This window comes from Sphaerodactylus townsendi, linkage group LG03, assembly GCF_021028975.2.
Source record: "Sphaerodactylus townsendi isolate TG3544 linkage group LG03, MPM_Stown_v2.3, whole genome shotgun sequence".
Lineage (NCBI taxonomy): Eukaryota > Metazoa > Chordata > Lepidosauria > Squamata > Sphaerodactylidae > Sphaerodactylus > Sphaerodactylus townsendi.
In genome coordinates this window covers 142,772,128-142,842,712 of record NC_059427.1, presented here as the reverse complement: position 1 = coordinate 142,842,712, position 70,585 = coordinate 142,772,128, and the positions used below count along the sequence as shown (strand labels likewise).

The window sequence follows — 70,585 nt, the reverse complement described above, 5'->3', positions numbered from 1 at the left end:
CTTGGACCAGTCACACATTCTCTAGCTGACCTACCTTGCAGTGTTGTTGTGAGGAGAATGATGTAAGTCACTTGTTCTCCATTGGAAAGAAAGATGGGGTATTAATGAAGTCATCGTCATTGCCATTGTCATCAATAATAATAATAATAACAACAACAACATCTGTCAAATTCAGAAGGCAGCGCTGCTGGGATCTGCACGAACACTACGCCGATACATTACAACTTCCTAGGCCTCTGAGTGAGGCTCGAATTGTAATGAAAAGCCAACAACCAGCTAAAGATCTGGCAGCTGTGAAATCTACAATAATAATAATTTAACATACAGGTGCACTTCTCCCCCTCCCTCATCAGACCCCTGATCTTCCTGAAATGCTGCACCTGGAGGACTCTTAAGAAACACAATGAGAGATCTGCAATGAGGGTTACCCCAAAAATAAAAGACAGCGTCTTATATTAATTTTTGCTCCAAAAGGTGTGTTAGGGCTTATTTTCAGGGGATGTCTCCCCCCCCCCCATGATTTTGCACCCCCTAGGTTACCAGATCAGCTGTGCTGGGAAATCGGTAACTAGGGTTTATTTTTGGAGTAGGGCTTATATTTCAAGCATCCTCCAAAAATCCTGAAAAATTATGCCAGGGCTTATTTTCAGGATAGGTCTTATTTTCGGGGAAACAGGGTAAGTGTAAATTGCTAGATTAGTCTGGATCCAACCCATATTCATATGGAGAAGGGCATTCTCCCCTGTGTCATTCTCCTACCCTGAAGTAGTCCAGGGAAAATCCATACATTCCTCAGGGTTTTCTTCAGTAGGCCCAATAGTGTGCCCCTGAGACTGTTTCAGTTGCAGTGGGGGCAGTGGTGGGATTCAAAAATTTTAGTAACAGGTTCCGATGGTGGTGGGATTCAAACAGTGGCGTAGCGCCAATGGGGCTGGGCTGGGCACGACGGGGGCGTGGCCGGGCATTCCAGGGGCGGGGCATTGCTGGGCAGGGCTGTGGCAAGGACGCAGGGCGCGTGCACCCCAGGTGCAGTTCTCCTTCGCCCCGTCTCTAGGTTCAAATAATGACTGTTTAAAGTATTAAAAAAGCAATATACCGTATGGTAGTGTATTATTTCTTTTTTATATAATTATATTGATTGATTTTAAATAATAACATAAGTAAGGAGAGAAACCAAAAACTGTTTACAATTGTCAACATATTACAAACATATCTAAAATTGTCTATCTCTCTCAACCCCCCCCCCAACTAAAACATCCTATATTGCCTCCCTCCTTCCCATATTTCCCTCCCTCGCTACTTTCTACTTCCCCTTCAGATTCCTATAACTACTTTATCTATTCCACTTGAAAGAAAACTAACAGAGGGAGAGATCCAAAATCCTTAATCTAAAAGAGTAGTTTGAACTCCACTCTTTCCAATATAAATTTCAAGGGAAAAAAAGAAAATGAAAATTTTTTACCTATAAAACTTTCCCAACCTTTATACCAATGAACAAAAAAAAAATAGAATGACTATATATTGTATTATTTCATACAGTTCATACACACATGGGGGTGCCATGGGGGGCAGGGGGGGCCGCAGGGGGCCCTGGGGGGCGATTTTGCATCCCCCACTTGACGAGATTTGTTGTACCCAGGGACAGAGATTATCCCCTTGTCCCTAGTGGAGTTAATCATTAATAACCGGTTCTCTGAACTGAGAAAATTTTAGTAACCGGTTCTACCGAATAGGTGCGAATAGGCTGCATCCCACCTCTGTTGCTCCCTCACCAACATGACACCCCTTCAGAAATCTAAACGTGGCTATCATGTCACCTCTTCACCTTCTCTTCACCAAACTAAACATCCCCAGTCTCTCCTCGCAAGGCATGGATTCAGACCTTTTACCATTTTGGTTGCTCTCCTCTGGACCCGTTCCAGCTTGTCAATGTCCTTCTTGAATTGCAAATGCCTTAGCAGACCAGGTGCTCCGGAGCAGCAGCAGCAGCAGAAGGCCCTTGCTTTCACATCCTGCATGTGAGCTCCAAAAGGCACCTGGTGGGCCACTGCGAGTAGCAGAGAGCTGGACTAGATGGACTCTGTTCTGATCCAGCAGGCTCGTTCTTATGTCCCACCTCTGGGGGAATGGTTCTGCGGAAAAGGGTAAATCACCCTAGACTCCATGTGATCAGAGTCCTGATCCAAATCAGGCACTGCACGTGCAAGAGTTGAGGAGAGCTTACAACTGGCATGTAAGGTGCCCCCAGACCCAACCTGTGCACTCTGTAATAAATGAAGAGGGATCCCCAGGGTGTGGGTGGGGGCTGCATAGATCACCCCTGGAGGAGCTATGACAGTGGTGGCAAACCTTTGGCACTGCAGATGTTATGGACTACAATTCACATCAGCCCCTGCCAGCATGGCCAATTGGCCATGCTGGCAGGGGCTGATGGGAATTGTAGTCCATAACATCTGCAGTGCCAAAGGTTTGCCACCACGGAGCTATGACATGAGACTGGAGAAAGCAGGGGGACATGGCTAGATCAAGGTATTTCTGAACCCCAAGCAAGCAAGATGGACCGTTGGAGACTGTTCCACCACTGGCTGGGTTCAAACCAAGTCTAGCCCGACTTGGACCTGGCTGCCCGCACCATAGATTCAAGCAGTGATGCCAGTCCCCCTCCATATTCCTGGCACTTAGAGACCCTGCACGGGCATTGCCATCCTCTTCACTGTGCTGCCCTAGGCAGACTCTTGGGTGGGGCATTTCCTTTCAGCAGGAACATATGGGGTCAAATGCGGTCGTTTAGTCATGTGGGGGGAGCGGAAAATTGCACATTTTCAGTGGATCATTGCTGTGTTCAGATTTGTGAGTTGGGGCATGTTCTATAATGTGATGGTGACTTTGAAATGACCTAATGCAAAAAAAGTTGTTTGATCATGGTGGGGGAGGGCGGCCACCCATATGGGGTGTGTGTGTGTGTGTGTGTGTGTGCGGAAAACTCAGATTTTGCACCAGGCTACATTTTCCCTAGATACACCTTTGCCTTTCAGAAAGGCAAAAGTCTAGTCAACAACTATCTGGCTATGTTCAAGGAGGCAAAAAAGTGATAGCAACATCTGTTTTTACTCATCCCAATAAAAAGGTTACACCATTGATTTATTATGAAGGTGGAGCATTTGCCCAGTAAGTCTCGTGACTGGCTATTGGACATATTTGACCAGCTGTGCAGATGTTAAAAATACAGCTCTGGCAGCTGCTGCCACCACAGCACAAGGATCTTCTCTGTGTGACTGAAAATAAGCTGTGGCAGCCATTTTGTGCAGCTCTTTTGTGGTCCCTGTTGTGACATTATGTCAAAGGTGCCCACAGGCACAAAGGTTGAGGGACCAGAACTTCTGAAATAATTATTAAAAGTCCTTTACTTTGAGGGGATCGTGCCCCAGCAATAGGGCAAAATATAACATTCTGAAACAACTATTGCAGTGGTGGCGAACTTATGGCACGGGTGCCAGAGGTGGCACTCAGAGCCCTCTCTGTGGGTACGCATGCACAGAGTTCATCATGTGGGGGGGGGGGGAATCACCCCACACACACACACACATCTAGGCTGGCCTGGGCCGCTGGACTTGATTTGCGTGCACCTCAGCGAACAGGGAGGACTCAGCTGGCGGGCCTGGTGCCTGTGCTCTAGGTGGCTGCTGCCCGGGGGGGTGGGGGTGGGCAGAGATGCTAGAGAGGCACAGAGCGGCACATGTGGAACTTGCTGGAGGCTACAGCAGGCTGGCCCCTGCTCGAGGGGGTCATTCAGGTTAAATGGCCGCGTTGGCACTTTGTGATAAATAAGTGGGTTTTGGGTTGCAATTTGGGCACTCGGTCTCGAAAAGGTTCACCATCACTGAACTATTGCATTTGTTGCACTGAACTATTGCACTGAACTATTTCACTGAACTATTGCAAACAGAGGGGTCAGAAGCACACGTCTCAAAATCCCCCATCTGTACTCCGAGATGAAGAGCAGCGCCTTCCACACTGCCCCAAACTGGATTCCCGCCATGCACTTTGCTCCCAGTGAAACTTGTTTGCTACAAGCATTTCCTAGAAAGACACTGTAAATGATTACCCCAGAGGAAGGCCTGCCAGCTGGCTGGGTGGTGGGGAAAGAAAGGTAAGAGGAGGACGGGACTGAGGGAAGGTTAGCTTGGTGCAGGTTTCAGAGTTGGAAGGGAGTCAGAGGAGAGGCAATGCTGTGCCCACGGGCATGGGTTTTTAGAGACCTCAGAGTCTATGAAGAAAGAAACTCCTGCAAAGTATTCAGCAGAGGCCAGCCACCATTCATTCATTCATTCATTCATTCATTCGATTTCTATACCGCCCCATCCCCAAGGGGCTCCGGGTGGTGATAAATCAGCAATAAATACAGCAGCAATAAATACAGCAATATAAATCAGCAATAAATACAGCAGCAATAAATACAGCAGCAATAAATACAGCAGCAATAAATACAGCAATAAATACAGCAATAAATACAGCAATAAATACAGCAATATAAATCAGCAATAAATACAGCAGCAATAAATACAGCAGCAATAAATACAGCAATAAATACAGCAATAAATACAGCAGCAATAAATACAGCAATATAAATCAGCAATAAATACAGCAGCAATAATACAGCAGCAATAAATACAGCAGCAATAAATACAGCAATAAATACAGCAATATAAATCAGCAATAAATACAGCAGCAATAAAGAAACAGCGGCAATACAAATACAGCATGCAATAAATACAGCAATAAATACCAGCAGCAATAAATGCAACAGCAATATAAATCAATCTGGCTTAATAAAATACAGCAGCAACAATAATACAGCAGCTTAATAAATACAGCAGCAATAAATACAGCAATAAATACAGCAATATAAATCAGCAATAAATACAGCAGCAATAAATACAGCAGGACCATGATAAATCAGCAATAAATACCGCAGGATCCCTTTGCTAGAGAACAGCTTCCCATTCTTCTTGGAACCGGTGCCTGTTTTTACTGCGCTTCTGAGAGGGCCCTTGCAAACTGCCTTTATAATCCGCTTTACCGACCAGTTCCTAATGGACATTTTGTGTCATTTCAGACATAACCGTTTTGGCTCCTGGCTGCTAATGATTTTTTTTACCTTTCTAGACAAAGCCTCTTGTGTCCTGTTGCCACCCTGGGGCTTAGCCATTTTTTTTTAATGAAAAGAGCTTTTATTCATGTTCAGTTTTTCCTTGTGCTTCTGGATCGCTGCAGGGTGCTGTTTAAAATGCCTGAAGCACTTCTGACTGTTTTCCTCCCTCCTTTTTTCACAGTACGTTCTTTTTCATCTTTTTTTAACACCTAAAAGGCAAAAAAGAATGCACCAGCCAAAAAGGTGGGAGGGAAAAAGCAGGGCTTTTTACAATGGCCAGAAGGCCCCTCTTCAAAGTCTTGGGGTTGCCATCTTGTGAGGCCGGTTAGCCACAACTCCTGGAACTCCAGAAAGTCTGCGGTAGGCCCATAGTCCCATCCACGCGTCTCTTAGCCAGTTTCCAAAACTGGTGGATTTGGGCAAAAGGCATCCACGGGGTCCCCGTAGTCTTAATGTCTCCCACTTGGCCTTCGTCTCCGTGGCTCCAGTTGAGCCGCTGTTGTCCAAGCCATTGTCAGACGCTGTCTTGCCCTTCGACCCATCCTTAGTAGAAGGAATGAGCTTAAGCGCGAGGATCCAGATGAACTGACTTAATGTTAGGTCCTAGACCAGGGGTAGGGAACCTTTAACACTCAAAGAGCCATTTGGACCCGTTTTCCACGGGAAAAGAAAACACTTGGAGCCGCAAAGTCAATTTTGACATTTAAAATAAAGATAACACTGCATATATTGGTTTTTTTTTAACCTTTACTCCACTCGATTCTGAGAGAAGCGATGGATGCACCTGCTCTGCTGACCTGCAGAGTTGGCGTGGCAAGGATGGGGCCAGCGGCTCGGCCCCTTGCTGGGTTTGCTGAAAGCCTCGCTTCCACTCGAACAAGGCGGGCGAGAGGGGAAGCCTGCGGCACTGCCCAGCCAGCCGCGGACAATTGGTGCGCTCGCCCTGCTGCCTGCATAGCGGGCAAGGATGAAGCCAGCGGCTTGACTCGTGGAGCCGCAGTGCAAGGGCAGAAGAGCTGCAGGTTCCCTACCCCTTCAGGACCATTGCAAGATCCCGTGGGAAAGAGCGCCCGACCTGGCGAGCTTAGGACGCCTCCTCTATCTGGTGAAAAGATGTACCTGCATCTGTTTTGTGAGACTGTTTGTTTCGCAGTTGATTGCGTTTGGGGGCGAGGCACCACCTGGAAAGGTATTGGTGGGCACCATGGGACCCCTGCCGTAAGATAAGCCCTCATACTGTAGGATACAGTGATATGGAGAAGCAAAGAGCTCAGATACGTCCAGCTGCCACGGATCCTGGAGTGCTGCGGCCAGCCAAGGAAGCTACTACTGGGCTAGAGAGACATATTCAGCACATTGAAGATCACTGCTTCCTTGTTAAGCAAATGGTCTGCTAGTAGTCCAGAACCACAGATGGATTCTTCTACAAGGGCTGGAGACGTTCTCCTGGTGGCTCAGTATATCTATCTGAGTTTGCGGGATAACATTGAACACCTGGTGGGAGGCAGCAGAATCCACAACCAGGTTGCCATTGAAACACAGACAATTTAAATTGGTCCACCTGCCAGTCTCCGTACAAGAGAATAACAATAAAGTGCCATCAAGTCACAACCAATTTGAGAGCCAGCGTGGTGTAGTGGTTAAGAGCAGGTGGATTCTAAGCAGGTGGTTAGAATCCCACTCCTCCAGCTGAGTGGCAGAGACTTATCTGGTGAACCAGATGTGTTTCCGCACTCCTCCATTCCTGCTGGGTGACCTTGGGCCAGTCACAGTTCTCTCTGAACTCTCTCAGCCCCACCTACCTCACCAGGTGTCTGTCGTGGGGAAAGGAAGTGAAAGGAGCTCGTAAGCCACCTTGAGTATAAATCCAAACTCTTCTTTTTTTCTGGCGACCTCATACGTTTTTCAAAACAACAGGTGGTTTGTCATTGCTGTCTTCCACGTAGCAGCCTCATATCTGGCACTATCTGTTTTTGACCCCATGTGGGCTTGGGATGGTTTGTTTCTTCATAGTTTCATGTGTGTTGTTCAAAGTCATCCTTCTTTTTGGCTCAGAAGGTAACCATGTTGGACTGCGGAACAACAGCTGAGTTTGAGTCCGGCAGCACCTTAGACACCAATAAGATTTTCGAGGTATGAGCTTTCGAGAGTCAGAGTTTCCTTCTGACTCCAGAAATGCTACACTCGCAGGTAATGGATCACAATGACAGGCAGAGGTTATCTGATAAAGAAAAAAGAGGAGGAGTTTGGATTCATGCCTCACCTTTCTCTCCTGTAAGGAGACTCAAGGTGGCTTACAAACTCCTTTTCCCTTCCTCTCCCCACAACAGGCACTTTGTGAGGCAGGTGGGGCTGAGAGAGTTCAGAGAGAACTGGGACTAGCCTGAGGTCACCCAGTAGGCTTCACACGTAGGAGCGGGGAAACAAATCCAGTTCACCAGATGAGCCTCCGCCACTCATGTGGAGGAGTAGGGACTTGAATCTGGTTCTCCAGATTAGAGTCCACCTGTTCTTAACCTCTACACCACGCTGGCTCTCAAAGAGAGCTTTGACTTCCAAAAGCTTATACCTCGATAATCTATGTGTCACAGGATTCGAATCTAGCCATCCTTCTTTGTAATTCTGGTTGGGATCCTTTGGATGGGATCTTATTTTTATCTGTGCTTCACTTTGCAATCTTGTAGAAAACCGGCCGTCTTCTTGAACAGTGGAGTAGTGGTTAAGGGCAGGTGTACTCTAATATGGAGAACCGGGTTTGATTCCCTGCTCTGCCACTTGAGCTGTGGAGGCTTATCTGATGAACCAGATTACCTTGTGCACTCCAATGCACGCCAGCTGGGTGACCTTGGGCTAGTCAGAGTTCTTTGGAGCTCTCTCAAACGCATAATTTCTTCTTCTTCTTCTTCTTCTTCTTCTTCTTCTTCTTCTTCTTCTTCTTCTTCTTCTTCTTCTTCTTCTTCTTCTTCTTCTTCATCATCATCATCATCATCATAACCCCACCCACTCGACTCCCTCCTATAGCTTTGGAACCCAGCTCATCAAAGCTCATGCTGCAAGACATTCCTCTGTCTCTGTGGTGCCTCCATATTCTTCATTGCTCTGAGCTTAGCAAGGTTCAGACAGAAAGAAAGGCAAGGAAGGGAAGGGCTGAGGGTTGGCATGAAGTCAAAAATCCAAAGGGTGGTTACTCTCCCGGGCACTCCAGGGTGTACCTCGTACTATGCCGTTCGCTGGTGTCTCTCGTTTCCGCTTGTTGCAGCCTGCCTGTACGCCTGCCAATAAGCCGGCTATGACAAAAACAAACAAACCAAAAAAGACTGCAGAACTAAGCCTTAATTAAAACAACTGCGATCAAGGCATCCGTCCGAAGTACGTGCGCTAGGGAGTAAACCCTGCAGCAGAAAAACAGAATTTATTCATGAGGAAAACATACATAATGAGTTCGGCCTGTAATTTCTGGAGATCAAATACAAATTGTGTAACTGGGTTCGAAGGAAAGCTCAGCGTCCTGGCTCTTCTCACAAACTGGTTCTGGCCACAGCCGAAAGGCAGCCAGAAAGCTTTGCAGGGAGCAGCAGCAGCAGCAGTTTCAATCATTCTCGGTGCAAATTCAGCCCTGGCTCTGAGTTCAGGTCCGCCTGCAGCTGTTTTCCCCCCAAAGGACAGATTGATCTGCAGCAAAGAAGAAGAGTTTGCATTTATATCCCCCCATTCTCTCCTGTAAGGAGACTCAAAGGGGCTGACAATCTCCTTGCCCTTCCCCCCCACAACAAACACCCTGTGAGGTGGGTGGGGCTGAGAGAGCTCCAAAGAACTGTGACTAGCCCTATGCCTACCCGGAGGTGGCATGTGTTGGAGTGCACAAGCTAATCTAGTTCACTAGATAAACCCTCACAGCTCGAGTGGCAGAGTGGGGAATGGGTGGGTGGACGGAGGGTGCTTGGGTGGAGGAGTACATTTTCACAGCCTGTCTGTTAACTTCGGGTTGACATTCAGCATGCTTTTTTGCAGCCTGTTTGTTGAAGCTAAGGGTCTTTGTATTGTCGAAGGCTTTCACGGCCGGAATCCCATCAGGGTAATTTGTAATTTCCGGTGTTGTATGGTTGTAGTTCTGGCAACATTCTCTCCCTGACGTTTAAGCCTGCATCTGTGGCTGGGCATCTTCAACTCTCAGCATGCCAGCCACAGATGGCCAATGTACCCGCCAGGAGAGACGCTGCTAGAACTAACGGCCATAACAGTCTGGTGGAAAACTACACAGCACCCTAGTGGTCTTTAACTGTCACCCTTAGAAAGTTTGTGCAGCATGTCTGTGGACTGAGGGGCTGGTTTGCCCTTAGAATGTTCGCGCAGATGGCCAGAGATGAGCAGTTAAAACAGTAAATGTGTAATCTCGAGTAAAACTGAATATTTTGAAAAATCCTTTCTTAGTGAGCACCTAAACCACATAATGAACCAGTGTGCCAAATGTCAACATTGTAGGTTCGGTGGTTTTTGAGTTCTTTTGATGAGTCAGTCAGTGAGTGGTATTTTGCGTTTATAGATATAGATTTAAACAAAGTTTAATCCATCTACAGCAAATTCATGAGCACCCTTAAACATTACATCAGATCTGTTAGCAACAATTAATGGCTGCATCTGGTCTTTCTTTTGAGGAGTTATCTGTCAGATGAAGGCTAAGGGTGTAAATCAAGGCTTATTCATTCTGGGCTAATAGTCTTGGTTATCTTATAGCAGTGGTGGCGAACTTTTGGCACTCCAGATGTTATGGACTACAATTCCCATCAGCCCCTGCCAGCATGGCCAACGTCCACACTGGCAGGGAAGCTAACTCGATTCGCCACCATGATCTGGAGTAGTATTGTGTCGCGTCCTTGTTTGTGTGGCCTGCGCAGTCCAGAAAACTTTGGTCAGCCCTGCCTGGCTTCTGTGGCCCGTGTTTTTACTTCACATCACTACCTTCCCTAAAGGCCAAGCAGCAGGTTTTCAAGACACCAAGGCAGGGCAGGCTGGGTCCCTTGCCGGTCGGTTCCCAAGGCCTGGAATTCTGCCGAAATGACAACTGATCTCCAGCCATTAGAGATCCATTCCCCCAGGGGGGAAAAGGCAAGCATTAATTTGTTTGTTTATATCCTGCTTTTCTCCCCACAGCTGGGACTCAGAGCAGCTTAGAACATCGTTCTCCCCTTCTCCATTCCCCCACAACAACCCTGCAATGTAGGCCAGGCTGAGATTTTGGGACTGGCCCGAGAGTGCTCAATGGGAATTCAGGCTCGCGTCACTTGGTAGTCTGGTCTGCCACTCTTACAGCTGGAGCGAATGATCTATGGAATCACATTCCTCCCAAGCCCCTTCCACAAGCTCTGCCCCCAAGTCTTCAGGGATGCTCCACCTTCAGTATTGCTGGGCAGGGCTGGATTGAGGTATTTTTTGTCAGCTTCAGACAGCAGCAAGATAGGATCGCCTTCTGCCGGGGCAGTGCAGGCCTAAGCCCAGACACCATGTAGGGATGCCAGCGTCTCCAGGAATTACAGCCGGTCTCCAGGCCAAAGGAATTTTGTCAGATTGCCATATCTTGTCTGCAAGGACATTGTATGTGCAGAAATGGAGAAAGGGAAAAAATGTAAACAAAGGACAATTGGATTCAGAATATGCAGAAACAGCAAAATTAAAAATCTTACTAAAGGATAGCAACACAGAGAAGCTTGTAGGAAACTGGAAACCTTTTACAGACTACCAATTGGGAAAAAAAACATGGTAGAAAGGAAATAATTGCAGGATTTGAGAAAACAGCAGACTGAACAGAATATTAGAAATGATAAAGTGTGCAGCTGATAAATTGTTCCCTTTCAAATAGATGCATGAGCCTAGAACAGATCCAAGAATTCCAACAATGAGATGGCATGGAAGTCCATGAGTATGACTATTTCTCTTTTCAGATATATCGTAGTTTCCTTTTGCTTTGCTTTGACGTGGGGGTGGTGTGAAAATGTTTATGTTTTGTTATTTCGTACGTCGAGAATCTTTTTTTTAATGGACATTTTTAAAGAAGACTGTCATCTTTGGTGAAATTATTTTCGACCACTGAAGAAGGCCAGTGGGCCGAAAAGGTATTTGGGTTGTGGAGGACTGGATGTGCTCTTTCACCGATGTATGTTCGGGAGCCTCTTCTGGGCCTTTTGCTGGGATATTTTGATTTACATTTTTTATTGTTTTTATATTATTGCATGTACTTGAATTATGCCTATTGAAGGTCACACTGTAGGCGCAGAAGAAGTAGAAAGTCAGAGCAAGTGGAAGAAAAAAGTCAGAGCAAGTGGAAGAAAAAAGTCAGAAAGAGACAGATAAAAGGGTTTTGGATTTAACAAAAGATTATTTCCTCTTCCTCAGCCTAATATTTTTTTTTTCCTTTAATGGAGAGAGATGGCAACCATAATGCAGCTGACTTGACCAAAGAAACACGCAGCCTTAAACCTATTCTTCTTTTCATTGCTAGCTTTAGCATAATAAGTTCAAAAAATGCCCCTTTGTCTTCACAATTATGCAAAAATGTGCAAACTAAACTGTTTTTGAGATCCTGTTGTACCCAAAGATAATTTTAAAAGTTGCTCTCTTTTCTGAGACAATAGAAAGGCATATGGGAAAGCTTAGGCTCTTTGAGAAATATGACAATCCTTCGGCTCATTCCAAGACATGCAATGAAATGCACTTTCAAACTGCTTTAAGCTGTGCTCTTTTGAAGTTAAAAGGAACGAGCCCAACATCCACTTGCAAACAGTTGTGAGAGTGGTTTGAAAACGCATTATTTTGCGTGTGCGGAAGGGGCCCTATAGAAACATTAATGATAAGAGAAAACAAGGGTTCTTGGTTCACATAACGTCAAAAAGGGTAATGCCGACATCTTCCAATGGGGATTCTTGACAACCCCAAAGGGCGGTGGGAACAGGGAAAATCTCCTTTTGTGTGATTGATTGATGATGTAGGTACTTTGGGGTGTATTCTTTGCTGCCATTTTAATGTAGCTTGTCATTAATGCTATAAAAGTAAGAAGAGATTTATATCCCCCCTTTCTCTCCTGCAGGAGGCTCAAAGGGGCTGACAATCTCCTTGCCCTTCCCCCCTCACAACAAACACCCTGTGAGGTAGGTGGGCTGGAGAGGGAGCCCAAAGAACTGTGACTAGCCCAAGGTCCACCCAGCTGGCATGTGTGGGAGTGCACAGGCTAATCTTGAATTCCCTCTAGATGATGAAGAAGAAGAGTTTGATCTCATATCCCCCCTTTCTCTCTCTCCTGCAGGGAGGCTCAAAGGGCTGACAATCTCACCCTTGCCCCCCTCACAACAAACACCCTGTGAGGTGGGTGGGGCTGAGAGAGCTCCCAGAAGCTGTGACTAGCCCCAGGTCACCCAGCTGGCATGTGTGGGAGTGCACAGGCTAATCTGAATTCCCCAGATGATGAAGAAGAAGAGTTTGGGTTTATATCCCCCCTTTCTCTCCTGCAGGAGGCTCAAAGGGGCTGACAATCTCCTTGCCCTTCCCCCCTCACAACAAACACCCTGTGTGAGGACAGATTGGGTGGGCTGAGAGGAAACTCCGAGAAGCTGTGGGACTAGGCCCAAGGTCACCCAGCTGGCGCATGTGTGGGAGTGCCCAGGCTAATCTGAATTCCCCAGATGATGAAGAAGAAGAGTTTGGATTTTTATCCCCCACTTCCTTCTCTCCTGCAGGGGACTCGAAGGCATGGGACAATCTCCTTGCCCTTCCTCCCTCCACAACAAACACCCTGTCCAGGTGGGTGGGGCTGAGAGAGCTCCGAGAAGCTGTGACTAGCCCAAGGTCACCCAGCTGGCATGTGTGGGAGTGCACAGGCTACTCTGAATTCGCCACATCAAGCCATTCTGCCGCAATTCTGACTTCTTGTCTGTTCCTCAAGCAAGTGGGGTCAATAAAATCTCTGTTTTAATTCTGTATCGCTTGAGCTTCTTTAATATTGTAATTAAGTGAGTCTCAAGGGTTACAACACTCTAATCGGTTATCATTGCGCTCTATTAGGAATAGAATATAGAATAGAATAGAATAGAATAGAATAGAATAGAATAGAATAGAATAGAATAGAATAGACTCTTTATTGGCCAAGTATGATTGGACACACAAGGAATTTGTCTCGGTGCATGTGCTCTCAGTGTACATAAAAGAAAAATACATTTGTCAAGAATCATAAGGTACAACACTTAATGATTGTCATATAGGTCTAGTAAGCAATCAGGAAACAATCAATAGTAATGAAAACATAAAATGTAAAATCATGAAATAAAATGAAATGTCAGCACAGGCTATAGTCATACAGTCATAAGTGGGAGGAGATGGGTAATAGGAATGATGAAAAAAGTAGTGCAGTCATTATAGAATAAGTATATAATAAATAGTTTGATATGATATTACGTGTTGAGATGCAAGATAGGTAAGAGCTTGGCTGGGCACAAACGTAAAGCACGAATAGATAAATCTGCAGGCGCAGGGCGGTGTTTTCTGCGTCGCGGCGGCCGTCGCGGGGAGGGCCCGGTCTCACTTGGGCCTCTTGGGCCTCTCCTGAGGTGGAATGTCGGGGCCTGTTTATAGGGGGGGGGGGGCCTCTCCGGGCGAGGGGTCGGGCCTGGTTCGTCCCCGGCCCTTCGCCTCGCCCTCTGGCGGGGTCGGCCGGGGTGACGCGGGGCGAGGCGGCGTCCCGGGCTGACCCAGGCCCGGCGAGGCGAGGCGAGGCGAGGCGAGGGCGGTGCTGGCGCGCCGGGGGAGGAGCGCGCAGGCGGGCGGAGAGGCCTCGACGCGCACCGGGGTGGGCGGCCGCCGCTGCCGCCGTCGCCGCTGAGGGAGCGGGTCGAGGAGAGGCCGGCGCCGGCGCTTCCGAGGCGCACGGAAGGTGAGGCCGGGGCGCGCGGGGGGGGTGGGTGGGGGGGTGGGTGGCCTCTCCGGCTCTCCCTTCCCGTCGCGGTTGCCTCTGAGCATGTGCAGATGCGGTTCACCCCCCCCCCCGCTCCCCCTCCCCACGCGCGACACGGCCCGCCGGGGTTAGGTTGCCAACCGCCGGGGGAATCACGGCTGGACTCCGGGCGGCGGAGATCAGGTCCCCCCCCCCCCCACGGACTGCCCCCCCCCCCAAGCGCCAGGAATGGCCCAAGAGCCGGAATTGCAGCTGGCTTCTAGACCACAGGTGTCAAACTCGCGGCCCTCCAGATGTTATGGACTACAGGCCCCATCATCCCGGCAGGGGATGCTGGGAACTGTAGTCCATAACAATTCCCATGCGCCCTACCACTTGGCCATGCTGGCAGGGGATGATGGGAACTGTAGTCCATAACATCTGGAGGGCCGCGAGTTTGACACCTGTGGTCTAGGCCAGGGGTAAATCCTGGCCCTCCAATACTATAGACTACACCCCATGCGCTCCTACCACTTGGCCATGCTGCAGGATGATGGGAATCGTAGTCCATAACATCTGAGGGCCACTTAGTTTTATACCCGTGGTCAGGCCAGGGGTTCAGTCCTGGCCCTCCAGCTGTTCATAGACTGCTACTCCCATGCCTCTACCACTTGGCCATGCTGGTAGGATGATGGGAACTGTAGTCCATAACATCTGAGGGCCACGAAGCCTGACACCGTGGCTCCAGGCCAGGGGTCTCAAACCTGGCCTCCAAAATGTCTATAGACTACAATTCCTATGCTTCCTACCACTTGGCCATGCTGGCAGGGGATGATGGGAACTGTAGTCCATAACATCTGAGGGGTCAGCGAAGTTTGACACCTGTGGTTCAGGGCCAGGGTTCAGTCCTGGCTCCTCCAACAGCTCATAGACTACAATTCCCATGCTGCCTACCACTTGGCCATGCTGGCAGGGATGATGGGGAATCCTCAGTCCATAACATCTGGAGGGCCACGAGTTTGACACCTGTGGTCTAGGCCAGGGGTTCAGTCCTGGCCCTCCAAATGTTCATAGACTACAATTCCCATGCGCCCTACCACTTGGCCATGCTGGCAGGGGCTGATGGGAACTGTAGTCCATAACATCTGAGGGTCACAGTTTGACACCTGTGGTTCAGGCCAGGGGTTCAGTCTCTGGCCCTCCACCATAGACTGGCTACTTCCCATGCGCCCTACCACTTGGCCATGCTGGCAGGGGATGATGGGAACTGTAGTCCATAACATCTGGAGGGCCGCGAGTTTGACACCTGTGGTCTAGGCCAGGGGTCTTCAAACTCTGGCCCTCCAAATGTTCATAGACTACAATTCCCATGCGCCCTACCACTTGGCCATGCTGGCAGGGGATGATGGGAACTGTAGTCCATAACATCTGGAGGGCCGCGATTACCCTTTGATAATTGATATTGTGACGAGAACCAAGGAAGATCCTTTAGCGCAAAATATTAAATATTTTAAGGAAGATTCATAATCGTAAAAGATTAATGCAGATACAATATAGATACATGCAGACGACAAAAACCACCTTCTTTTTCAGATCAGTTTTGCAGGACAGTGGAAATATATGCAAGCGGCTCATTCAGTGTCTATAAATCAGATGTATTTAGGACTGATTACAAGGATACTTAATGAGCCCTTTGAAATCTGCCCTGCAATTCCCATCTGTCCTGGGCCTATCACCAGCATTGCACCGGCCTGGTCTTAAGGGAGTTGTGGTAAGCTTTTGTGCAAGGATGTGGCAGCGTAGGGCGCCATAGTTTTAGAAAGCAGCCCCATCGGTGCGCTCCTGTGTCTCTATGAAGATTTCTGGGGCGTGTGTCTGGAATGGTGCACAGTTACATTGCTCTGCTCAGCCGTGGCCTGCGTGGTGCCGTGTATGTTTTTGGAGTTTGGCATCTCCCTTGCGGTGTGGTTTTCTGTGAGGTTGTGTATATGCATGCCTCCATCACAGTGGGGGGTTTCATTCCCCACCTTGTTTCATGCAGGAGATCTGAAAAAGAGGAAAGCAGAAACATTTCAAGTTTGTTTGGCAACCCTTTGCCTGACGTCGTATTGAGAACATGTAGGATATTCTTTAAGGACTACAGACGGTTCCGTGGATTTGTGGCTGCTCCCATTTCCCATTGTGATAGAAGGTTTTTGAGTAACCTTTTATGGAATGTTTCCTTGTAAAGGTTTTTTCCCCCAGTATCTGTTTTATTAAGCAAGGAAGGAAGAAGTTCTTGTTTTCCTAAGCTCAAGTAACTTTGCCAGCTGGAACACTCAACCCTCGCTCTCTCCTTGCACTCCAAAACAAATTATTCCCGCCCCCTGCCCCGCCCCCACTTGCCACACAGACCTTCACCCGCTCGGCAGTCCAGACTCTTCCCCACCCTGGCAGGCAGGGCAGGCACAAATTCAGCTGCCAAATTAAGGATCCAAACATCTGTGCAAAGTCAAAGCAGGTGCTCAGAACCCAAAGGCACCATCTTGCTCCATGTGTCCGTCTTGCAAACAGGGTGGCAGCCGGGGTGGCACCGACTTGGCAGCCGTGCACAAAGATAATTGAGCTTCCCAGCGATGTTTTTGCTTGTTAAACTGCGTGCCCTTTTCCCTTTCCGTCCTCTTTGAGCAGGGCAGCACAGCCAGTTCTGTCCCTGGCCTGGAATGCTCCCGGTGCATTGGGTTATGGGAGGTCCAGTGGGAGAGACAGGCTTAGTTAAAGCAACATGTAGAACAGGGACAGAGGGAATCTGAGGTCGTTGGCTGACTCCCGCAGCTCTGGAGGAGATTAGAGTCCTGGCAGAGAAAGGGCAGGGAGAGCGAGCCAGGATACGAGGCAGTCCGGAGGGAGCTCAGCATCCAACCGTCGCTGCCAGCACTGATTTTGCTTTGTTCCTTGTTCTGGTTCAGGGGTCCCCAACGTGGCGCCCGTGGGCACCGGCCTGCGCGCCAGCACCTTACCTGGCGCTCCCCAAGGTATTTTAGAAAGTGTGTGGGGCCAGGTGGGACTCTTGCCTAGCAGGGCTTTTGATTGGCCAGTGAAGATCTAATTAGTTGTGCAAACTAAAATACTGGGGGGGGGGGGGGGGGGGGGGGGGCAGCTGATAAACAGCGTTGGTTTTATTCTCCTGTTTTCCAGTCTGTTTTTAAAATTATTCCTTGCTTTCACTTGAACTTCCACTGGCCGTTGGTCCCAGCAGTTCCGGTGGTGGGATTCAAATAATGTAACAACTGGTTGTTTACAAGCACCCTTTTAACAACCGGTTCTGCCGAAGTGGTGCGAACCGGCTGAATCCCACCACTAGTTGGTCAGCTTCACCTCTGACAGTTTGGGGCAATTCCCCCTCCCTTTCTCAGAATTCCAAAGGTGCCCATGCACTCAAAGGCACCAGGAACCCCTGTTTTGGCTCAAGGGAGTGGGGCGGCTTGAAGGCTGGCGTTTGAGTGCCACTTGGTCATGAAGCTCCCTGGAGGTCCTAAGCCCGTCCCTCTTATCACCCCAGCCTACCTCACAGGATTGTTGTGAGGATTAACCCCAGGAGCAGCAGTGGCGTAGGAGGTTAACAGCTCGTGTATCTAATCTGGAGGAACCGGGTTTGATTCCCAGCTCTGCCGCCTGAGCTGTGGAGGCTTATCTGGGGAATTCAGATTAGCCTGTACACTCCCACACATGCCAGCTGGGTGACCTTGGGCTAGTCACAGCTTCTCGGAGCTCTCTCAGCCCCACCTACCTCACAGGGTGTTTGTTGTGAGGGGGGAAGGGCAAGGAGATTGGAAGCCCCTTTGAGTCTCCTGCAGGAGAGAGAGGGGGGATATAAATCCAAACTCTTCTCTTCTTCTTCTTCTTAATGGGGGAGGGGGAGAGTTGGCTGGGAAGGAAGGGGAGATCAACTTTAACCAGGGCAGGACAGACCAGGTTTCTGGCGTTCAGGTTTGGTTAGGAAACCTCACTTGTTCTTGCTTCAAGGTCTTTTGCGGGGGCAGGAAAAACTTTACCTGCTCATTTAGTCTGTCAAGGAACTATTAGAGGCAGCCATAGGAGCTCAGAGACTATAGAGCAGAGGTAGGCTGACAGAAATTGGGAGGCAGGGTGCCTGAAGAATTATGAAGGGCTGAACCACCTGATCATCTCCTTGGCAGATGGAGGAACACTAGATATTGTATTTGTTGAAGGCTTTCATTTGCAACTGTATTTGCAATCATATTTGCAATAAAAAAATTGCACCTCATCTCACTACATCCACTAATGATATTTTCACACAGGGTTTAACTTGCAGGTTTACTGTACAGAATGCAAGCTCACTTATGCTAAGTCTGTGAAAACATAAACACTCAATGTTAGTGTGGAATTGTCAGATTATTTTTGTATTACCTAATTGGTGGTGTTGTGTGTTTTCTGGGCTGTGTGGCCATGTTCTAGTAGCATTTTCTCCGGACTGGAGGAGAGAATGCTGCTAGAACATGGCCACGCAACCCGGAAACCACACAGCACTCGAATACTACCCTGTTACCCCGAAAACAAGACATCCCCTGAAAATAAGACATAGTAGAGGTTTTGCTGAAGTGCTAAATATAAAACATCCCCCGAAAGTAAGACGTAGCAAAGTTTCTGTTTGGAAGCATGCCCGTCGAACAGAACACCAGAGCATGCAGCTGTGGAGCAGAAAAATAAGATATCCCCTGAAAATAAGACATAGCGCATCTTTGGGAGCAAAAATTAATATAAGACACTGTCTTATTTTCGGGGAAACATGGTAGATATTCTTCAGTGTGAACTGGGCTTGAAGACAAGCTGGCCGTTATGTGCATGGTGAATAATACTGCAATACAGTCGCTTCCCTAAACTTGCAAGTGTTATAATTAACCTCAGTTGCTGCTTCTGTGTTCTTTACAAGCTTGCCTTTTTATAATAGTAATAATAACAACCCATGCTAATATTGGAAATAAAAATCTCCCGACAAATGTTTGCTCTAATGAAGTCAAACTTTATATTTGCAAACAGAAAGCTTGGGGGAAACATATGCACAGACAAAGGATTATGTACATATGCCCCCCGAGTAAAACAAAGAAAATAACTTTATAATATCCCAAAATTCCCCTCCTTCTGCATTATAACAGTGGTGGATTTTGATTGGCAGTTTATAATTTAGGCAAATACTAGACATTTGATTAGACTGTCTTAACACAAAGAACCAACAGAACTATATTAAAGGACAAAGAGTTTGAATAGACAAAGGACTATAGTGCTAAAACTTTTTTTAAAATCTTGTACAAAGTCTGACTGATAGAGACCCAGATGTATTGGGCATCTGCCAACCCACCCTGACCTTGTTAGCTGACAATTTAAGATTTCTCTGGCTTCAATACAGACACCATTTTATGTTGTATTGTAAAATGGACATTGCTGCTTGGCTAACTTTTATAAGTTAAATCGAACGGTTCTATTAATTTTACATACAAGTAATATGTATTGTTGAACGCTTTCACAGCCGGAATCAATTAGGAAGACTGTATGGAAACTAGAAGGTATTTCTCCTGACGTTTCAAAGCATCATTGGCTGGCATCTTTCAGAGTACTCTCTGAAGATGCCAGCCACAGATGCAGGCGAGATGTCAGGAGAAAATGCTACTAGAACACAGCCATACAGTCTGAAAACAGACAACATGCCCAATTAGGCACACCCTGATGTCTGCCAATTCCACACTAACATTGAGTGTTTGAAGGTTACATCAGGCTTAGCACAAGTGAGCTTGCATTCTTTACAGCAGCCCAAAGCGAAACCCTTCGTAAAAATGAGTACTAGTGGGTGCAGTGAGGTTGAGGTGCAGTTCTTTTTATGGCCAAAATGGCAGCTGCAAATGCCCAGTCCCCCACAAACACCTCCAGGCCTCACACCTCAACCCGAATCTCCCAAGTGCATGATACGTCTCTAAAGCCACATCCCGCCTGCACGATGACCTTGGACTGGCCCTTATGACAGACTCGGCCCTTGCCCAAGATGGGATCTCAGAGCTTAGAACCCCACATGCCTCACGTTAACCCAACCCCTTCCCCCCTTGCTGAGTGGTTTCTGGAAGCTGATCCCTTCCTTTGAAAGCCCCGCAGAAGCCGGTTGCCAGCCAGGGCTTTCTGTGCCTCGTTCCTCCTGCCTGCAGCTGGTGCTTCCTGGCGCCCTGAGAGCCCCGCTGAAGCCACTTGCATCTGACTGCCTGCTTCTGTGGGGCTTTCAAAAGCTCCAGCCGATGCCAGGCCTGGAGCGACTTAAGTCTCCCCACCAGCCGGACTGTCACAGTGGACAGCTATGCACCCATGGTTAAGCCGGTTCTAGACTTCGGTGCCAAATAGTGGCCAGTGCAAGAACCCAGCCACTGATTCCTGCTTGATCTGTGCACCTGAGCACTACCCACGCCCTGCTGGTGCAGTGAATTGAGTTCAGCCTTTTGGCCCGGCCCTCCACAATATTTTCTGTTTCTTATGCGGCCCCATGGAAAAAATAATTGCCCACCCCTGCCCTAACCACTATGCAATTGCACCTTACCCCACCCCAGAGGCGGAGCAAGGGGAAACTGTGCCTGGGGCGTGTGCGCACCCTGAGTCCCTGGCGCAGCAGAGCCCACCCCAGAACGCCCCTGCCACGCCCCCGGAACAGCCCAACCATGCCTCAGTTGCAGCTCCGCCTGGGGCATCACACCTCACCGCTCCGTGTGCGCGACGCCGCTGCCCCACCCCTACTTCTGCAAGGTGGACAAAACATGTGCACTCCACACACAGTCATTCCACACTGGGCCACAGAGAGAAACACATCTTACTGTGACATGCTTCTGAAAATGCCAACCATAGACATTTGTCAAAATGTTAGGAAATGAAGGCAGGCCTTCAGAAATACATTGCTTATTTCTTAAAAAACAAACTGGGGTGGGGGGGTGGGAGGAGAAACTCAAAATCTAGTAACTAATTTTTAAAAGGGGGGGAGGAGGGAAACAGTGGGGGCAGAAGGTAAGTGGCAGCCATTTTGTAGCTGTGCCCACCACACTGTGTCAATACAAGAGGTGCCTGCAGACTTCCCTACGTTTGGGGATTCCCGGGTATATGAACGCCGGTTTTAACCAGGGAGTGAAATTGTGCAACCAGACAGTAGGAACTGGTTGTGGTGGGTTTTCCAGGCTGTGTCCTATGTATAGCTAGCGTGGTGTTAAGAGCAGGTGAACAGTAATCTGAAGAACCGGGTTTGATTCCCCACTCTGCCACTTGAGCGGTGGAGGCTTATCTGGGGAACTGGATTAGCTTGTGCACTCTAACACACACCAGCTGGGTGACCTTGGGCTAGTCACAGTTCTTCAGAGCTCTCTCAGCCCCACCCACCTCACAGGGTTTTTGTTGTGAGGGGGAAAGGGAAAGGAGATTGTCCGTCCCTTTAAGTCTCCTTACAGGAGAAAAGGGGGGGATATAAATCCCAATTCTTCTTCTTAAACTATCACTGTAAGTTGCCTTGAGAGGTGGGAAATAAATATTTTAATCCAAACTCTTCTTCTTCTATAGCTAAAAGACCTGTATTACAGCATTGGAGAGAGAAATGCTCCCATCTAGCAGATCAGTGACTTGAGGTCTTCACAACTTTGTTGATAAAATTATCTATCAGTCTTTATCTGTGGCATATAGATAACAAAGACATAAGGACTCATTTTCAGTATAGAACACTTCTGTCGCATACTGAAGGTCCTGCTCCCCAGGTCCTGTTTTTAAAAATCTGAGCAGCCAATCAAAAGCCTTCCTGGACCCCACCTTACCTTGCCTGCTTTCTAAAAACATCTGGTGAGCACCAAGAAATACGTTGGCAAGTGTGTGTAGCTTATGGGGACCTCCTGCACTAACCTGCTCTCCTTTCTCTTCCTCATGCAGCCATTCAGGAGATGGATATGCCTCTGGAGGGCTCAGTAGCGGTTCCTCGTCCTGAGCTGCTGCAGCTCCCAGTCTCGGCTCCGCAGCTGTGCGAGTTGCGCACCGCCGTCTCTTGCTTTGCCGAGGAGACGGTCACGCTGCTCTCCGCCAATGGCCTGTTAAGCCAGTCTCTTCTCAGGACACCCGCTGCTGCAGCGGCCCAGCCAAAAGAGCCGGGGGGGCCCTCCAACACCACCCGGCGTAAGCGAGAGTTCACCCCCGACGAGAGGAAGGACGACGGCTACTGGGACAAGAGGAAGAAGAACAACGAGGCGGCCAAACGTTCTCGGGAGAAGCGGCGGGTGAGCGACCTGGCCCTGGAAGGGCGGGTGCTGACTCTCCTGGAAGAAAACGCACGCCTCAAAGCAGAGCTCCTGGCACTGAAGTTTCGGTTCGGTCTGATTCGGGATCCGGTGGAGCCTTCTGGGCCGGTGGTTCCTGCTGCCTCTGAACCCCACCGGCCAGTGCCCACACCCCAACACTACCCACCCGCTCTTGAGATACCCCGGTATGCCTGCCCCTTCCGGCCAGAGCCCCCGGCCAGCTCTGAGGATTCTGGGTTCTCCACGCCAGGCAGCTCGAGCATGGGAAGCCCAGTCTTCTTCGAGGAGCGCGACAGGCCCGAGGAAGGGATTATGTACGACGGGCACTGCCTGGTGCCCGATCCTTCCGAGGACGGAGCAGATTTGGGCCGAGTCAGCCGTTACGATACTGGGGAGAGCGTCAAAGGTCTTCCCCACAAGTTGCGTTTCAAAATGGCGGGTGGGTCAGAGGACATGGCTGGGGAGCCGGCGGGACATTACCCGCCCTCTCCACTGGTGGGAGCCTGGAGGGGCCCTGGCGCACGCGAGGAGCAGAGGAATGCGGGCGCTGCGCCTGCGGGCACAGCGGCGTTCGACGGCTGCTGCGAAATGGGGGCCTCTCCTGCCCACTTGGCGCCCGTCCAGGGCTCCGGCTACCAGACGGAGAACAGCAGCCTGCGGAATCAGCTGGCGTCGCTCTCGGCCGAAGTGGCTCAGCTGAAAAAACTCTTCTCTGAACAGATCTTGATCAAGATGAACTGAGGAACGGGCATCGCAGCAGACCTGGCACCAAGAAGGGTCTTCCCTCTCCGTCCCCCCCCTTCCAAAGCCCTCTGTGTGTATATCTGTACGGGGTTAGTTCCCACCAGGTCTGTTATTTTCCCCCACCCATTCTATTTGCATTAATAAAACTCTGTCCTTGGAATTCATGATTTCCCCCTATGGCAGTGTTTTCCCTACTGTGTGGTTTTTGAACAGGAACCTTTACACACCTCGGAAGGTTCCAGGTTCCAAGAAAGCCAGTATGCTGTACCGGTTAGTCAGACAAGAGTCTGGTAGATCAGACCTGGGCATTATACGGCCCGTGGGCCACATCCGGCCCGCCGGATGACCCTGACTGGCCCGCCTGCCGTGCTGGGGAGCGAGACGTCTTTGAAAGCCCCGCAGAAGCTGGTTGCCTTGGCTGCCGGCTTCTGCGGGGCTTTCAAAAGCGCCTCGCCCCCTGCCTTTTGGCCCGGCCCTCCACAATATTTTCTGTTTCTTATGCGGCCCCATGGAAAAAAATAATTGCCCACCCCTGTGGTAGATCTAGGTTCAAATCCCCACTCCACCATGGAATCCTCCTGGGTGACCTTCAGCCACATCCTATTCTCAGCCTGACCTACCTTACAAAGTTGTTGTGGGGAGAAGGGTTCAAGCGGCTTTGGATCCCCATTGGTGAGAAAGGCAGGATATAAACCAAGTAAGTAAATAAATAGAAGTTCAGGGTCAGGCAAGATACTAGGTGTTCCGTCATTGCAGCTCCCAAGCATTTTTGATGCTTGAATAGTTGCCGCCTGGAGGCTTGGTTTGGGTCAGGACCAGAGAGAGCCTTCCTCCCCAGAATGTTTTTTGCACCTGAAAGGGCCTTGTAGGGTTGTGACCAGCATGGTGTAGTGGTTAGGACTGGTGGAATCTGATCTGGAGAACAGGGTTTGATTCCCCATTCCTCCACATGAGCGGCAGACTCTTATCTGGTAAATCTGGTTTGTTTCCCGTCCAGGGGAAATGACCCCAATTAATATGGGGTCAAATGTCCCTTGGCTATGACCATTTAGTCACGTGGCGGGGTGGGGCGGAAAATCGCCTCCACACCCCTTCTTCCCCTGGGTCCATACACCGACCTGGTGCAAAAAATCGTTTGGTCGTGGTGGGGGAGGGTGGCCACCCATACAGGGCGGGGAGTGGGAATCTCAGATTTTGCACCGGGCTACATTTTCCCTAGATACGCCTCTGGTTCCCCTACGTTCCTGCTGGATGATCTTGGGCCAGTCCCAGTTCTCTCAGAACTCTCTTTAGTCCCATCTGCCTCACAGGGTGACTGTTGTGGGGAGAAGAAGGGAAAGGAGTTTGTAAGCCACTTTGAGACTCCTTACAGGAGAAAAGACAGGGTATAAATCCAAATCCTTCCTCTTCTAATTGGTCATTTTAGATTTCAGAAACTGGAGGCGGGGGGGGGGGGCGTTGAGTTGTTTCTCCTTCCCCACTAGGGCCAACGCCTTGGACAGTTGTTATTTATATGGGTGGGAGGGGGAGGCTGAGCGCTCTGAGCATGGAAACACTCTCTGTCACAACTGTTTATTTTTTTATTCATGCAGGCCCAAAATGTATGTAATGTATCACAGGGCAAGAATCAGAGACCCAGCATGGTATAGTCAAGCAGTGGTGGCGAACCTTTGGCACTCCAGATGTTATGAACTACAATTCCCATCAGCCCCTGCCAGCATGACCAATTGGCCATACTGGAAGGGGCTGATGGGAATTGTAGTCCATAACATCTGGAGTGCCAAAGGTTCGCCACCACGGGTACTATAGTGGTTAAAGTGTTGGACTATGATCTGGGAAAGCCGGGTTCGAATCCCCACACAGCCATGGAACCTTGCTGGGTGACCTTGGGCTCATCCCAGTTCTTCGGAGCTCTCTCAGCCCCACCCACGTCATGGGGTGTTTGTTGTGAGTGGAGGAGGGAAAGGAGATTGTGAGCCCCTTTGAGTCCCCTTACAGGAGAGAAAGGGGGGGATATATATCCAAATTCTTCTTCTTAAACTATCACTGTAAGTTGCCTTGAGAAATGGGATCTAAATATTTTAATAAATAAAACAAAGTTGATAAATTAGGCAAGTCCTCTGGCCACTGTAGAGGATAGGTAATGTTTGTGGACATTTTGTAGCTTTAAAAGGGGCTTGGACAGATTTATGGAGGAGAAGTCGATTTATGGCTACCAATCTTGATCCTCTTTGATCTGAGATTGCAAATGCCTTAACAGCACTGTGCGATTTCGGTTAAACAGCCACAGCAGGGCTGCCATCTTCACGCCTTCATTTACATCCTACATGTGAGCTCTCAAAGGCACCTGGTGGGCCACTGCGAGTAGCAGAGAGCTGGACTAGATGGACTTTGGTCTGATCCAGCTGGCTTGTTCTTATGTTCTTATGTGGTGTAAGGAAAGCATTTTGCACATGCTCAGTACTGCTCTTGTCTGTCGTAGTACTTAATATGTTGAACTGTAGAATCCTGGTAATTTGACATATTAGAGACGGCCATTGCTTGAAGACTGTTTAGCTGATTTATACTCTGCATTTTTAGCCAATTAATTCATTGAGTAAACTTGTATATTACCATACCATGGCTATGGATTCCTTTTTGACATGACTTACAATTTAATAAACAGAAGATTCCGCTAATTAGAAGCAACGCCCGTCTTTTTTGACGTTCCTTACTATGGTAAAACACCACTGTTAAAAATGCTTCAGAACATAAAACGTGCGCCTTAAAACTGGTTCCTCTCAGATGAACGCTGGTTTAAGCCGTCCAGTCCCAAAATATAATATGCAGACTGCAAGCGGCAGTTCTGCATTTAAATTACATTCACACTGGAAAATTTATTGCTGAAGCAAAGTTCCAGATAGCTGCATTGGAGTATAAAACCAGAGAAGGGAAGGGAAATGACATCGTTAGCCCCTTTGAGTCTCCTTACAGGAGAGAAAGGGGAGGGTGGGGATATAAATCCAAACTCCTCCTCTTCTTAAGATCAACCAGAATAACACAAACCACAGCAGCCTGCATTGGGGACTCCAGCATTGCATGGTCGTCCGTCACCCCTTTCATTTGCGGGTGGGGGGCAGATCTGGGTTGGGAAATACCTACAGATTTTGGTGTTGACGTCGGAAGAGGACAAGGTTTTGATGAGCGGAGGCACCTCAGTGGGGTTATAATGCCATAGAGTCCACCCTCCAAAGCAGCCATTTTCTCCAGGGGAACTAGTCTCTCGTTCAGAGATCACTTGTAAAAGGAGGGGATCTCCCAGTCCCAGCTGGAGGTTGGTGACCATAGTGGCGGTGAATGTTTTGTGTTTCACTGACCTGTCTTGGCTCAGCCCTCAGTGTGCTTCAAGAGCACCTTACGGCACTTTGCTGATTTGTTTTCATGTCTCGGGAATGGTCGCAGGGTCTCCGGTCTCCGCAGTGCTGCGATGCCGAAACGTCTGTGCCAGGGCAGGCCAGGCTTTAAAATAGCTGTGGGATGCTCTGAGCTGCCCTGTGATGCTCTATGGCCCTCCAGGATTGCCAACTTCTAGGTGGTGCCTGGAGATTACAACTGAAATTTCAACTGGTTTCCAGACTACAGAGATCAGCTCTCCTAGAGAAAAAGGTTGCTTTGGAGACAGTGGCTTAAGCAATCTTTGGAGCATTGCCCTTTTAAGAAAGTCATAGAGACAGGCAGCCCGAGCAGCAGCTTCCCTGAAGCCGAGCCTCAGAGCCTGTGGGGAAAGGAAAGAATGAGTGAATGAGGGGGATGAGGCGCTGTGCGAGTAAGCAAGGCTCCACGGAGGGAGCAGGAGCTGATGGGGGTTGTAGTCTATGTACACCTGAAGCGCCAGAATTGGACACCCTTGCTCTATGACATTATAGGATTGTACCCACGGGAAGGGTCCTCATTGGGGTACAACGCCAAACAGTCCCCTCCCCAAAGCAGTCATTTTCTCCCTGAGAAATGTATCTGTGTTGTCTGGAGATCAGTTGCAATTCTGGGAGAGGTTGGCCACCAATATAAGTTCCAAAACACAAAAATATATCCCGCTGATAGACAAGCCTCAATAGAAAGTGCACAGTGCGTTCATGGTGCTAGTGTGATTCCTATAAACAACCACTTATCACTATACCTAACGGACCATCACTATATACTATTGTCTAATTCTAACACATAACACATAGCTATTACCAAAATATACAATTCTTACTCATACTCATCGTAACATGCAATTTAAACATACAATTAAATATACAGTGGCACCTCGAAAATTGTTGATAATCCGTCCAGAGATTATCAGCGATTTTCGAAAACGGCGTATTTCGAGGTATGCCGTTTGCGCATGACAAGAGCTTGTTTATGCGCACACGCGAACGGCATGCTTTCCGTAGACTCGGTGGCCGTCACAAAACGAGTATGGCTTAATTTGATTTTAGAGGGCGGAAATTGGCGCCTGGCAGTTGTCAATTTCTGAAATCGATGATTGTCGAAGGCACCGATTTTCAAGGTACCACTGTCCAAACATCCAAGAACCCTTTAAGAATGTGGAGGTTGGGGGTGACAGCCCTTCCAGTTTATGTAGTCTGTTTATCTTCGCTTCCTCCTCCTCTTGAACCATGAAAACAAAAAAACAACTCAATTGTCCATAACAAAACTGCAGTTAGGCACAAGCCTTGGAGATCATCCGGAAGATACACTTCTCATTTCACTCCGTCTGAGCATCTAAAAAGAGCTCTGTGTGTATTCCACGTTTTCCAAAAACAATCTTCTTCACTAGAAGCTCAGCATAAGGTAATCAGTCATTTGATAAGGGTATCATAAGCTGCTAAGCTGCCTGTCCCTCTTGGCTTGAGTTGTCAACCCCATGATATGGAAGGGCCACATCTAAGCACCACCCCATGGTGAATTCAGGCACACAATTTTTTTAAAGGGGAGCACCTCTGAGAAGGGCCTCACGGCTTAATGCAGGATTCACACGGCAGATCTGAGACTCAGAGAGAGCCCATTCCTGGTTCTGAAAGCCCGGGCAATCCACACAGCCTCCATATGAACCTTCCATGCTGTCCTGGGTTCCTCTTTGCGTGCTACTGTGCCTGTGGCACCACAAAACCAGTCATAGAGCTTTTGGGCCCAGAGTGGTCAGCAGCCTTGAGCGCCCACCTTGTTGCCCAAGGCAGAGACACAGTCTCTCAATAACGTGGGGAATATCAGCTTAGAGCAGACTGCTTATGAATGTTGCGAGAGGCTGGGAAAGGAATCTTTAATACCAGTGTATACGGAGATTGGAAGAAAATCCAGAGAAGGATATGACGCAAATTTGACAATTTTAAGTGTAGGGATGAGGGGTTTACAATCAAACTTGGTTCAATGCAACAAACATGCACACACAGAGTTCCTAAGATATAGTTAGGTTGGAAAATAGATTTGGAATAGAATAAGGGTCTGGGGCAGGGGTAGGGAACCTGCGGCTCTCCAGATGTTCAGGAACTACAATTCCCATCAGCCCCAGTCAGCATAGCCAATTGGCCATGCTGGCAGGGGCTGATGGGAATTGTAGTTCCTGAACATCTGGAGAGCCGCAGGTTCCCTACCCCTGGTCTGGGGTATATGGGTAATACGACCTTATGGAGTGAAAAAGATCCAGGGTTCAGAGCCAAACGGCCAGCATTTGGTTCCAGGGGTCAATGCGTGGGACGCAGTGACAAAGACGGAAAGTTGTCAGTGGCACTGAGCGATTGGCCCTTTGGAGGGTAGGATATTTATAGGGTGAAGAACTACCTCTGCGGGTGTCAGGACAATCTTGGGGGGACGACAGGACAACCTCTGGGAGGTGTTCAGATGGCTTGTTTGAGAAACAGTAAAATGCATTGTAAGGTGGTCAGAAGAAGTTAGTTATAGAAGGGAGTATGTGGGTTAACTGGTTGTTGTGGGTTTTCCCGGCTGTGTGGCTGTAGTCTGGTAGGTCTTGTTCTAGTACTAGACACAGTGTGTAACAAACTTCCCCCTGTGATACACCTCTGAAGATGTCAGCCACAGATGCAGGCGAAACGTTAGCAACAAGACCTACCAGATCACAGACACACAGCCGGGGAAACCCACGACAACCAGTTGAATCCGGCCGTGAAAGCCTTTGACAATATGTGGGTTACGGTAATCAGGGAAGACAATGACATCAGGAGTCTTCTTGTGGCTGGAAATGAGTATCCGTTCAGCAGGGCTACTGTATCGGGTCGAGGACACGTTCTTCCTTGGCCGTGGAGCTGAAAATGTGTTGATATGGCAAGCAAGCTGAGAGCATGAGAACCGGAAAAGAATTCCTGGAAGTTTCTTGTAGGTAGACCTGGCTATTGCCAGAGAACGGGCTCCCCATCTCTGCCCCCCCCCCCCAGCATCACCCTTTAGGCTGGCATGCGGGCAGGGATACCCGTGAATAAGCACTTCCTCCCCCTATGCCTCTGACTTGTATGTCTGCTCCCATCTCCCAGATCAGGGGTAGGGAACCTGCGGCTCAAGAGCCGCATGCGGCTCTTCTGCCCTTGCACTGCGGCTCCACGAGCCGAGCTGCTGGCCCCATCCTTGCCCGCCCTGCAGGCAGCAGGGGCTTCCCCTGTCACCTGCCCCATTGGAGCGGGGCAGGTGCTTTCCTGGTGGCCGGCGAGGCCGAGCCGCTGGCCCCATCCTTGCCCGCGCGAATGCATCCATGCGCTTCTCAGAATGAGCGGAGTAAAAGGTAAAAAAACCCCAATATATCCAGTGTTATCTTTATTTTAAATGTCAAAAATTATTTGCGGCTCCAAGTGTTTTCTTTTCCCATGGAAAACGGGTCCAAATGGCTCTTTGAGTGTTAAAGGTTCCCTACCCCTGTCCCAGATCAAGACCTTAGAGATGATTCTGGCCAAGGGCTTGATTCTGGAGGACTTCCAGGTGAATTTCACTATTTCACCCTCCTGAGCTAAGATTCATTAAGACCCTTCTGGGGTCACCGTAAGTTACCTGCAGTTTGATCGCACTCTCCATCACCAATACAACTTATTGCTCACTTTACATGTCATGCTTAATATATATGCCTTTATTTCAGATTTTTGCTCGTTTCAGATTTCTACAATCTCAATCCCGTCACATTGCTTATGAGATGTTTCACCTGACTGAGTACAGATTACAGCTGACACTGTTTAATTCGCCGCTGAGAACGCCAGAGAATAAACAGCATGTGTGTAAACAAGCAAGCAAATAAGTGCAGACTGCAGCCTCTTCTCTTTCTCTCCAAGTATCTGACAAATCAGACATCTGTCCGTAAAAACATACAAATCCTTTAGAGGGCACTGTGACCCTGCTTGGAAACGTCTGTGTGAATCTGGGCTTGTCACTTGCACTGTGGTTTCGCAGTGGAGCGATCTTGCCATCAGATTATTTGTAACACAGGCAACCCCAAAGGCTGCCCAGATCTCTTCAGGTCTTTCCCTGACGCCTCTGGCTTCAGAGCACTTTGAGGGCGAAAATCACGATGTCCCAAAGGCAAACTCTCGCTCATCCCGTTAATAAGAAGAAGCAAGCCTTTATTGGCATAGACAACAGTACAACAGTAATAAAAATCAGATTAAAAAGCATATACAATACAGGTCGAAGGAAATCTACTGGCGTTTAGTAATTTCCAGGAGAAAGTCTGCCACTATCATACAGAGAGAAGGATCAGGGTTGCCCAACAAGTAGTGTAATCTAATTAAATCGGGGAGATGGGGTAAATGTAAAGGAGTGAGATTCACATACTTGGATCTGATTTCCTTGAATCTGAGACAGTGAAGTAATTGGTGGGCCAGAGATTCAACTGAGCCATCGTTACATGGGCACAATCTTTTAGCCTTTTCTTGCTTATTAAATCTGCCATGTAACAAGGTAGAAGGCATAACATTAAACCTGGCAAGCATTATGGCTCTTCTTTGAACAGGGTTTATTAAGCAATACAGGTATTGTGCCAAGTGGCCCTGTTCAAATGGGAGAGAAAAACACAGGGGGGAGCACGTTTTCTTGGCTGTGGTGATTAGGGTAGAGAACTCTCCATCCAATAGTTGACCTTTTAATTTCTCTCATCCTGTTAATGATCAAATCAAGTTTTCAGGAAAAAAACCCGGAGTTACTTTCTTCTGCAAACGAAATGCTTTTGTGGTTTTCGCAGACTCCAGAGGCCCTAACTGCACGTTCCAAGGAAGAGGGCAATTGCTTTAGCACCTGGGATAAATTTCATATCGATTACAGATCCAAAAAAACCCCAACGGCTTTATTTTTTAAACCTCACGCTTCCAGCTGGAGCAGATGAATCCAGCCAGGCTGACAATCCTGCGTGCTCAGCCAGACTTCTTGCCAAAGGGTTAGTTGTCTTTCTGAGCTGTGGGTAGGCAGAGAGAAGGCCTGGATGCTGTGCCGGCATGGCCTACTCGAGAGAGTGTCAGACTAAGATGGTGGGAGACCCAGGTTCAAATTCCAGCATTCATGAACATACAGTCTCCATTCTTCCCTCCTTCCTTTCCAGAGCCCAAGCAGGGGTAGCCTAATCATCTGCATTGCCAAGAGCATAGAAATAGAACAATAGGCCCATTAACATATGACGGGTTTGGAAACATAGGTCACACCATTGGTCCATCAAGGTCAGACTTGTCTATGCAGAGGGGCGACAGCTTTCTCAGGTGGAGTTATTTTTGCGTCACCTACCACCTACCAGAGTGGTGTAGTGGTTAAGAGCAACCGGCTCTAATCTGGGAAACCAGGTTCGATCCCCCACTCCTGCACATGAAGCCTGCTGGGTGGCTTTGGGCCAGCCACAGTTCTCTCAGAACTCTCAGCCCACATAAAGGCAGGCAATGGCAAACCACCTCTGGACATCTCTTGCTTTGAAAACCCTATGGGACTTGCCATAAATCAGCTGTGATTTGACTGCAAAATCATACACTCATACACACACATATCACCTGATCCTAACTGTAGTTGCTGGAGGCTACATCTGGGACTTTCTGCATACTGAGCAGATACTCAGCCAGGGAGCCACAGACAACCCCATCCAACTTTTAGCATGGAAACTCACATGTCACAAAACTCTTGGCCTAGCCTACCTCACAGGATTGTTGTAAGAAAACAGAGAACAGCGGGAGCCATTTTGGGTCTCCATCGGGGAGAATGGTGGGGTATAAATGAAGTACACTGTGAACCTTGGAACTCCCCACCCAGGGAGATTTGTCGGTCTTCCTTCTTTGTTTCATCTGGCATACTCCAGATCAGGATTATTGGCCCTCTTTTTAGGGTTGTCGCCACAAAGTGTTTTTAACTGTATTATTCAGTCATTTTAACGGCAATTGGAATTGTTGGAATGTTTTGACTTTTAGAAAGGGGGCATAAACATTTTTTTAAATAATGAACATAATCAGTAATAGGGGCTGTAAGGTACTCCAGGTTGGTGGCTGGTAACCAACGCCTGTATAGGCTCAAAAGGATTTCCCTCAAACTATACTGTCTCACATAAAGATGTTAGTAGGTTGTATATTCCCCTGCTACAGAACAAAGCATGCTGGACTTTCTTTGTTGTAGAATGCTCTGCCTGGATCCTAGTGCCTAATCCTCCTCCCTTACAGCCCTCCAGATGTTATGGACTAAGTTCCCATCATCTCCTGCCAGTATGAGCAATTAGCCAGTTGGACACCTAAGTTTTGGCATAAATGCTCTTTAATTAAAGTATCATGTTCAATAATGCACAAAATAATGGTTTTGTCAAAGGCGGCACGTGAAAATGAATCATAATTCTCATATTCGTTCGAAACTATACTCTAATGCAAAAGCACACAACTTTCTGAACCACGGCAGCTCAACCGACTGAACTAACATCTTTATGTGAAACAGACTATAGAGGAAAATAAAGCTTGGGCAAGGGGGAGGATCTCGCAGACAGACAGGTCGATTCCACACAAGGCCAAATATAACGGACGCGGGACATTATATAAACTGGGGTTTTTTTAGCTTCGCACATGTCCCATTCCCAAAACAATTTTGACCTGTTTTATTCCCCTCAACCTAGGATTTTTGGAAATCACTAAACCAGCGATCCTTTCGCACAGTCCCAGGTTTGAGACGTTCCCGCGTGAACACAACTGGCAGGAAACACTTTATTTCCCTCCCATTGTAAGGAATTCCATAGAAGCAGAAATAAAAGGCTTTTTTGGTGTAAAAGACCGTTTATTCAGACATCCTAGAAAGCTCACGTACACGACGTGGCAGGAATAAAGTCTCCCGCCAGCAGCACAGGTTATAACTCTGTCCATCCCATCCCCCCTCCCGGATTCCCATGGGAACGGAGTTCTCATCTCTCTCGCAAGAGATAAGGTCCTCACGCAGCAGATGCCGGGCCCATCGCCCGGGTTATGGAATGCAGTCAAGGCCAGGCGGCTGTCCCGCTCATCAACACCATTGAATCCTTTACACTCTGCCTCCCTTAAAAAAGACTTCTCCCCCCCAGGTTTGTGCGGAAAGGTGCGATGGAAAGCAGAAATGAGGGCGGGGGCGTCAATATTTTCGGAATAAACCCATTGATTATACCCAGAGGAATATCCCACCCAAGAGACTAACCATTGCCAGCGTTTGTATTAAAACGAGAACCAGGATGGCGCCAATTTCGTAACAATGCTTGTGGCCATCAATAATAGTCGGTGTGGGTTTCTCGGGGCGGTTGTGCCAGGCATCGGAAACTTTGTTCCTTGAGCAAACTGGAATGGAAGACAGGATGGATATTACGGTAGAGAATTAAGCAAGTCCAACCGGGCAGTGACATATCATTAATCACTTTAGTAATCTGTGCTGGTCCCACCTAATCTTTTGCCCAGCTCTTTGAAAATTTATAATGCCTCTGAGGCTTTTGGTAGACAAATACACCCACTGGTACTTCACACGCAAGCTAGGAAAATCCGAGCTGCGCTTATCCGCTTGAAGTTTTGGGGAGTCTTTAGTCTGCTGTACGGTTCGGTCTGGACCATTTTCCACCCCTCGGCCAGAGATGAAATCCACTGCTGAAACTCCGGTGATTCAACGCTTCCGCAGGTAGTTGCGGCAACGGAGGGAAGGACCGCATCAGACACATTTTCGGCGGGGGTTTTTTTTTGTAATTGCTATGAACCGCATTATCGGCTATAGGCGTATGACTGCAAACGGAATTAACTCTCGCACTAATTACCTGGGTGGTAGGTTGGTGTAACAACGTAAATAATTGCTCCAGGGTTCTGTTCGTTTTCTCTGACTCCACCGCCACTTTGAACGTGGCAGGGGGCGGTAACCGCCGGGGCGGCCCCCCAACAAAACCCAGAAAAGCTTTCCCCAGAACTTTTGAATGAATTGGGGCCCCAAGGGTCGGAGACCAACTTTAACGGGGGCGGAGTGTAGAATGAGCAAATATGCTGAATGAACAGACGCTTAACTTAGGAGCGGAGGGGATGGAAGCACATGGGATGAAATGGGCTTGTTTACGAAAATAAGTCCACTACCACCCATTAAAACCGTGTTGCCTTTGGACTTTCTGGCAAATCCGTTAATAAAATCCATGGAGATGACTTCCCAGGGGCGGGAGGCTGAATCGAAGCTTCCAACAGCACATGGGGTTTTCCCTGAACGGTCTTGGGCTTCCGTGACAAACAGAGCAACCTTTTATATATGTCTCGATGTCCCGAAAGCATCGCTACGCCAATGCCAAAATTGACGGGCGGGGCCAAATGCAGAGTTTTTAGGAAGCCAAAATGTCCAGCCGAAGCGGGCATCATGACAGGCCTCGAGAACCTGTTAATGGAGGGGGGGAGGCACGCATTCAACAATCCTTCCGCCGCTAAACACAATACCTCCCTCTGTGGCGCAATTGGGAGTCACTCTTCCTCCGCTGGTGGCTCAATATGAGCCCTCGCCTCCCTCATGAAGCCCCGTAGGCAGCGAGAGACCAGGCTACGGAGCGTGTTATAAGGAGGAGTGGTCTTCCTGAGATCCGCAGACAGCCAGCCCCAATTGGGAGGGGGAGAGAACAAAGCGCTGAATATCCCAGAAGGCAGCTCCACCTCCCCTCCCCGGGTAGGCGCCGAGCGCATCAGCCAGTTTATTGGTTTTTCCGGGAAAAAAATGGACAGTGAAAGAGAAACGAGAAAGCGTAAAATCGGGCCTAACGTGGAGTTGTTTCGGCGGACATCTTGAGGGGGGTGGAGAGGGCGGCCAAGTTCTTGTGATCCGACCAAACTTGAAAAGGTGTTTAGCCCCCCCCAGCCAGTGGCGCCAAGTGGAAAGTGCTACTTTGATGGTCAGTAGTCTCTTTATCCCCTACAGTCCAGTTGGAGCTCAGCACCGGAGAGAATTTCTTTGATAAATAAGCACACGGAACCAGCCTATCATCATCTTTATTTCTCTGCAACAGGGCTGCTCCAAGCGCTTTGTCCGAGGCATCCACGTGAACCACAAACGGAAGATCTGGGTCAATAAGCGTTTCAGGATAGGTTCGGTAGTAAAGGGCTGGGATTTTAAAAGCTGAAAGGCTGTCTGACATTCTTTAGACCAGGAAAGGGGGGCCCCGGGCTTGGCAGCCTGTGGATCTTTACCCTTAGTGCGTAAGAGGTCTGTGAGTGGGAGACGCGCCCCAGCTAATTGGGGTATAAAGTCACTATATAGAAATTAGCAAAACCTAGGAAAGATTGGAGTTCCTTTCGACAGTAGGGGCAGGCTATTGGAGGATCATGCGCCAATCTTAGCAGGATCCATTTTTAGCCCCTCGGAAGAGATCCGGTAACCCAAATAGTCGTGAGCAGAGGTTTGGTGGAAACAACATTTAGAAAGTTTGGCAAAGAGGGAGTTGTTGAGCAAGCCACAATAATACTTCCCGAACCAATGCTTCATGCTCTTCCATGGTTTGGGAGTAAATTAAAACGCCATCTAAGTACACACCACTACTCCCTTGTATAATAAATCATGGAGAACTTCAAGGATATAGCCATAAAAGCTCCTGGGGCCCCACTTAACCCGAATGGCATTATTAAGCATTCATACTCGTCCAAATTTCGCAGGTTAAATGCAGTCAAATGTTCATAGCCTTCCGCAATTCCGCGGAACCTGTAGTAAGCTTCTCTTAAGTCCAACTTAGTAAAAATGCGGCCTTTGGCCCAACAATGCATCTGGGTAAAAGGTCCTTGATTAATGGCAAAGGGCATTACGTTGACAGGGAAACCGCATTGAGTCCTCGGTAATCCGTGCAGAGCCTTTTAAAGACCCATCCTTTTTTTTAACGTCATTACAGGAGCAGCATGTACGCGTGTTTGGGGAAGCCGGCCGTATGAAACCGCTGAACGAGGTTCTTGTTCCAAGAAGGCACGAAGTTCCTTCTCCTCATTGGGACTCATGCGGTAGATTCTACCTTTGGGCAGCCGCGCCTCTGGCTGTCACGACGGCAGTCAGTGTCTCTATAAAATGATCGCATTCTTTGCTCCTGAAATACTCTGGCTAAATCTTGGTAAGCCGGTGGAATGCCGGTAGAATCGGGAGCGATTAGAGCGTGCATCGCTGATGAAGCCAAGGGGGGGGGGTATGTCAGGAGAAGGTGAGTTTTCCCCCCAACGGCGCGTGTTCTCCGTGAGGGAGGGTCAGCAATTCTAAGATCCTTTCCTTCCAAATGAATTTTGGTTCATGCAACAAATAAACGCGGCATGCCCAGAACGCTGGCGGCGTTTAGCCACCGCCGTAGAATAAAAAAACTACTCTTCTCGCAACGGTCAGCGCTTTTAGCCGGAGGAGGACCGGTCGCCATGCTTTGAACTGGGCCGGTCCTTCGACCCCGAGTGACTGCCGCCCATTTGGGTGAACGGTATGGGCTTAGCCAGGTGGACTTGCCCAGACCAAAGTCTCTTCCGCCCACCTGGGGCCGCATTAGATATTGGGGTTAGCCGGGGATGCCCTGGTACCCGCGGGCGGGCTGAGGTGCTGGTATACGAGTTTGCGTTATGGTGTTGGCCAGAAACGCTTAAATCAGAATGGGAGCGCTGCTCTCACTCACCGCATTCGGAGCCTAACCCATATCCATGGGGGCTGAAGAGAGGCAAATAGCCGTTTCTCCCAAGCCGCCTTCGGTAACTGCCTTAGACGAGCCCATTTAAAGCTGCCCGGATTTGCATGGCGGTTTGGCAGATGCTGCGCGTGCGGCCGGAGCGGTTGGCTTCTGTTTTTTCGGGCAGTTGGCGCAAGTTAGATGGACCTCGTCCTCCGCAGTAAAGACATGGCGGTCCTGACACGCCACACGGGCGCTCGGAGGTGGTCTCTTCGTAGAGGCTGCTGGGCTTGGCTTTTGGGAGAGCAGCGGTGGTCGTAGGGGCGGGTTTTAGCGTGGGCGGCCCCCGGCACGAGCGCAATCCAAACTAGATTTACTTGGGATCCCAAGTCGATCCAATCAGCAATAGTGCGGGGGATCCGAATTAGAAACACACGCAGTTTGCCGTCGACAGCATCCGAGAAGTATTCACATTTCATGCGCTCAGGCCACTCAGGAGGGAGAGTCGAAAGCAGCCGCCGCACTAAATTCACGGGCTAATTCTGCAAACGAAGCGGTTGCCTTTGCTGAAGGATTTGATGGTGCGGATGGCTTCATTTTCAGCACCCTGACCTTTGGAAGCGAGCCCTTAAGGCTTGGAGGAACGCCGGCACCGGTGGCGAGTATCCTCATCTTGCAGATTCCAAAGAGTCATTGAAACCAGTCGGGTGGGCTGTCATTTCATCTAAGACGACGGAACCGATGTCCCGTATTTTCTCGCGTTCAGACCGGTACAAATCGCCGCAGTCCTCCATGTGGGCAACGTTTGTAGGGATGAAGTAGGGAAGTTTGGAAGCGGTCCTGACCAAACCGCAGGTATTGGAGGTCTGTAATATCCTCTCTCATCGCTCCTCGGCTCGCTTTCGCTGGGGTGTGGCTGCTGGTGGTTGAGGCAGCGGCGCGAGGGGGGGGCCGAATCGGTGGAGGGTGGGGCTAACCACCTTCGGTGCCGCTTGGTGTTCTGCGGGAAGTCGGTCTTTGGAAGGTGGCAGATGCTGCCGAGTAGTGACTCCAGCAGCGCCGCCCCTCTGGCGCTAGCTGTACCCAGAGACAGCGTAGACTCCCACTTGGGGCATATTGTTCTGCTGCTTCTTCAGTTACCTCTCCCAGGCGGCTAAATCTCTCTCCTTGGCGAAGTCAAGGCATCCTGGCGCGCGATGCAAAGCTGCTTTCTCTCGCCCAGTTTGGCCCAGTTCGTCACGTTGAACAGCTGCAGTTAGTTCACTTTGGCGCACGCGAAGGCCTGAACGCTTTCGCGCTGCTGACCGTAAGTCCCGTTTGGGGTGTGCCAGGACTTCATCATGGACTGATAGGTTCCGCACATATTGCCGCTGCAGCGCGTCCTTGGCACCGGGTCCACCCAGTTGGACTTTCGGCGCTGCTGTTCCCTGTCTCTTTGCAGGTTTTCACGCCTTTTGCTGCAGCTGTCCTCGTTCCTCTTCCCATAGCTGGCGTACCACGGGCCCATGCTTCTTGGGCATCTGCGTGAGTCGGCCCACTTCCTCATCCCAGCTCTCTTTTGATGGGAGGGGGAATAGGATCCCGGATGGGAAGTGCAGGCTTTCTTCGGATTCCTCTTCACCAGAATGTAGGACGTATTACGTGCTCCACCGCGGTGGCTCCACGGGGCACCTCAGGTGCAGCTGCTTGCAGTCCGGGGATCTGGGGGGTCCGACCGGAAGCTGGTGCACGGATACCCTCCTCCCAATCCCCGGGAGTATATATATAGTCCCGGTTTCAACGGTGAATTCTCTAGGACGAGCCCCAGTAAGCTGCCACGGTGGATTCTTGGCAGCATCACCAAAATACGAGTCCCGGAATCGTTCCATGGGCTCCGGTGTTGCCGCATGAAAGGTGGTCAGAACCCGCTCCTCCGCGTGACAGGTTGCATCTGAGGTTTGTAATCCCCACGGAAACGGGCAGATATCCGATCCACAGGCGCTCGCTCCATAGACAGCTTGAGCCCCAAACGACTCATGCAAGTCCACATGATCGTCTCCCTCGTCCCTCGTCCCAACCGAGTAAGAGAAGACTCGTGTCGACATATTAATGGAAATCTGAGGACGGGGAAAGAGTTACCAGCGAGACCCGCTTCTCCCGCCCGGTTCCTCCAAATCCAGAAGGGGAGAGCTTCGGAGCCCTCTTTGGGGGCTACCGCATTTATTCCACAGTGAATATTCAACCTCTCCATGCCGAGACACCAGGAGGTCTCACTGCACTAGGAAGATAGATGAACCTTAGGATTCCTGCCACAACGTAGGAATTCCATAGAAGCAGAAATAAAAAGGCTTTTTTGGTGTAAAAGACCGTTTATTCAGACAATCCTAGAAAGCTCACGCATTACACGACGTGATGGCAGGAATAAAAGAATCTCCCGCCAGCAGCACAGGTTATAACTCTGTCCATCCCATCCCCCCTCCCGGATTCCCATGGGAACGGAGTTCTCATCTCTCTCGCAGAGATAAGGTCTCCGCCGCAGATGCTGGCCCATCGCCCGGGTTATGGAATGCAGTCAAGGCCAGGCGGCTGTCCCGCTCATCAACACCATTGAATCCTTTACACCCATCCACCCGTTAGAACATAAGAACTAGCCAGCTGGATCAGACCAGAGTCCATCTAGTCCAGCACTCTGCTACTCGCAGTGGCCCACCAGGTGCCTTTGGGAGCTCACATGCAGGAGGTGAAAGCAATGGCCTTCTGCTGCTGCTGCTCCCGATCACCTGGTCTGCTAAGGCATTTGCAATCTCAGATCAAGGAGGATCAAGATTGGTAGCCAGAGATCGACTTCTCCATAAATCAGTCCAAGCCCCTTTTAAAGCTCTCCAGGTTAGTGGCCATCACCACCTCCTGTGGCAGCATAGTCCAAACACCAATCACACCTTGCGTGAAGAAGTGTTTCCTTTTATTAGTCCTAATTCTTCCCCCCAGCATTTTCAATGAATGCCCCCTGCTTCTAGTATTGTGAGAAAGAGAGAAAAATGTCTCTCTGTCAACATTTTCTACCCCATGCATAACTGTATAGACTTCAATCGCTGTGAGTTCTGCCACATCCACCGTCAGGGAGAATCTGCCTGCCCACCATTCCGTGCGCAGGTTGGGGGCCAGATTCTCTTGAGCGCCTGACATGGGACAAAGTCCCCCGAGTACATTTTCTCCCTGTGGCAGCGAGTATGTCTGATCTACAGCCTCCCTGGCTGTTGCAGGGAGGTTCCTTTTCCGTTTCTTTTTTTAAAAAATTGCCTGTTGCACATGTGCAGCTACGCAGATGCAGCTGATCATATTGTGGAACGATCGGCATGGCTGTGAGGGTTCATTTCTGCACGCCCGCGCAGCTACGTGTTGCAGGAAATTTTGGGTGCAAAAGTAACCCGGATTGTTTCCACGGGCTCCAATCGCTGCCTGAACAGCATGCTTGTGAACGGGGAAAACAGAAAATGTGTCCCTTTATAACGACTGCAACCTGTGATACATTTGCTGGGCGGAACCCACCACAGACCCAGAGGTGCTTTCCTCCAAAGACCAGAGGTTTACCAGAGCAGCTACCCAAAAGGCTCTGTTAACCTTCTGAGTGGGAATCTCTCACCCAAGTAGTTTTCTCCTTCACTGCATGGTGTAGTGCAGGGGTAGGGAACCTTTAACACTCAAAGAGCCATTTGGACCTGTTTTCCACGGGAAAGAAACACTTACGGCCGCTTAAATAATTTTGACATTTAAATGAATAGCACGCCTTATATTGGGTTTTTTTTAACCTTTTACTCCACTCATTCTGAGAAGTGCATGGATGCACCTGCCCTGCTGCCTGCAGGGCGGGCAAGGATGAAGCCGGCGGCTCAGCTCATGGAGCCGCAGTGCAATGGCAGAAGAGCCGCATGCGGCTCTCAAGCCGTAGGTTCCCTACCCCTGGTGTAGTGGTTAAGAGCAGGCGCACTTTAATCCGGGGAACCGGGTTTGATTCTCCGCTCTGCCACTTGAGCTGTGGCCCAGGCTCATCTGGTGAATCAGATTAGCTTGTGCACTTCAACACGGGCCAGCTGGGTGACCCTGGGCTAGTTCTTTGGAGCTCTCTCTCAGCCCCAACCAAGTCATTCCGGGAGATCCCCAGGCCCCACCTGGAGGTTGGCCACCGGCATGAGACGCGTGGATCGGCGTGGGGAGCGCATGAAGACCCCCCCCCGGCCCAGCCCACGAGGGGGGGGGGCGGGTGTCGCTTGCAGGGAGGCCCCCCCACTCGCTCGGCTGGCTCCTGCTCTTCCCTGCCGGGCAGGCAGCGCCGCCACAGCCCCTCCCCTCCCACTCCGGGAGCGCGGCGGCGGCGGCGGCGCTTATGCAACCGGCTGACCTACTAACACACATTCGCCCGGCCGGGCAAGCAGCAGCAGCAGCAGCAGCAGCAGGAGGGCGGCGGCGGCGCAGCTCCGGCGAGAGGAGGCGTCGTGGGGGGGCTTCCGTGCCGGTGGCTGGTGAGTGTGTTTGTCGGGCGGGGGGGGGAGGGGGGAGGGCGCCGGGCCGGGCTTCCCCCCCTTGCCTGCGCGCGCGCTTTGTGCAAGGGGTGGATGGGTGGGTGTGGGGGGGAAGGGTCTCCGCGGCGCGCGGGGAGCAGGCGGCTCCTTTCCCTCCCCTTGCCCCCTCCCTTGCCCCCTCCCGGGCTGCGCTGTGGCGCCCCCGTCTCGTGCATTCCCAAGGCTCGGTGCGCGCGCGCGTGCGTGCATGGGCGGGGGTGGGGTGGAGGGCGCCTGCATGCATGCGTGCATGCATGCATGGTCCGGGCTGGAAAGATCTCCTGCGCCGCTCGCCCTCCGCGGGTTGGGCGTGCACGGAACTTCGCCGGTTATTCCCGTACACACACCGCCGCCGCCGCCCCCCCCCCCCCCCCGCCACTGTGCGCGCACCACAACCCCGTGCAGCCCCTCCTCTTGACCTACTTCCCCTTCCCCCACTTTTCTTTTGGCAGGGCGTGTGTGTGTGTGTGTGCGTGCGCGCGCGAGCTAGCCGAAGCCTGTGATGCAAAGCAGCCTCCCCCCCTCCTTCCCTCCCCCCCCCCCCAAAAAAAAAAGGGTTGGTGGGAGAATGTTTTGGCTGCTGGGGAAATAAAACTCCAATTCCTTTTTTCTTCCTGCTGGGCCAAAGGGTTCCAAGGGAAAGGCGCAGGTTTGAAGGCCTTCAGCCTGTTGGGAGGAGCAGGCCGTGCCCGATGGCAGGGGGCCTCTGAGAACATAAGAACATGAGAACTAGCCAGCTGGATCAGACCAGAGTCCATCTAGTCCAGCACTCTGCTACTCGCAGTGGCCCACCAGGTGCCTTTGGGAGCTCACCTGCAGGAGGTGAAAGCAAGGGCCTTAAGAACATAAGAACAAGCCAGCTGGATCAGACCAGAGTCCATCTAGCCCAGCTCTCTGCTACTCGCAGTGGCCCACCAGGTGCCTTTGGGAGCTCACATGCAGGATGTGAAAGCAATGGCCTTAAGAACATAAGAACTAGCCAGCTGACTGTAACAGAGCCCATCTAGCCCAGTTTCATGCCTAGTGGCCCACCAGGTGCCTTTGGGGAGCTCACATGCAGGAGGTGAAAGCAAGGACGCCTTAAGAACATAAGAACTAATAAAGGGATCAGACCAGAGTCCATCATCTAGCCCAGCGCCCTCTGCTACTCGCAGTGGGCCCAAATTGTAGCCTTTTGGGAGCTCACATACGGTGGATGTGAAAGAAATGGCCTTAAGAACATAAGAGCTAGCCAGCTGGATCAGACCAGAGTCCATCTAGTCCAGCTCTGCTACTCTCGTGAGGCCCACCAGGTGCCTTTGGGAGCCTGGGTTAAGCATGCAGGAGGCAGGAAAGCAAGGTCTTAAGAACATAAGAACAAGCCAGCTGACCAGACCAGAGTCCATTCAGCCTTGAAGCCTCTGCTGCTCCCAGGCACCCACCAGGTGCCTTTGGGAGCCCCACATGCAGGATGTGAAAGCAATGGCCTTAAGAACATACAGCAGAACTAGCCAGCCGCATCACTCAGAGTCCATTTTAGCCCAGCCTCAAGCTACTCGTGAGTGGCCAACACCAGCTGCCTTTGGGAGCTCACATGCAGGGGATGTGCAGGCGGGGTCTTAAGAACATAAAGAACCAGCTTTCAGCTGGATCGTGACCAGAGTCCTTGACTTAGCCCAGCTCTCTTGCTACTCGCAGTGGGCCCACCAGGTGCCTTTGGGAGCTCACATGCAGGATATGAAAGCAATGGCCTTAAGAACATAAGAACTAGCCATTGATCAGACCAGGTCCATCTAGCCCAGCTCTCACACGCTAGTGGCCATACCAGGTGCCTTGGAGTCAAGCATGGAGGTGAGCAGGCCTTAAGAACATAAGAACAAGCTAGCTGATCAGACCAGAGGTCCATTCTCCAGTCAAAGCCTCTGCTACTGTATATTCCTCCGGGGTACCAGGGTGCAGTTTCTGGAGCCTACATGCAGGATGCAGCAATGGCCTCAAGGAAGGATAAGAACTAGCCAGCTGGATCAGGACCAGAGTCCATCTTAGCTCCAGCTCTCTGCTACTGCAGCCCTGGGCAGCTCCAGGTGCCTTTTGGGAGCTCACATGCAGGATGTGGTGCCAATGGCCTTTAAGGAATGAACATAAGAACTACAGCTAGCTGATCAGACCAGTCCATCTACCCAGTTTGCTGCTCTGTGAGTGGCCCCACCAGGTGCCTTTGGGAGCTCACATGCAGGAGGTGAGCAAGGGCCTTAAGAACAGGCAGCCAGCTGGATCAGACCAGAGTCCAGTCATCTAGTCTAGCTCTCTGCTACTCCCCAGTGGCTCCACCAGGTGCCTTTTGGGGAGCTCACATGCAGGATGTGCAAAGCAATGGCCTATACTCAAGCAGAGAACTAGCCAGCTGGATCAGACCAGAGTCCATCTAGCCCAGCTCTCTGCTACTCGCAGTGGCCCACCAGGTGCCTTTGGGAGCTCACATGTAGGATGTGAAAGCAAGGGCCTTCTGCTGCTGTTGCTCCTGAGCACCTGGTCTGCTAAGGCATTTGCAATCTCAGATCAAGGAAGATCAAGATTGGTAGCCATAAATAGACTTCTCCTCCATAAATCTGTCCAAGCCCCTTTTAAAGCTATCCAGGTGAGTGGCCATCACCACCTCCTGTGGCAGCATATTCCAAACACCAATCACACGTTGCGTGAAGAAGTGTTTCCTGTTACATAGTCCTCATTCTTCCCCCCAGCATTTTCAATGAATGCCCCCTGGTTCTAGTATTGTGAGAAAGAGAGAAAAATTTCTCTCTGTCCACATTTTCTACCCCATGCATAATTTTATAGACTTCAATTATATCCCCCTTCAGACGTCTCCTCTCCAAACTAAAGAGTCCCAAACGCTGCAGCCCTCTCCTCATAGGGAAGGTGTCTTAATCCTTCGGGGCATCATCCTCGTTGCCCTTCTCTGCACTTTTTCTATCTCCTCAATATCCTTTTTGAGATGCGGCGACCAGAACTGAACACAGGACTCCAAGTGCGGTCAGCATCTCACGTGCTTTTATATAAGGGCAGCCGACCAATCCCTTGCAGTTTTGTGATTATCACAAAGCTCCTTCCTAATGAGTCCCCAGCATAGAGTTTGCCTTTTTCACAGCTGCCATGCATTGAGTTGACATTCCCATGGAACTATCAACTAAGACGCCCAAATCCCTTTCCTGGTCTGTGACTGATAGCACTGACCCTTGTAGCGTGTATGTGAAGTTTGGATTTTTTGTCCCTATGTGCATCACTTTACATTTTGCTACATTGAACGGCATTTGCCATTTCTGAGCCCACTCACCTAATTTATCGAGGTCCGCTTGGAGCTCTTCGCAATCCTTTGTGGTTCTCACCACCCTACATAATTTGGTATCATCTGCAAACTTGGCCACCACGCTACCCACTCCTACTTCCAGGTCATTTATGCATGAGCATGAGCAGAAGGCTAGGGTTGTGCCCCTGAAGAAGCTGAGCCGGCTGCCGCACACCTGAGAACTGCAACAGGGGGTTGGCTGTGTGGCTCTGCAATAGATGAGTCTAGAAGTACCTCAGAGAGGACGAGATTTTCCAGGGACGAGGGGTCCGGGGCCAAAGTTCCCTTCATCAGATATCTTTGACTCTTGGAAACTTCCACCCCAAAATCTTGTGGGTCTCTTAAGAGGCTCCCGGGTTCGAATCCAGGGAGCTGGGAGCGAGAAAGCAGCTCAAACCCAAATGCACTCTTTATTATGATTCAAGATCCACGAAGCAACATAGGAGGCAATACTCAATGTAGGCGATACAAAATGTTCAAAATATTTATTTTTCCTATGTTTAGATTTATTTCCATTTAAACCAACTATAGATATCTTAAAAACAGTTAATGCAAGACACATACTTAAGCAACCCAAAATGGCGACTTACAGACCCCAACAAATCCCACCGGGAGGCCAAAAAATAGATGTCAGCCTGGTTACTAACACTGGGTTATTAAAATTAAATCACAGTTTTCTGCCTTATGGGGCGTGCTGGAGCACGGGATCTGGTGACCTTAAAGGTAGTTTCATGAGATGGGAGCTTATTGGCGGGGTGTGTGTGTGTGTGTGTGTGTTGCTTTGGTTGCGTATTTAGAACGCAGGTCTACGGAGTCAGGGGTTCTGGGGCGCTTTGCAGGCCCTGCAGAAATATCCTCTTCCGATGAAAGCTGTCAACATGGCCCCAGGGATACATGCAAGGGAATGTGTGACCTGGGGTTTGTCTGGCAGGGGACACAGGCTGGCTTTCCCTCCTCCCTGCTTCAAGTGTTATATACACCCACACACACACACACACACACACACACGTAGATTTGTTGTATTCACTTGCCACATGTATAAACAGACCCTTGCGCTGGCCACACTGGAAAAGAGAGCTGAGGGTTGAACCCAGAGGCCTGTTTCTGGGCTGGTATGTGGCTTGTGGGTGGGATGGGGTGAAAGGCTCGTAAAAACACAAAACTGGAGAGACTTTGGTCTCTGTACCGAAGCATTTCTCAACCACCGAAGCATTTCTCACGTTCTCTGCAAGAATTCATATTCAACATCCTTTGAGTCTCCTACAGGAGAGAAAGGGGGGATATAAATCCAAACTCCTCCTCCTCCTCCTCCTCCTCCTCCTCCTCCTCTTCTTCTTCTTCTTCTTCTTCTTCAATGCACATGAGTTTTGCTATAACTATAACTGGCTCGCTCAGTTATAGCAGTGGCGTAGGAGGTTAAGAGCTCGTGTATCTAATCTGGAGGAACCGGGTTTGATTCCCCGCTCTGCCGCCTGACCTGTGGAGGCTTATCTGGGGAATTCAGATTAGCCTGTGCACTCCCACACACACCAGCTGGGTGACCTTGGGCTAGTCACAGCTTCTCGGAGCTCTCTCAGCCCCACCTACCTCACAGGGTGTTTGTTGTGAGGGGGGAAGGGCAAGGAGGTTGTAAGCCCCTTTGAGTCTCCTGCAGGAGAGAAAGGGGGGATATAAATCTAAACTTCTTCTTCTTCTTCTTCTTCTTCTTCTTCTTCTTCTTCTTCAGTTTAATACTCTTCAGTGGATGACTGAGATCTCTCTTCTTTTAAAGACAACTAAAGTTGGCCCACCTCTGCCATCTTGTCTTTAAAAAACAACAACCACCCAACAACATTAAAAATAAAAAAAATTGCACCTAGATTCTGCACTCCAATACTATAGAACTCTGTGGCCTGAACGCATAGTGCAAATCAGACACATTTGCAGTGTTAAATTAGTTATGTACGGTTTGGCTGTTGTGGGTTTTCTGGGCTGTGTGGCCGGGGTCTGATAGTTTTTACTCCAAACGTGTTTTTCCTGCATCTGTGGCTGGCATCTTTGGAGGCAGGTCACGGGGAGATGGGTTTCTCTCTGTGGCACAACTGCAGCTGAATTCCCACAGACACATGCAAAGACCTCAGACTCTTTCCCACCTGGGAGATGGACGAAACATATCCCACTACACAGCTACTCCGCACTGTGCCACACATCTCACTGTGATATGTCTCTGGAGATGCCAGCCTTTAATGTGGCCAAATATTAGAAGCAAAAACTACCAGACCACAACCACACTACCCGGAAAACCTGCAACAACCAGTTGATTCCGACCGTTAAAGGGTTTGATAATACATATGTGTGATTCATTCTGCTTGTGCTAATCAAGGGGGGGGGGTGCACTGGAAAGCTACCCCGACCACTTAGAATGTTCCTTTTTGGGGGGAACAATTAGTATTCCAAGTGCAACATGTGGAATTTTGAGCTACACAGAATGCTTCATCAGATTGTTTCAGAGGATAGCTGTATTTGGTCTGCAGCAGAAGAGTCCAGTTGGTCTCGAAGGTGACTAACAAAATTTTCAGGGTATGAGCTTTCAAGAGTCAAAGTTCCTTTTGTCAGATACTCGCTTGTATCTGATGATGAGAGCTTTGAGTCTCAAAAGATCGTACCCCCAAAATCTTGCTGGTCTCTGAGGTGCTACTGCACTTGAATCTAGCTCTTCAGTAGACTAGAAAGGAAGAAAAGATATTTCCAAAAGGACAGATGGATTATGTTTGTCATGCTGACAGTTGGAAATGTATTTGCCACTTTTTAATGTATTCTTGGCCACCCAACCTGATAAAGCATTCTGTGTAACTCAAAGCCTTGCATCTTTGCTTCCCTTTAAAAGTAGTATTTTTCCAAACGGATTAACAGGGGTTGCTATTTTGAAGATACTGGAAATTGCACTTGCACAAGAAGACTATCATACAATTTTATTCTCCTACTAAGGTGAGCATGACAGACGCATAGCTGGTAAACATACATTGTGTGACCCGCAGTTCACCACTACACTTGGATAAATATATTTTAAAAATCAGATAGATTTGGGAGAGCAGGTGGCTGTTGTCATGACTGATACCAGTTCGCCACTTTGGGTCTCTTGTTAAGGCAGAATTAAAACCACTTCCAAGAATAATTCTCACAATTACTAATCTGGTTTGGCATCCTTGCCTCGCTCCAAAAGCATGCCACAGAAGGGGCACTATACACATGGCTCCTCTGCCTTATCCTCACAGCAACCTTGCAAGTTAGGCTAGACTGCGAGAGCGTAGCTGATATGAGATTGTGCAGTATGCTTTGTGATGGAGCCAGGAAAGGGGCTTACAATCTCCTTGCCCTTCCCCCCCCCCCCAAACACCCTGTGAGGTAGGTGGGGCTGAGAGAGCTCCGAAGAACTGTGACTCGCCCAAGGCCACCCAGCTGGCGTGTGTTGGAGTGCACAAGCTAATCTGGTTCCCCAGATAAGCCTCCACAGCTCAGGTGGCAGAGCGAGGAATCAAACCCGCTTCTCCAGATTAGAGTGGATCCTGTTCTTAACCATGACACCACACTGGTTCAGGTTGGCAGACTGACCCTTTAACAGGTGAGGAAGTTCTAGGCCAGACAGTTCCTTGGATAGTCCTCGGGCTCTCCAGTCTATCCCTGCTGCTGAGTGCAGGCTGCAATTCCACAGGTGAAGCCACGAACTTACACTGAATCAGACTGCCAGTCCATCCCGGTCAGTATTGCCTGCACGGGCTGGCAGTGGCCCAATATGTCACCGTGCCTGCATGGCAGAAATCCAGCAGGTGCAGCTTTGCTGAAGCGTCAGCTTAAGTGTCTTTTTGTCGTGCCGCCTGTTAAAGGCAGGGAGGAGAAAACCAGTCCTGTTGAACTTCCCTGGAGTTTGCTTATGAAGCAAGATGTCCGGTGACGATGTGGGGAAAGGAGGGCAGGGAAAGGCACGGCCCGGGCTTCTTCCCAGCGCTGGCAGGGCGGCCTTCATGACTGGGCAGTTGTGGGAAGGCCTGCGAATTTGGGGCATGCGGGAGGTGACCCGGCTATTGGAGGCGTGAGTCACAGGCCTTAGGGAAGGGCATGCGGCCTACGGAGCAAATGGGGAAGCTGGGAGAAGGGTTTGCCCAAGGGAATACAAGCATTGCAGCCAGTTTGTTGGAAATCTCTGTCTGGAGACAGCACAGGGAAGAGGGATCCTGTCGCTAATGAAGATTTGTTTCCCCCACTCCTACACATGAAGCCTGCTGGGTGACCGTGGGCTAGTCACAGTTCTCTCAGAACTCTCTCAGGCCCACCTGCCTCACAAGGTGTCTGTTGTGGGGAGAGGAAGGGAAAGGAGTTTCTAAGCCACCTTGAGTCTCCTTACAGGAGAGAAAGGTGGGGCATAAATCCAAACTCCTCCTCCTCCTCTTCCCCCCAGCTAGAATAGAAAACTAGCCTGGGGGGTTTTCTGCCGTTCTGGAGGGGAAACTTGCCTGCATTTTACTGGGACAGTTTACTATTTTTTTGGTCTTGCCTATTGCCTTTTAAATCCCATCCTTAGGTTTTCCTGTGAGGTAGACTGGGGAAAGTAAGAAGGACCAGCAGACGCTCGCTCGGGTCGTATTCCGACGCACCGCTCTGTCTGCCACTCCCACACTGTCTTTCTTACAGTTCTGCAGCGTGGCCTAGACCGGGGTGTCCACATCTGCCCCTCCAGATGTTCATGGACTACAATTTCCATCAGCCCCTGGCAGCTGGAGGGGGAGAAGTGGACATCCCTAGCCTGGACAGTGATGTGTGTTTCCTCCAGATCTCTGTGTGGCAGAACCGTGTGGCTTCTGGGGTTTTATGGCAAACCCTGAACGGTCATCCCTTTGGGAATGGGTGGGGTCCTTGTGGGAATGAAGGAGAGGGAGATGTAGCTGGGATCCCAACATTCCTGAATTCTAACAGCCAATTTGTATGTTACAAAGGCCTTGCAGTGGCGTAGTGGTTAAGAGCAGGCGTACTCTAATCTGGAGGAACCGGGTTTGATTCCCCGCTCTGCCGCCTGAGCTGAGGAGGCTTCTCTGGGGGATTCCGATTAGCCTGGGCACTCCCACACACGCCAGCTGGGTGACCTTCTTCGGAGCTCTCTCAGCCCCACCCACCTCACAGGGTGTTTGTTGAATTCCAAAACTCCTAGCACATTCAGATCATGTTTCCCCAACGTGGTGCCCACGGGCATCATGGCCCCTGCTGACACCTTCCCTGGTGCCCACCAAGTGTTTTTAGAAAATAGGTGGCATAGAAAATGTGCCATTTGCCCAGCAGTGCCTCTGACTGGCAGTTGGGAGATTGGATTGACTGTGCAGATTTTTGCCACCCGGCAGTGGCATACCACCCATTGGGCAAAGTGGGCAGTTGCCCAAGGTGCAGAAATTCTTAGTCACGTGGGGGCGCCTGATTTCTAAGCCCCACCCACTCTGGCTAAGTCCTGCCCACTCTGTGCAGTGGCCCATAAGCTACCAGAGGCAGAGCAGGCGGACGGGGAGCTCTGCCTCCGGTGAACTTGGGCTGCTGGGACCGTCTGGGAAGGGTGAGTGCCGCGGCCAGGCTGCTCTGCCCATGGGGTGGGGGATCAAACTCAGGTTTTGCCCAGGGCTCCAGTTTGCCTAGGTACACCACTGCCACCCGGTCACGAGGATCTTCACTGGTTGACTGAAGGAAAGACACTGTGGCTGGTTCCGCCTTCTGCAGCAGGCATTTTGTGGCTGTGCCTACCACGCTGGGTCAGAATTCCAAAAATGCCCACAGGCTCGAAAAGGTTGGCATGGCGTCTGCTGTTTGTCGGGTTGCCAACACACACAATACGTTGCAGGAACGGAAGCAGGAAAAATGGTTGCCGGCGTGACAATGAAGCTGTGGGAAAACCGCTTTAATGCCACACAGTGGTTGTGGCTCTCAGCCCTAATGGCTGGCGTGAGGGTGGCTGGGGCATCTTGGTAGCGCCTTCATTGCGCATCTAGGGCGTGGGAAGGACGGGCTCATTTTCTTGGCTTTACCCCCCGGTCACCTGTCAGTCTGCATCTTAATTTCCCTCCCCTTGTTTTGGTGGTGTGATCTCCTCGTTCTGTGGGTGACATCCTTTCTCTGACGAAATCCTGGATCTTCAGTATCAAACACAAAGAGTGGGTTGGTGTATGATGTGCCATGAAGTCACAGCAGGGTTTTCAAGGCAAGAGACTAAAGTGAGGTGGTTTGTCATTGCCTGCTTCTGCTTAGCAGCCCTGGACTTTCCGGTGGTCTCCCATCCAAGTATGGACCAAGGATGATCCCTGCTTAGCTTCTCAGATCTGAAAGGTTGGGCTAGCCCAGGGGTCTGCAACCTGTGGCTCTCCAGATGTTCATGGCTCTCCAGATGTTCCCATCAGCCCCTGCCAGCATGGCCAGTTAGCCCAAGAAAACCTTATCCTCTATGTCCTGTTTTTGGACCTCCAGAGGAGCTGGTGGGCCACAGTGAGAGACGGGATGTTGGGATTTTCCCTGTCTGATTCAGTAGGGTTCTTCTGATGTTCTTCTCAGGGGAAGGCTCTATGCCCTACTGCTGGAATGCCAGAGGAACCGGCTGGCCACCGTGTGGGACGGGATCCTGAGTTGGATGGACCCTCGCTGGTCTGATCCAGCAGAGCTCTTCTGATGTTTTTATATTCTCAGACTTCTGATCTCCCGGGGCCAATCCCTGGCACAAAATCTGTAGCGGACAAGAAAGTGCCGTGAAGGTTTTTCATTCTGAAAGGCTGCCCCTCTTCTGCCTCGAGGAGCGAATCTGTCTGCACAGATGACCTTCTTTGCAGGCTACGTAAGCCGGTCTGCCCCAAGGGAGTGACACAGATGGGGAAGTAGGTCAGGGTGCCTATTGTGCCCGGGCTTGCAGAAGCATCCTCCTCCTCCTCCTCCCCGCACACGCCCAGGCCTTCCCGCTGGTGACTCCATGTGCCAGGGAGACACGGGGCCAAGCCCTGCAGGCGGAGCTGGGTGTGGGATTCAGGTTGTTCAGACGGGAGTTATTTTTCTTGCCGTGACCCAGAATGAGAAGGGAAATGTGGGGCAGGGGACCGGGCTGCGGAAGCAGGCAAACCCAGGGGAACTGAGAACAGTGAATGGAGAGCGAGGCAGGAAGCTCAATGGGCCGCTGTGTGGAACCCTCTTTGGGCCAGAAAAATGATTGAGTCCAGTGACACCTTTGGAACCAGCCAAGTTTATTCTTGGCGTAAGTCTGTGCCCTATGAAGAGATGCTTAGGGAGCTGGGAATGTTTAGTCTAGGGAAGCAAAGGTTAAGGGGGGGGGCATGATAGCTGTGTTTTAAATATCTGAAGGGATGCCAAGTCGAAGGGGGAGCAAGCTTGCTTTCTGCTGCCTCAGAGACTAGGACACGGAGTCATGGATTCAAGGGGCAGGAAAAGAGATTCCACCTAAACATTAGGAAGAGCTTCCTGACTGTCAGGGCTGTTCGACGGTGGAATTCACTGGAGTGGTGGAGTCGCCTTCTTTGGAGGTTTTTGAACAGAGGCTGGATGATCATATGTCAGGAGTGCTTTGATTGCGTGTTCCTGCATGGCAGGGGGTTGGACTTGATGGCCCTTGGGGTCTCTTCCAACTGTATGATTCTGTCATTCTAAGTTTTCACGTGCTTGTATCTATCGGAAGAAGCGGGCATGCACACAAAAGGAGCAGCAGTGGCGTAGTAGGTTAAGAGCAGGTGCATTCTAATCTGGAGGAACCAGGTTTGATTCCCAGCTCTGCCGCCTGAGCTGTGGAGGCTTCTCTGGGGAATTCAGATTAGCCTGTGCACTCCAGCTCACACCAGCTGGGTGATCTTGGGCGAGTCACAGCTTCTCGAAGTTCTCTCAGCCCCACCTACCTCACAGGGTGTTTGTTGTGAGGGGGGACGGGCAAGGAGATTGTCAGCCCCTTTGAGTCTCCTTACAGGAGAGAAAGGGGGGATATACATCCAAACTCTTCTTCTTCTTATACCAAGAATAAAACGGCTGGTCTTAAAATTGCCACTTTCTTCTGCAGCTTCAGACCAACACGACTTCCCTCCTGACTCTTCGGGCTCAGCCTTAGCGCCTGTGCTTGGCATACGGAACGTCCCGGGCCAAGTGCTAGCGAATATGAAAGACCCCTGCAGAGCCGCTGCCAGCCTGAGTAGACAATACTGACGTTGCTGGACCAAGTAGAAGGCAGCTGCAGGTGTTCGTGTGTTCCCAGCCTTGCAACTTTGTAGTAGCGACAACGGCAGCCTTATCATTGTGTCAACAGAACGGAGAATCTCCCTGTTCGCCTTTTTTAAAAATTTATTTATTTATTTATTTATTTATTTATTTTTTCTTTCTTTCTTTCTTTCTATTTCTATTTTCTATTTCTATTTCTATTTCTATTTATTTATTTATTCTTTCTCTCTTTCTTTCTTTCTTTCTTTCTATTTCTATTTTCTATTTTCTATTTCTATTTCTATTTCTATTTATTTATTTATTCTTTCTCTCTTTCTTTCTTTCTTTCTTTCTATTTCTATTTTCTATTTTCTATTTCTATTTCTATTTCTATTTATTTATTTATTCTTTCTCTCTTTCTTTCTTTCTTTCTTTCTTTCTTTCTTTCTTTCTTTCTTTCTTTCTTTCTTTCTTTCTTTCTTTCTTTCTTTCTTTCTTTCTTTCTTTCTTTCTTTCTTTCTTTCTTTCTTTCTTTCTTTCTTTCTTTCTTTCTTTCTTTCTTAGATTTTTATACCGCCTGGGCAGTGTACAACACAAAATCATTCCCAGAGATATTTCCCAAGAATAGATCTTCCCCTTTTCCTGCACCGAGGGTATGTTGGTGCGCTGTCTTGTCCCATCTATTCTAACAAATCCCCACCATGGGTAGAATGTTCCTCTGGCCAGTTGGCTGCTCGGCTTTCCGGTTCCCAAGAACTCGAGCTTCTGCGATGCTGGCCGTGTTGCAGGGGCTGTTTGGTTCAGGCTCCGCCGGCAGCCGCACTCCCCAACTCGACTCATTTTGTTGCCGGCCCATTTCAACTTCCCAGTCCACCCCTGGAAATCTCTTGCATGTTTTTCAAACATATTTCCCCCCTGCTATTTGCGAGGGCCCCTCCGTTCATATTCGGGCTGCCTTCTGATCTTTGCACTATGCCCGATCATTTTCTGAAGGGTGTTTTCTGGATCTAGTTCAGAGGTGGGTTTTTTTTTGGGGGGGGGGGGGCGCAGAGGCAGGAATACTTGGAAACCGGCTTCCTAACACAGTCACATCTGATAATCATTCATTGCTTTATTTACTGCATTTATACTTCGCCGTTCTCTCTAACAGTGACCCAGATCTGCTTGCGTCGTTCTCCTCTGTTTTGTGCTTACAACAACCTTGTGAGGCAGGCTAGCCAGAGAGCGTGTGACTACCTCCAGGTCACCCAGCAAATTCTCAGCACAGAGCGGGGATTGGGACCTGGGTCTCCCAGTTCTGAGTCTGACATGAACAGCTACACTACACCGGCCCTCTTTGTGTATTTTTTTCCCCAGTGAAATGTTTGTGGTGGGAGAAAGGAAATGTTTTGCCAGAAAAGGGAAAGTTTTTTTCCCCCTTATATTTTTGTCACAAATTGTTTTTGTTAGGAACAGAATATTCTGTTTGTGTGTTTCTCTCCAGGGTTCGGTGAGTGCGTTTGAGTTCCTTCCAGCTCTCTTTTAAAAAGAGAAAAGCAGAATGTACACTCTTGGCGAGGGCCGGCATACTTCCCCCATGGAAATGTTTGGTGTGGGAAAATTCGCGCACGAAGCGGCCCTCAGCTCCGCTGGAGCAGTCGCCTCTGGAGAGGTCGGTGGGATGTTCTTCCCACCCGGCCTCTTCCCAGAAGCGGGCCACGTTCGAGGGTCTGGCAAGCATCGCCACCCGCCAGGCCCTGCAAAGACCCCCCAGAAGAGGTCCCGGCTCCTTGCGGCCTCCTCCTCTTGGCTGCTTCCAGTCAAATCTTCCCTGCCCGCCTGCCTGCCTGCTTCTATTGTTTCCTTTTGCAGAAATGGTTTCTAGGCCAGTAGGTTGTTGGCACGGCGCCTCCACTCGCTTTCTGAGCTGGTTACGCAATCGGCAATCATCAGGGCCTGTTTTGACTGCCTGGCCTGATAAATATTCAGTGTTTGCTGACCTATATTCCTCTCCGCCGGTGCCTGATGCGCGTAGATCACATGCCAGGGAAAGGAAAAGAGGGAGGGGCCCACAGCGGGGCGGCGTGGGGGGTGGGGGGGGAGCGGGCGGCTCTGTACACATGGTCCTGGCTTTCTTGGCATTCCTGTGCATGCATCGTGACCGAGGGGAAGGAGCACATCTCTGGCCGGTTCTTGGCTTTCCTTCGGCGACCCGCCAGGCTTGGTGGCCTCGTTCCTCAGTAGTCAGCGCAGGGCGAGGCAGCCACCCAGAGAGGCCTTTTTAAAATAAAAATACAGCTATTCCTCAGAGCTCCTCGCTCGCGCACACATAGAGCAAACAGGCAGGCAGAGCGAGGGTGCGGCTGTGGTTGTGCACGAGGAAGAAGAGGATTAACGGCCCGAGAGAGAAGAAGGCGCTCCATCTGCGTGGCGGTTTTTGAGAATGAACGGCGGCGGCGCATGTGCCCCTGACCGGGCGCGTTCGTGAACGAGCCGCAGCTGCGTCGCCAAGGCTCGGGGGAAGCGCGGCGGCCGTGCGTGATTTCCAAGATGGCAGGAGAGATTGGCGCGTGCGGTTGAGTGTGTGAGGTGAGGTGGGCTTAGTGTGTGAAAAGGACAAGGGTTGTCGTGCGCCTCGGGGCATTTGGTGCCAAGGGTAGAAGGCGGCTCTGGGGCCAGTCTGAGACCTTTTTGGTTCCTGGGGCAGCGGATCCAACAGGTACCCGACCCCTTCCAGCCATAAAGTATCTCCTCTGGTTTGCACCCTTCAACAGAAGCCACTCGCTTATAAGAACACTGAATTGTGCTCAGAGGAGAATAGCTTCTTGAGGTGCCCCTGCCGGTTCTGATCTGCTCTACCGCTTTCGTTGCACTTACCCATAAGGGCACCCTAAATCTTCCACCTGGTGCAGCCCCTATCCCTCTGTCAGTATGACGTTTGGCTAGCACATTTGCGTACACCTCCCTTTCTTTGATGTGTGTGCGTGGTGTTTGCGGCCTCTTTATGCACAGTGTTTCTCTTGCTTGTACGAGACTTTACAATATGTTTCTGTTGCCTCAACAGCACGAAGCTGGTTTGTGAGCGGTACTTTGGGCACCGGGGCAGTTTGCTGTGCAGGACAAAAAATATATGTGCCTGAATGCCATTCTTTTTTTTTTTGTGGGGAGGGGACTCCACCCACTATGTGCAACCACACAGCCCTTTCTCGAGAGAGCTGGAATGCGGGGTGGGGCCCGTGTTTGCCATTGGCTGCCACAATGTTGTCTGAACCTGTTGGATTATGTAAACGGAGCGGGAGGTGTGTGTGACAGCAGCGGGCAGTGATGTAACCCCTTTTTTTTAATGTCCTTCCTCCTCTAGGCGTTCCTGCTCTTGCCGGGCCTGACCTCTCCCTTGCCTCTGCGTCCCTTCACTTCTCACCACTCCCGGCGTCCAGCTACATCTCTGCTCCCGGAGCCTGCAAAGCGCCACATGTGTTTCCAGTGGACTGAAAGATTATCCTGCCGGCGTTAAGCAGGGACTCGCAACTCTTGGGCTTCTAGCTGGAAGAAATCTGAAGGCAGGCCGGCTCTTGGCGGGTCTCAGAAGATGGTCTCCCAGCGTTGGGCTGTCTCGCTGGGATTTGTGAGTGCCTGGAAGCCGCTGAACTTGGGCAACGGGAGGCCAGCTCAAGGCCACACTGGAAGTGATTCCCTTGGCAATACTGCTTGCTACCAAGTCTGGTAGTGAAGCCTGAAGAAAGCATTGATTCTGACAGCTGAAGCAGCTGGGAGGGAAGAATTCGAACAGTCAGGAGACAGACTTGTCTGCTAGTTTGCCGGTCGCACAAGGGGGTTCTCGCCGCCCCTCCCTGACCCCATGGAGATGGACAGGAGCTTCCCTGGCTTCCACCACGACGGCATGATTCAGCGCGCCCGGGCACTGAAGAGCAAGCCCAATGCCAACTGCCGGCGCAAGCGGGAGTTCATCTCTGATGAGAAGAAGGATGCCAGCTACTGGGAGAAGCGTCGGAAGAACAACGAGGCCGCCAAGCGCTCCCGGGAGAAGCGGCGCTTCAACGACCTGGTGCTGGAGAACCGGGTGATGGCGCTCAACGAGGAGAACGTGCGGCTCAAGACGGAGCTGCTGCAACTCAAGCTGCGCTTCGGGCTCATCAGCACGGCGGCCTTCATGGAGAAAAGCCAGCAACTGAGCACAGCCAGCTCCGCCCCCCTTGAGCACTTCTACGGAGCCAGCGACAGCGACGGGTACGCTGGGGCTCTCTCCCGGTCCCACCACTCGGAGGACTCTGAGACGGAGCAGTCGAGCCGGGACAGCGTCAGCGCATCTGTGGCCAAGTACTCGCCTCAGGGATCCCTCTCTGACTTGTCAGATGGTTCCTCGCGGGGTAGCCCCGTGCCACAGACGCTTGGTGAAGTTCAGGCCGTCAGCCGGGCCTACGGGGAAGCTCCACTCCAGCATCCCACGGAGCCCAAGGGCCCTGTTTCTCGGGGGGTCATCCTCTTTAGCACCAACGGTTTTATTACCATGGCCCCACCCCATCCGCTGCTCCCTCACCAAGAAGACCAGGTGGAAAGCTGTGCTGTCGAAACGCCTCGAAGTTCCAGCCCGGAGACCGATGCCCGCTGCCAGGCTGAGGATCTACAACCGCAACCTGACTACTGCTCCAAATCCCAGAGCTATAGCATCGGCCCTACTTATTTGGACAGGGGACTGGCCGGGGTGGAGCGCGGGTCGAAGACTCGGGAGTCTGTGTCTCCCTTTGAGAGCTACTCCAGTGAGGAGAACGGGGAGGATCCCAGCTGGAGGTGCTTACCTGCCCCCTTCGCAGCGCTGCCAGACGCCCATCCTGACGTCAAGACGGCTGCTCTTCCTCACAAGCTCCGCCTCAAGTGCCGGGCGCACAGCAGCGGTGTTCAAGAGCCGTTCCCTGGTCCGAGTCCGGCACCGGCAGCCTGCTGTCCGGACACCCCCGCCGCGTCAGAGTGGGATAGCGACCCGCACGAGGAGGTGTCGAGCCTCGTCCGGCAAGCTCTGCTTCTCAACGACCAGCCAACCTCAGCTGGGACCCTGGAGAGGCTCTTGTGCCCCGCCAGCGGACTCCATTCAGACAGTGCAGTACCCAAGGACCATGTCGGCAGGTGGGAGGACAGTTGTCACGACAACGGCCTCAGGCCCACTTGAAGCAGGCTCAGGTGTGGGCCAAGATAGGATTTTTTATACTTCTTAAATTGAGTTGACATTTTGTACGCAAAGAAAAAAGTATCTCCAAGGTGAGTCTTGGGCCATTTCCGCACACGCCCCCGGGAACTGCTAAAATTTAGGGGGGGGGGGTGTTTCCTACACTGCCAGGCCGGAGATTCAGTGCATCGATGGAATTTGTCCTTCTAAGCTCAGCTACTGCAAGGCGTGTCACTTGATCAAAGTTTGGGGCTTTGGTTTCACCAGGAAACACTGAAAAGTTGTCTGATCGGCTCATCGAGGCTCCCAGATATCCACACCTGAGAGAGGCGGTGGATCGCCCATGTTTACATTGTTCTATATGTCAGGAACTCTTTGTTTTAACAGGCATATTTGTGTTATAAATATTAAAATAAATGGACAGAAAACTTTAGAACAAACCTGGGAGTTGGTGAGTGTTACTGGGGAGGAGGACAAAGTGGGCAGGCAGGGGTGGGCCAAATGCTGTCACCCTTTCTTCTAGGGCAGGCGGATTGACTAAAGCGCTTTGATTTCACAAACCGGTGTCCTTAAAACTGATCCACAAAGTGGCTAAACAAATCGGAAAGTCCATGCAAACTAGGCTGATGGTCTGAAATACCAGTATTCCAAACTGCCTTTCCGAACAAGATGCACACAAAAATACACAAAAAAGCTGTGAATTTATTTCTTGGGAATTGGGTAAAATAAGCAAGTCTTCACCAGGGTTTAATGAACCCAGAGAGAGCTGGAAAGCACAGGGCAAGCAGGGCCCATCAGAAGTTTCTCAAAGAGGGGGTGCCGTGTAAGGGAGTTTGGTCCGGAGTTCTCTGGGACATTTGGTCACCGATTGCCACCGACTTTCTCTCTCCTTGGGGCCTGCTCTGTGCACCTCGTTGGAAGCCACCTGGGGCTAGCTGAGCTCAAAGTCCCACTCTTGTTTTGTTTGGAGGGGATGACGCGCCTCTTCCACAATTTCCCTTCCCTCCTGCGGGCCGAACATAACTGCACATGTTTCTCCTGGCAGAGGTGTTTTTCAGGTGCATCAAGAGTCAGGTTTTCATTAGGGTTGTGGTTTGGAGGGAGAGCCGCTGCTTGCCCTGAAGAAGATCATGTGTGTAGAAATGGGGGGAGGGGGGGGAGCGACACATAACTGAGTGGTAGAGTATCTGCTTGGCACACCAAAGGTAACAGGTTCCATCCCTGGCATCCCTAGTTAAAAGGATCAGGTAGCCGGTGACATGAAAGATCTTGGCTTGACTGGTTGCATAAAGACAATGGAGCAGCCCTGGTTTCAGATGTTAAAGAAAAGCGCTCCTAAGCCACCAAGTATCACATCTTCCAGAATGGACAGTTTCAAGAAATTTCTGGAAGCTCTGAAGCTTCCCCCCCCCCCCCCCCACACACACTCAGTTCACCAGTACTCAGAGATATACTGCCTCTGCATTTGGAGGTTTCATTTAACTGAATATGGAGATTCTGTGATTAAAGTCCCTTCCAAACTTTTTCTTTTTTGATGGTGTGAAGTACTGTAATGTATTGCAAATTGGACAGTGAGGACGAGCCCCTTATTTGTATATTTTATGTTTGGGGGAGGGGCCTGAGTGAGCATCAAAAGCTGCGCTTCTGGAACGTCGGAAGAGGTGCTTGTAAAAACTGGACCAAGGAATTAAGTTGCGCTTAACGTCTTCCGTTTGTGCCTGCTGTCGCCATGCGTCTGCCACCCCTTTTGCAGTGGGGTCTGTGTATATCAGGGGTCTGCAACCTGCGGCTCTCCGGATGTTCATGGCCAACTGGCCATGCTGGCAGGGGCTGATGGGAATTGTAGTTCATGAACATCTGGAGAGCTGCAGGTTGCAGACCCCTGGTATATATGCATTTATGCCCCAGTGCCCCCCCCCCGCTTGGGACTTGGGAAATACCTGGAGATTTTGTGGGTGGAGTCTGGATAGGGTGGGGTTTAGGGAGGGAGGGAGCTCAGCAGGGTGTAAGGCCGTGGTGGCGAACCTTTGGCACTCCAGATGTTATGGACTACAATTCCCATCAGCCCCTTCCAGCATGGACCATTGGCCATGCTGGCAGGGGCTGATGGGAATTGTAGTCCATAACATCTGGAGTGCCAAAGGTTCGCCACCACTGGTGTAAGGCCACAGATCCCTCCCTCCAAAGCAACAATTTTCTCCAGGGGAACTAAGGATGCCAACCTCCAGGTGGGAACTGGAGACCCCCTAGAATTATAGCTCATTTCCAGATGACACAGATCAGTTCCCCTGGAGAATTTGGATGCTTTGGAGGGCGGGTTTTGTGGCACTGTCCTCTGCTGAGGTCCCCAGGCTCTATCCTCAAATCTCCAGGACTTTCTTAATCTGGATCCTGCAGCCCTCCCCCCCCCCCCCACCAATGGCTAGGGGAGGCGGAGTGGCATACTGCCACAAAGTAGTACCTGGGGAAAGGCCCAGGTGCCATGCCCACCCCTCGCCAAACTCCCCTTTCCGCTCCCCGCCAAACGCCTGCCGCTGCCCCCACCACCATGATGACATCACACTGGCAGCCCCCCCACAAACAAACCTTTTCCTCCACTCGGTCTGAGTGGCACTGGTTGGCAACACGCTAGGGACGGGGTGGAGGGGTGGCGGTGCAGCAGTGGGGAAAGTTAGGTGGGGGCGGGGAGTTTGGCTGGGGGCTGGGCAGGGGGGAGAGCGGGCATGGTAGGGGAAATGCACCCCCCATGGGTCAAGGATACCAGGTTCAGCCCCCTTGCCCCCCATAGATACACCACTGCGAGGGAGACTGGCAGCCACCTTGCTGGGAACTGATCTGCATTTGTCTGGAGATCTTGTAATTCTGGGAGGTCTCCAGGCCCGCTGGAGTTTGGCAACCACCTTCTTGGGGAGGGCACCCTGGAGGGGCAGGAGCTTCAATGAAGGTGCCATTTTTTCTGGTCTCTGGCCAGGAGACCTGTGGTCCTGGAGCCTGGCACCGTGCTGGCAGCCCCCGTTAACCCTTAAACCTCTGGCCTTTGGTCTCTCTGTGCAGGCGAAGGCTGGCGGCTCCTTGCTCAGCACCAAATCTCCGCCTCCTGCTGCCTCCCTGGGTCAGGTCAGGATTATCCCAGATTAACGAGGGCAAGAAGAAAGTGGCATCGAAAATAGGTCATCGGCTCCCGCCTTCGCACATGAATGCACACACACACACATCGCTTGAGGGTGGCAGGAAGCCAATCCCCCCCCCCGAAAGCCGCCCTTCTGCCCATCGGAAAGTCCAGCCTGAGTTGCCATGGCAGCATCGGCCTGGGCTAAAAAGACCGCTGAAAAGGGGGTCGCCAGGAGAGGGCTGTGAGGGAGGGAGGCGCCATCTTGCTTCCCGGGGCTGGCTGATTCGAAGCTGGCCTTCTCCAGACACTCCTTCCAAAAGGTTGCCAACTCCAGGCCAGGGAACTCCTGGAGATTTGTGGGTGGAGACTGAGGAAGGGGGAGGGGAGGGACTTTGACGCCACAAACCCCTCCTTCCAAAGCAGCCATTTTCTCCAAAGGGAATTGATCTCTGTCGTCTGGAGATCAGTTGTGATTCCAATAGATCCCCAGGTCCCTCCTGGACACTGGCTAACACCACAAAGGGGCCAAGGATTCCCTGATGCAGAGTAATCCATCAGGCCAAGGAGGGGCCAAGGAGCGCAAATAATATCTCCTGGCCTTGATCCCTAGAACTTGGCATAACAGAGCCTGCAGATCTCCCAGGGTTACAAGAGAGATCAGTTATCCTGGGGAAAGCGGCTGCTTTGGAGAGCGGGATTATGGGAACAGATGCCCTTCTTTCCCTCCCCAAATCTGCCCTCCACAGCCTCCATCCTCCAGAGCCCTAGGAATTTCCCAACCCACAGTTGGCAACCTAGTGATGTCAGATCTGCTTAAAGTCTGGGGTGCCAGGGGTCTGTGGAAGGGCCAGGTTTTTAGCGGGAGCAAGCTGCTAGCCCTGCAGGCAAACAAAACACAGATATGAGCAGGGGCTTAACGCAGAGGAAATTAAACACCTCACCCTTTTATAACGGAAGAACCTGAATGTTAAAACTCCTGCTCAGTGACACTCTGCCAGCCATAGCGGTCGGGGCTGGCAGCTTCCACCTCATGCCGCAAACACAGTGCTCGAGGCCAAACGGCTGGCTTAATTTCTGTTCACCTGTCTTCCCGCTGTGCATTTTGGTGGCCGGTGCCAACATTCCCTCTCTCGCTGGCTGCAGTGTGGATGTTCTTGGTCCACCCCGCCCCCCCAAGAAACGTCTGCAAATGTCCTCATGCATAATGCCAGTTTTGTGAAGAAAAACGACTACTAACTTCAGCTCAGTCTTTTCCAAGGGTAATTTGGCCACTGCAAAGTGACGTACCGAAGGACCTTGGCCCCCAGAAGAAGTGAGGTGAATGTACTTCATGAGATATGAAGAGAATGCTTGACTTCGCTTGACCATTCTTTTGTTCATTTCTCAAAGCTAGTGTTGTCTTCTGAAGACAACACTGAAGACAAGACTAAAATCACCTCCAAGCATATAGACTGTGATATCTAATCGATTTCAATTTCGAATACCTTTAATGGCATATAAATAGTTTAAGATTAACTTAGCAAGGTAATAACAGCCTTTACAACTTTACAACTTCTGGCGAGTTAAAATAACACCATTTAAAAATTTAGCCACCGCTTCCAACAGCTTGTAGTTGTGGCTGTTTAAAAGATATATAACCTTCTGTTTATCTGTAATGCCTTCACAGGAAGGGGATTATGTGCTTCTTCCTACCTATCTCATAAAAAGGACAATTCAACAGCATATGACAGTGGTGGCGAACCTATGGCACGGGTGCCAGAGGTGGCACTCAGAGCCCCCTCTGCGGGCACGCGCAGAGTCCCCCCCCCACACATCTAGGGTGGCCTGGACCATTGGGCAAAATTATTAGCATTAAACCTAAGACCTAGTTTTGGGGAAGCAGTATAGGTAACCCTATTAAGCGCTTTAAACCCCACTGATTTTCATGCGAAGAACTAAAGTGCGATTCTTTACCAGGGAGTAAGCTCAGTTGCTAGCGATGGGGCTTGCTTCTGAGTAAACCCTCCTAGGGTCATGATCACCTGTTGGAAGAGTTGCACGGTTGCTTCAAAGCAAAGCCACTACCACCAAGCTTACTCCCGAGTAATGCATGCCTCAGAGCCAACCATTTTTTCTAAGCTAAAACCTCAGTATTCAGGTTAAATTTCCGGGTTGGCACTTTGCGATAAATAAGTGGGTTTTGGGTTGCAGTTTGGGCACTCGGTCTCGAAAAGGTTCGCCATCACTGGCATATGAGATGCTGTTTCCACAGAACCCATGCCACACGGGCATTTCCTTTCTTTATGTGGGATTCCAAGGTGGTGTCCAAGGCTAAAGGAAGAAGGCAGGGCATTACACCTAGCTAAGGTGATTAGACTGTGATATCTTTTTGATAAAAGCTAGCATGATCTTGTCAGATCTTGAAAGGGGGTGGGGGTGGTTAGTACTGGGATGTGAGGCCCCAAAGATGCCTAGGCAGAGGCAGGGAGGAGGAGGAGGAGGAGGAGGAGGAGGAGGAGGATGGGACTCTGAAAAAGGAAACTGAATCCCAAGAGCAAGCCATTGGAACAAATTCGATCAAGGCCAAAATTGAAAAATCCTCAGATGATGCAAAATGCAGATTGTGCAAAGAAGCTGATGAAACTGTAGATCATGTCCTCAGCTGCTGCAAAAAGATTGTCCAGATTGAGTACAAACAGAGACACAACTCAGTGGCCAAGATGATCCACTGGAATTTATGCAAGAATTACAACATAAGAACAGCTAAGAACTGGTGGGAACATTGTCCAGAGAAAGTAATGGAAAATGAGAAGGTCAAGATCCTGTGGGACTTTCGAATCCAAACGGACAAAGTGTTGAAACACAATACACCAGACATCACCGTGATCGAGGACAAGAAAGTGACCATCATCGACATAGCAGTCCCTGGTGACAGCAGGGTCATTGAAAAAAGAACACGCAGAAGGTTGTCACTTTCAGATACCGCGACATTTGAAAATTCGAGCTTCAGCGCCTATGGCACAAACCAGCTGGAAATTAGGGGTCAGTCCCAGTGATAATCATGCACGCCGCTAAGCCTATCCCGAAAACACTAGGACAGCACTTGAAACATCTTCAAATTGACAAAATTAACATCTGTCAAATTCAGAAGGCAGCCCTGCTGGGATCCGCACGAATACTACGCCGATACATTACAACTTCCTAGGCCTCTGGGTGAGGCTCGGATTGTAATGAAGGCCAACAACCAGCTAAAGATCTGACAGCTGTGAAATCTACAATAATAATAATAATAATAATAATAATAATAATAATAATAATAATAATAATAATAATTCGATTTATTAGACCGCCCTACCCCTGAAGGGCTCAGCCCACCATTTCTGAACATGTGTTGCCATGAAAACTCTATAGGGTTATCGGCTATGACTTGATGGCTCTTTCCACCCCTAGCAAGTCATATGAAGCTGGATGAACATGAAAACGCCATGAACAGAGATGTGGTGGTGTTGATTGCGCATACACTGTGAGGTCAGCGTTTTCCGCAGTTCAGCTTGGAAGAAGAGCAGTGGCGTCACGCCAACGGGGCTGGGGGGCACGATGTCACGGGCACGTGCTGCGACGGGGGCATGGCCGGGGTGTGGAGGGGGCGTTTCAGGAATGGGGTGGGGGCGGGCGGTGCTGCAGCAAGGGCGCAGGGCGTGCGTGCGTGCGTCCCGGGCGCAGTTTCCCCTCGCTCCACCTCTGAAGAAGAGTCTATCTGTGCACGCTCCCCCACCCCACCTTGCTGTTCCTTCCTCATTTCTTTTTTAGAAAAATATCTAGAATGTACGAACTCTGGGTTTTTTAAGATAAGAGACTTCCAGAGGTGATTTGCCATTGCTTGCCTCTACACCACAACCCTTGTATTCCTTGGTGGTCTTCCACCCAAATGCAATCCAGGGTCAAGGCTGAAAGCATGGGTGATTCCGCACAAGCATAATATAACTGTTCAGGGGTGTGAAAAAAGCATTATGGGGGAGAAGTTCACTTAAAACTCGCCCCCCCCCCAAACACTTGTAACTCACTTTATGTTGCTGCTGAACCCGGGTTCAATGAAAGTCACTAAATTAGCGACTTCTTTCCTTTAACCCGGGTTTCACAGGCTTCCTGCTGGTCTGTGGGAACTACGGCAAACAGGAAGTGTTCTGTTTCTCCCCCTTCCATCCACCATTATGGTGGATTCTGTCGGCAGCTGAGCCGCCATTAGAGTGGAATCTCTAGGCAGCGACCGTTTTGTGCCGGTATGTTTGTGGGGGGGGGGGATTCTTGGATGTGCGCTTCACAGGGAAACAAAGCATTTCCTGTGGGAAACATCCCACGTCCTGTCGCTGGGCTCCCAGTGATCCCGGATGGCCTCTGCATCCACCATGCAAAAAGGTGAGGCAGGCAACATGGCTTCATTTGAGCTGTTTGTGTTGCCTGTGCGGAAGGGACCTTTGTGACTGACCCCAGGTCACCCAGCAAGCTTCCATGGCAGAGTGGGGATTCAAATCTGGGTTTCCCAGATCCTAGCCCGATGTCTTAACCACAACGGCACGCTGGCTCTCCAGTCCATTTTAACTACTGGCAAAGCAAAATGTCTTCCCCACTTTGCATGTAGCTCTCCAACTAATGTTCTTTTATGTACCAAGGTCGAACATAAATCGGGTCTGCCACCTGCGGCTCTCCAGATGTTCATGGACTACAATTCCCATCAGCCCCTGCCACCATGGCTAATTGGCCATGCTGGCAGGGGCTGATGGGACTTGTAGTCCATGAACATCTGGAGAGCCGCAGGTGGCAGACCCCTGACATAAATGAGTGGAAGTGAGAGAGCAGTACCAGAGGAAGCATCCAGGAGTTTTAGACAACTGATGCAGGATATAAGGGGAGATGTTCCATATCTGGAATTCTCTGTAAACAAAAAGAGAAAGGGTCTGGGTCTCTGTAGATTAGAAACAATACAGCAAGAAGGATATGATTAGAGGTTGACAAAGATTCTGTCCCGTGATACGGCACCACCCAATTAAACTGATGGGCTCTGCACAGATAGTTTTCTTTTTGTTTACTTAATTTATACCCTGCCTTTCTACCCCAAAGCTGCTTACGTCATTTTATCTTCATGTCAACTGTGTGGGGTAGATTAGGCCAGCAGAGCGTGACCAGGCCAAGGTCACCCAGTGAGCTTCCATACCGAGTGGGGATTCGAACTCGGTTATTTCAGTTCCTTGTCCACCTCTCTAACCACTACACCATGATGGCACAGTGCCTAGTCAACTTGTGGGATTTGCTGCCACAAAGCGTGGCAACAGCTATAGAGGGATTAGACGTACTTGTGGCAGCTCGATCTAACAATGGGTATCTTTCATGACAGCCAAGTGAAACTTCCGTATACAGAAGCTGTGTCTGAACACCAGCATCAGAGGTGAGCCAGCGTGGTGTAGTGATTAGGTGCACTCTAATCTGGAGAACTGGGTTTGATTCCCCACTCTGCCACTTGAGCTATGGAGGCTTATCTGGTGAACTAGATTAGCTTGTGCACTCCCAACACATGCCAGCTGGGTGACCTTGGGCTAGTCACAGTTCTTTGGAGCTCTCTCAGCCCCACCCGCCTCACAGGGTGTTTGTTGTGAGGGGGGAAGGGCAAGGAGTTTGTAAGCCCCTTTGAGTCTCCTTACAAGGGTGGATATAAATCCAAACTCTTCTTCTCCTCCTCCTCCTCCTTCTCCTCCTCCTCCTCCTCCTCCTCCTCCTCCCTTTTATGTACAGTAGTGAGGGAAACATGATAGCAGGTTAACCAGATCCACCAGGGCTTTTCGTAGAGTCCTGGGTCAATGGGAGTGGTCTCTGAGTAAGAGCTATGAATTGTTTACTTGATGCTGGTAACCCAATTGCCACGTTAACATTCAACCTGCATTCTCAGTATGCCAAGCGGGTTACATGGGGAAAGCCACAACATACCAACGGCATGGGAAAAGCCCTAGATATACAAGTTGAAAAGCCTACCTGTGGAGCCAGGGGACTGGTCTCTCTTGCACTACTTGAACCCTCCAGGGGATATTTGAGCCAGGTTGGTGCAGTGGTTAACAGAGGTGGATTCCGATCCTCCACATGAAGCCTGCTGGGTGACCTTGGGCTAGTCACAGTTTTTTCCAACTCTCTCAGCCCTTGCAGAGGCAAACAATGGCCAAATTCCCACTGAAAATTTAATCTAGATACAACCAAGTTTCAAAAGAATCGGCACCTTTTCATCCAGGTTCCAACATCCTCACTGCAGCATGTTTTATTTATTTTATTTTATTTGTTCTACTTTTATACCGCCCTCCCCCGAGGGGCTCAGGGCGGTTTACAACATAAATACAAACAAGTGAATAAACAAAATAAAATGCTAAACATTAGTCCCAGTTAAAATGCAGCGCTCATTTCTCTGTTTCTAGTGAAAACTTCTAGGCCTGCCCCTTGGGGAAAGGTGCCTGCTGTCAGGGGTGCAATTGTTAAGCTAGCAGCACCAAAATTTCAGAGTATCTTTAGGAGACTCCCTTCCTGGATGATATCATCAACACCTCAGGTTTCCAGTGAAATTTGGTCTCATGGGGGCCAAAAGTTATGGACCCTCAGTAAGGTGTGTAGCTCCCTTGATTGGGAAACAATGGCATGACACCCATTTGGGGAGTCCATATTTTGATTCCCTGGACCAAACTCCACAAAACCTGGGTGGTATCAGTAGGAGATTCTCCTGATGATACCACCCAGGTTTGGTGAAGTTTGGTCCATGGGGGGCAAAGTTATGGACCCTCAAAGGTGTAGCCCCCATTGGAAACAATGGGGAGTAGGAGATTCTCCTGATGATACCACCCAGGTTTGGTGAAGTTTGGTCCATGGGGGGCAAAGTTATGGACCCTCAAAGGTGTAGCCCCCATTGGAAACAATGGGGAGTAGGAGACCCTCCTGATGATACCACCCAGGTTTGGTGAAGTTTGGTCCATGGGGGGCAAAGTTATGGACCCTCAAAGGTGTAGCCCCCATTGGAAACAATGGGGAGTAGGAGACCCTCCTGATGATACCACCCAGGTTTGGTGAAGTTTGGTCCATGGGGGGCAAAGTTATGGGACTCCCTCTAGCAGTGTAGCCCCCATTGGAAACAATGGGGAGTAGGAGACCCTCCTGATGATACCACCCAGGTTTGGTGAAGTTTGGTCCATGGGGGGCAAAGTTATGGACCCTCAAAGGTGTAGCCCCTATCTATTAGCTCCCATTGGAGGATTTTTTCAAAGCAGGTCCAGGAAAATCCTTGTTTTTATACAAGCAGGTCCAGGAAAATCCCATGATAAGGGGGGGTGGGGGGAGCACCAGAAATGGGACTGATCTGTGTTCCGCGGTTTGGCAGGGGGAGATCGCGAGGAAACCTGGATATTTCGGGTGACTCTCCCAGGATTAATCGCCCAAATGGCACATCGCCTCAAACCTCTCTTGCTTTGAACCCTGCGGGTTCCCTAAGTCATCTGTGACTCGACAGCTCACAAACACACACACACACACACACACACACACACACACACACACACACACACACACACACACACACACACACACACACACACACACACACGAGATATTTGAGGCAATGGGGTGAAAGAGATATGCCTGCTTCGATCTTCTTGAGTCAAATGGCGCACTCAGCCCCGAAATGATCTGGAGGAGAAGAGCCCCGGAAGGAACGTGTCAATGTTCTTCATTACTGGTTTATTGGTCACCATTCTTCCCATGCCTCCCTGCCCTTTGGAAACTCACACTCGTAACCTGGGCCATGATTCAGTGACCTACTTATGGGATGATGCCAATCCCGTTGGCTGCTAGGACCCATGTGACTGCCTGCTCACCTTTCCTGCTCAGACACTGGCGTTTCCCAGATATTGCTGAATCACGGTGGAGATCAAGGTGTTGGGGATAGCCCTACCTGCAGTCCTAAGACGGTGCCCCCCTCCCTCCAGAAGGCTTCATGATGCTCGGGGTTGGGGAAACCTAAACTGTAACTATCAGACTCTTGGTTCATCATGGTGAGCCTTTGGATCAGATGGTGTCACTGAGCCACGGATCCTCCTCAAACACACAAAGTTACCTTCTACTGAATCAAGCCATGGTCCATTTACGTCAATATTGTCTACACCAGGGGTCTTCAAACGATGGCCCTCCAGATGTTCATAGACTACAATTCCCATGAGCCCTACCACTTGGCCATGCTGGCAGGGGCTGATGGGAATTGTAGTCCATGAGCATCTGGAGGGCCATCGTTTGAAGGCCGCTGGTCTACACTGATTGGCAATAGATCTCCATGGTCTCGGATGGAGGGTCTTTCACCACCTTTCTGATGGGTATCAACCTGGGACCTTCCACGTGCTCAGGGAGAAAAGAGGAGGTTCAATACACCAGGCATGCAGGCACCAGAACACTGGAACAAGAGTTGGTGTCCAAGGGGGATGCCGAGGGTGGAAGATTCTATTTCCGACATCTAAAAGAAGAGGAGGAGTTTGGATTTATATCCCCCCTTTCTCTCCCGTAAGGAGACTCAAAGAGGCCTACAGTCTCCTTTCCCAACTAACACCCTGTGAGGTGGGTGGGGCTGAGAGAGCTCCAAAGAGCTGTGACTAGCCCAAGGTCACCCAGCTGGCGTGTGTGGGAGTGTACAAGCCAATCTGAATTCCCCAGATAAGCCTGCACAGCTCAGGCGGCAGAGCGGGGGATCAAACCTGGTTCTCCAGATTAGAGTGCACCTGCTCTTAACCACTACGCCACGCTGGCTCTCCAGAGCTGAAGGTAAGCGTGACATGCCTCTCTTCCATGGGCCAGTTGCGAGATGAAATTCGCAATCTCCAGAGAAAGCAGAACAGGCTCCACCCTAAAAACGCTGGGCCTTCATCCAGGGAGCTGTGTGTCCTGCAGCCACTAAAGCGCTTCCTTGGTTTTCGTGCGGAGAGTCGTCGGGAATCCACCTCTGTGCAGTGCTGGGTCCGAGAGTCCACCCTCTTGGTGTCTGACACTCCAGCCAGAAAAGACTGCAAAAACAGGGCTTCTGCAATGACCTGT

General features: G+C 50.3%; 2 protein-coding genes across 3 annotated transcripts; both read left to right on the top strand.

The window, feature by feature from the left end:
- Nucleotides 1-13,802: 13,802 nt before the first annotated feature.
- On the top strand, nt 13,803-23,290 carry LOC125427886. Its single transcript, XM_048487448.1, has 2 exons — nt 13,803-14,069; nt 22,008-23,290. The coding sequence occupies exon 2, from the start codon at nt 22,019-22,021 to the stop codon at nt 23,108-23,110; it is 1,092 nt and encodes a 363-aa protein (XP_048343405.1). The 5' UTR covers nt 13,803-14,069; nt 22,008-22,018; the 3' UTR covers nt 23,111-23,290.
- Nucleotides 23,291-41,472: 18,182 nt separating this feature from the next.
- On the top strand, nt 41,473-58,832 carry LOC125430330 (nuclear factor interleukin-3-regulated protein-like). 2 transcript variants are annotated; one of them, XM_048492266.1, is made up of 2 exons: nt 41,473-41,677; nt 56,572-58,832. In XM_048492266.1, exon 2 carries the CDS (start codon nt 57,070-57,072, stop codon nt 58,393-58,395), a length of 1,326 nt encoding a protein of 441 aa, XP_048348223.1. In that variant the 5' UTR covers nt 41,473-41,677; nt 56,572-57,069; the 3' UTR covers nt 58,396-58,832. The 2 variants fall into 2 exon arrangements, with proteins under 2 accessions (XP_048348223.1, XP_048348224.1); XM_048492267.1 differs by lacking the exon at nt 41,473-41,677 and adding an exon at nt 55,368-55,799.
- The last annotated feature ends 11,753 nt before the right edge of the window (nt 58,833-70,585 follow it).

What these genes read in the sequence shown, in the direction of transcription:
- LOC125427886 (XM_048487448.1), top strand. Translation starts at nt 22,019, where the DNA reads ATGGATATGCCTCTGGAGGGCTCAGTAGCGGTTCCTCGTCCTGAGCTG.
- LOC125430330 (XM_048492266.1), top strand. Translation starts at nt 57,070, where the DNA reads ATGGAGATGGACAGGAGCTTCCCTGGCTTCCACCACGACGGCATGATT.